The sequence below is a fragment of the Vigna unguiculata genome, chromosome 1, assembly GCF_037176805.1.
Source record: "Vigna unguiculata cultivar grain cowpea cultivar isolate G323 ecotype 2 chromosome 1, ASM3717680v1, whole genome shotgun sequence".
Lineage (NCBI taxonomy): Eukaryota > Viridiplantae > Streptophyta > Magnoliopsida > Fabales > Fabaceae > Vigna > Vigna unguiculata.
In genome coordinates this window covers 47,035,448-47,087,197 of record NC_140792.1, presented here as the reverse complement: position 1 = coordinate 47,087,197, position 51,750 = coordinate 47,035,448, and the positions used below count along the sequence as shown (strand labels likewise).

General features: G+C 30.9%; 6 protein-coding genes across 10 annotated transcripts; 3 read left to right on the top strand and 3 right to left on the bottom strand.

Annotated features, from left to right (window-relative positions):
• The first annotated feature begins 674 nt into the window (after positions 1–674).
• Positions 675–6,089, top strand: LOC114187204 (flocculation FLO11-like protein). 3 transcript variants are annotated; one of them, XM_028075399.2, is made up of 6 exons: positions 675–966; positions 1,107–1,397; positions 1,593–1,710; positions 3,574–3,688; positions 4,262–5,359; positions 5,548–6,089. In XM_028075399.2, exons 2-6 carry the CDS (start codon positions 1,199–1,201, stop codon positions 5,803–5,805), a joined length of 1,788 nt encoding a protein of 595 aa, XP_027931200.1. In that variant the 5' UTR covers positions 675–966; positions 1,107–1,198; the 3' UTR covers positions 5,806–6,089. The 3 variants fall into 3 exon arrangements, with proteins under 3 accessions (XP_027931200.1, XP_027931195.1, XP_027931188.1); XM_028075394.2 differs by having other exon boundaries at positions 1,093–1,397; XM_028075387.2 differs by having other exon boundaries at positions 675–1,397.
• A 1,293-nt stretch (positions 6,090–7,382) lies between these two features.
• LOC114191174 (anthranilate synthase alpha subunit 1, chloroplastic-like) lies at positions 7,383–11,945 on the bottom strand. Its single transcript, XM_028080358.2, has 11 exons — positions 11,750–11,945; positions 11,314–11,489; positions 11,050–11,239; positions 9,249–9,400; positions 8,960–9,075; positions 8,626–8,872; positions 8,484–8,540; positions 8,216–8,368; positions 8,059–8,139; positions 7,905–7,991; positions 7,383–7,828 (listed from the first exon to the last, which is right to left on the bottom strand). Exons 1-11 carry the CDS (start codon positions 11,928–11,930, stop codon positions 7,505–7,507), a joined length of 1,764 nt encoding a protein of 587 aa, XP_027936159.1. The 5' UTR covers positions 11,931–11,945; the 3' UTR covers positions 7,383–7,504.
• Positions 11,946–12,187: 242 nt separating this feature from the next.
• On the bottom strand, positions 12,188–16,886 carry LOC114179967 (anthranilate synthase alpha subunit 1, chloroplastic-like). 3 transcript variants are annotated; one of them, XM_028066494.2, is made up of 11 exons: positions 16,650–16,884; positions 15,553–15,737; positions 15,274–15,463; positions 14,232–14,383; positions 13,934–14,049; positions 13,603–13,849; positions 13,462–13,518; positions 13,167–13,319; positions 12,989–13,069; positions 12,830–12,916; positions 12,189–12,753 (listed from the first exon to the last, which is right to left on the bottom strand). In XM_028066494.2, the coding sequence occupies exons 1-11, from the start codon at positions 16,828–16,830 to the stop codon at positions 12,430–12,432; spliced, it is 1,773 nt and encodes a 590-aa protein (XP_027922295.2). In that variant the 5' UTR covers positions 16,831–16,884; the 3' UTR covers positions 12,189–12,429. The 3 variants fall into 3 exon arrangements, with proteins under 3 accessions (XP_027922289.2, XP_027922297.2, XP_027922295.2); XM_028066488.2 differs by having other exon boundaries at positions 12,188–12,753; positions 13,462–13,849; positions 16,650–16,886; XM_028066496.2 differs by lacking the exon at positions 16,650–16,884 and adding an exon at positions 16,011–16,260 and having other exon boundaries at positions 12,188–12,753; positions 13,462–13,849.
• Positions 16,887–22,662: 5,776 nt separating this feature from the next.
• Positions 22,663–26,182, bottom strand: LOC114174875 (auxin transporter-like protein 1). The gene is made up of 9 exons (XM_028059608.2): positions 25,554–26,182; positions 25,278–25,459; positions 24,792–24,977; positions 24,569–24,681; positions 24,236–24,419; positions 24,048–24,145; positions 23,465–23,672; positions 23,109–23,366; positions 22,663–23,025 (listed from the first exon to the last, which is right to left on the bottom strand). The coding sequence occupies exons 2-9, from the start codon at positions 25,446–25,448 to the stop codon at positions 22,810–22,812; spliced, it is 1,434 nt and encodes a 477-aa protein (XP_027915409.1). The 5' UTR covers positions 25,449–25,459; positions 25,554–26,182; the 3' UTR covers positions 22,663–22,809.
• A 10,376-nt stretch (positions 26,183–36,558) lies between these two features.
• LOC114163178 (large ribosomal subunit protein uL10) lies at positions 36,559–38,308 on the top strand. Its single transcript, XM_028047727.2, has 5 exons — positions 36,559–36,956; positions 37,068–37,136; positions 37,245–37,343; positions 37,447–37,839; positions 37,930–38,308. Exons 1-5 carry the CDS (start codon positions 36,699–36,701, stop codon positions 38,065–38,067), a joined length of 957 nt encoding a protein of 318 aa, XP_027903528.1. The 5' UTR covers positions 36,559–36,698; the 3' UTR covers positions 38,068–38,308.
• Positions 38,309–48,625: 10,317 nt separating this feature from the next.
• HSPRO2 (Hs1pro-1_N and Hs1pro-1_C domain-containing protein) lies at positions 48,626–50,488 on the top strand. The gene has a single exon (XM_028072013.2). The coding sequence runs from the start codon at positions 48,927–48,929 to the stop codon at positions 50,289–50,291; it is 1,365 nt and encodes a 454-aa protein (XP_027927814.1). The 5' UTR covers positions 48,626–48,926; the 3' UTR covers positions 50,292–50,488.
• Positions 50,489–51,750: the final 1,262 nt, after the last annotated feature.

Below are 51,750 nucleotides of genomic sequence, written 5' to 3'. Positions count from 1 at the left end.
TTTGTAACCGAAGCCCAAAGCTAATATTGAACTCTTCTTATGTATATCACTATGCTAAACAGCTAAACAACGTGACATTTTTTGTTAGAGTAAATAATATTTTTATAATATAATTTATTAGTTCAGGAAATAATTATCAAACTATTAAGATATTAAAGTTGAAGACATATGCCTGTACAGAAATGCCGGTAGTTTTGTACTAATGGTCTGTAGAACGGAAATATTAAATGCTTTTGCTAGTTTCACTCCAAACCTACTGAAAAATTATTACACAATTTTTATACATGAAACATCATATTATTTTTAAGTTAAATAGATTATCTAATTGACTATTTTGATGGGATATTGTTTTCTGTCTTCCGGATATTAAATTCAAACTACAACTTGTACTCTATGTTACAGAAAAAATGATTGAAGCAAGAAAATCTGAAAAATGTATTGATGCTCGAAAAATTAGGAAAATTTAATATTTTAATTATAATGTTTGGAATATGTTTGGAGTATACCAAAAAGAGACTACATTCTTGAAAAACATGAAACACGCAACCACTATTTCTCGTGACCTTTTCTATTTAAAAAAAATGTATATTTTGTTGTGATATGATCGATTTAAGCAATGAATACGAACTCATTAAAATATTCAAATTGGGAACAGTGCATGGCTTCTGAACAAAGTCACCGTTGCTAAAATTCAAAAATAGAAGTCCTAAGAGGAGGGGTATTTTGGTGATTATCCACTGAACCATGAAAAGTGGCATCAAACCAATAGGAACCAACGTCTGTCCTGTGTCCTATCCACAATATATTCCCAATTTTGCATCTTAACAGTTACTCATATTACTACTCACTGCCACTGTCTCTCTCTCCACCACCGTCAAACTCAACCATCCCGTTTTCCGATCTCTCTCCCCCACGCGCTTCTTGTTCCTACCTTCTCCACGCGACCTTGGCGTTTCCTAGAACGCGGTTCGTTTTTTTTTTATTCCTTTATGACAATGTCGTTTTGTTGGAGCAGTGAGCGTTTTGTTTTCATTCGCTGAGATTTGAACTTTGCAAGAGATTCAGCGCTTTATTTCTTGATGGCTTTTGTAGAGTTATCTGTGTAGGAAACAGTGGTTCTCTGTGTTTGTGTGTGGGGTTGAGTGAGGAGCTCGGTTAGGTTTTTCGGTTGGAAATCTAGGGTTCGTGGATTGTGGAGATGAATCGGAGTTTCAGGGCTCAGGAGTCGCAAATGCACTCTGCGTTGAGGCGGAGGGAGCAGCAATTTGGGGGTTTTAGGACTTCGGTGATGAAGGATAAGGAGGAGGAGCTAGCATTGTTTTTGGAGATGAAGAGGCGCGAGAAGGAACGGAGTGATCTTCTGCTTAATGGCTCTGAGGACTTCGATGCGCCTCTCGGTATGATTTGTGTTCATAAGTTTCTTGATGTGTTTTTGGTTTTAAGGTTTTAGAGGATTTGCTTATTTGCAGTGTTTTAGTGAACTGAGACGAGCATGTGAACTTGTGTCTGTTCGTCTAACTGGATGAAGAACTAGAAAATGATTATGTTGTGTTGGATTTCTGCCTGTTATGTTGCATGTTTCATGGTTGCAGGGTCGAATGCCAGCTCGAATCCCATATTTAACATTTCTTCATCTACACCGGCTCCTGTGAGGAAGACTGGTGTTGATGATTTTCTCAATTCGGAGAATGATAAGAATGACTATGACTGGTAAGTTGTATCCTTCTAGTAGCATTTTGATTCCATGTGTGTATTTGTGCAATAATGAGTTTTTGTTGTGTAAATGATTATGACATCCCAATGCGGTGGCCTTCTAGAGGGCAGCATTAATAGGCACGACCCTCTAATCACACTAGCTCATGCATAGGAGAGGCTTGAGGTTTCACGAGTTCATAACATGCTTTAGAACTCCTCACTCATTGTATTTTTAAAGCATTTCCTTATGGAGAAGTCTTTCCTTTTTTCTTTTTCTTTTCCTTTTATCAAGCAGCTTGTGGTTGGTTGACAGGACCCATTTTTTTCGTACCATATTTATGCCCCTTTTCTTCTTATGGTCCTTGACTCTCTGTGGTTTTCCTTTTCAATTTAAACAACACCCTTGCTGGTATTTGATGAAAACTTTGGGAGAACCACACCATGAGAGCTAGCTTTTGTGGTTAGAGAGGTCAAGACCTTCCCCACACTAGAATTCTACGCAATTTGTGAAATACCGGTTTCATGATCACCCTAGCTGCTCGATTGCATCTGTGAGAGATATGGCTAGCTATTGATAATAACCTTAGTCTAGGTGAAACGTACTTCCAGTGTGGTACTCAATTCCCACACCTTGCAGTTTGATCCTAACATCTGATGATAGAAACTTCTCTGAACAAATTTGGTACCATGGGGCTGAGCTTGTTCACCTATGCTTTCAGTAAAAGCCAAAAAGAAAATGTAAGAAACGTAGTATGGTTTGCTTCAATGCCTAAACAAAATCCTCAAGACCTGGATGTGTGAACTAATGAGGTAGTATTTTTTTACCCCTGATATTATCAAATAAAAGAGAAGATCATGGTGCTAAATATATTTTGGATAAGTTCAATTTTCAGTTGAATGTAATTATTTATTGCTTATAACAACCTTTCTTTTAGTTATACTTCTAGTACGTTTACCTTAACAGATAAGGGTTGTTTGAAGAAGTTCCACAAAAACAATTTGTAAAATGTAATCAATGACACTTGCTACTAATGCATTGCATTAGGATGTAGAACTCCTAATATAGATCTGACCTAATGAGACACCGATATGCAGAAGCTGCAAGAATCCCTTACAATATTCTGAAATTAAAATATATATATATATATATATAATATTTTAGATTCTATTGCTTGTGTCTACTGTTGCAGATAATTTATTTATCTTTTTTTTTCAATTGCTATTTAAATAACCAAATAAGCATGTTAGTTTTTTAAGAGTCAATTTGGATGAACTACTCGTTAACTACTTATAGAAGAGGAAGATATAATGAATTAATGAGGTAAAAGAATAAAATGTCTCTCCAAACTTGAAATTTACTTGTACACCTGTTAATTTTTTGTAAGCTCCCTCATCTAATATTTCCACAAGTTGTGACCGAAAAGTTGATTTTATTTATGGAAGAAGTTTGATTCATATACCTCTTTAATTTCCCCCCATCTATTAAGTACGCATATTGAGGACTTTGTTCTAACTGTGACTCAAAATGCAAAGTAAAGCCAAATAAATTATTACTACCTCTGTTCTCATTGATAAGAAGAAAAAGCAAAATTTTCTTGTTCTCTAATACAAGTAAATTGTAATTAGTATTTCATTTATTGATATTTTCCTAAAGTATCTTAACTATAATTAATGTTTGACTTTTGGTTATGCTATCATAATAATATGTATTTTTTGTTTAACGATACCACCATTTTAGAAAGAAAAGTATTAAGAGATTAGTGAAATTTTATGCATCAACTGATTTCCTCAATTTGTGGGAAGATAACTTCTTTTGCTTATATATGAGAACATGTAGTGTTATTAAAATTGATGCTTAGTATGTTTAATTTGTTTCAGGCTTCTCACTCCTCCTGGTACTCCTCTTTTCCCTTCTTTGGAAATGGAAAGTCGAAAGACTGTTATGAGTCAACTTGGTACTCCAACCACACGTCCTGTAGCATTAAAATCTAGGGTAAGCATCTCAGTGAAGCTTTCAGATTATGTGAGTTATTTTATTCATAGTGGATGTTCGTCCTTTTGTGTCTGGTTTGAAATAACTAATGGAGTGGTACTTTTCCTTGTAATTTTGGTCTTAGAAATTTTATCATTATTATTATGCTGTATACAGGATGAATGTGGTCTGGACTTTCAGCAAAAGTAGTTGATATGCATAACATGTGATCAATATTTTGGGTTACTAATGACTTACTAGATAGGATTTGTTATCATTTACTGCCCCTCGTAACAATGACGTCCTTGGCCTATGACGAAAATAGCTTCTCGTCATATTGCATTGTTTACATATTTTCCACAACATGCTTTGGTTGGGGGTCTAACTTCTAAGTATCACATTGCGTTGAATATGTATCAAGAGTTTTAGATTCGGGTAAATTGTCCATTATTTCTATTAAACTTTATATGGTGCTAAAAATGATGACTTTCTTTGATTGTTGTTGTCACTGATCTCTCTCTCAGTGAGAACTGGCTTGGCTGTTGTTAGTGTCAGGATTTCAATATTTTCTTATTGCTTCCTTGTGGTTTATAGTTAGCAAATCATCAGTCAGAGCCTGCTGGGAGGACTAATTTTGTATCTAAACAACCTGCTTCTTCTCCTGGGTTGAGCTCTTCGAGTGGGGGAACCAGGAGGCCTTCATCATCAGGGGGTCCGGGATCACGACCTGCAACTCCTACTGGGCGCCCTACACTAACTGCATCTTCAAAATCATCAAGACCTTCCACACCTACACGGTCCACCATACCTTCAAATAGGTCCATGGCAGCTGCATCCAAGAACACAGTTTCCACAACCAAGCCTTCAGTTTCTACCACAAAGCCTTTGAGTTCTGCCGCTAAGACTCCAGTCCCTGCGGCCAAATCCTCAATTCCTTCAAGATCCTCTACACCCATGTCAAGATCTGCTGCAAGATCTTCTACGCCTACTAGCAGACCTACTTTACCTCCTTCCAGGTCCACATCAAGAGCATCTACCCCAACCCGGCGACCCTCATTACCATCAAATGAACCCATCATATCTGCTTCTTCAGTTAAAGCTTCTTTGAGTCCCAAGCCAACTACTGTGACGTCAAGGCAGCCAACTCCTGTGACAACAAGAAAGCCAGCTCCTGTGAACTCAAGGCAGCCAGCAGTACCATCACGTGGCAGTTCACCAACAGTGAGATCAAGACCATGGAAGCCGTCTGACATGCCAGGCTTTTCACTTGATGCCCCACCTAATTTGAGAACAACATTACCTGATAGGCCTCTTTCAGCAACTAGGGGCAGACCTGGAGCACCAACTTCTCGGTCTTCATCTGTTGAGCCTTCTTCTAGTGGAAGACCCAGGCGACAGTCATGCTCTCCTTCAAGAGGACGGGCTTCCAATGGTGTTGTTCATATCAGTGGAAACTCTATGCCTGCTGTTAGTCGTGGGCGCTCCAAAGTAAATGACAATGTTAGTCCCGTTGTAATGGGCAACAAAATGGTTGAGAGGGTAATAAATATGCGAAAACTAGCACCACCGATGATTGATGACAAAAACTCTCCGCGTAGTAATCTGTCCGGCAAGTCAACCTCATCTCCAGATAGCTCAGGGTTTGGAAGAACACTTTCAAAGAAGTCGTTGGATATGGCGATTAGGCATATGGTGAACATCTTCTCTGCATCCTATTTATTGTCTTTCCTGATGAAAATAAACTTGCCATGCCTAACCTGCATATAAATAATTTTTTTATAAGTGCTAATTATCTGTTCTTGATGCGTGCTGTAATTCAATTTTCTTATGTATTACCTTCACCGGACATGATGATTATAATTGTTTTATCTTTTGAATAGGATATAAGGAGAACCATTCCAGGCAATTTACGGCCATTGATGACAAATATTCCGGCATCTTCTTTGTATAGCGTGAGGTCTGGATCTCATCATGGCCGAACAATCAGTGTTTCAGGCTCTCCACATGCCACAAGCAGTAATGCTAGTTCTGAACTGAGCGTAAACCAGAATGGAATTTGTTTAGATAGCAGTGAGGTAGATGATGATATTGGCAGTGAGAGATGTGGTCAATCCCCTGCCAGTGTTCGGGGAAGGTAAATCTTTCGCACTTAGGGGAATTCTGCGTATTTAAATAGCACCAATGTTCTTATCCTAGTTTCAGCCATAGCGGATTTGCATTGTAGCTCACCTAACCACGCTTGTACTAATGTAAAGCTTCTTGGAAGCGATGTAACCTCGTTTAATGTGAGGTACTCTGATTTTAAGTTAGATGATGGGTTATCTGTTGTAGCGTTAATGCTCATTTTTTGAAACAAACCGAGGTTTATCCTCCATTTATGAAAATTGAGCTTAGTATCTGGAAACCGTTAGCCAGATATTCATATCCTATGTCATTTCAATGTAAATGCTTCACAACTTCGCATTAGGCTTCACTTTCTTTCTTTCCATTTGATTATATTTTTTTAATTGACAGCTTTATAAGTACTAGAATGGAATGGATGAAAATAAGAGAATTTGCGAAATAAGTGTTTATAAGTTAACTAGTGAGGCTTGTTCATATGTGTTGACTATCACTAAACGATTTATAGTCATTAAAATAAATTAAAGTGGATATTTTGATAGGGAAAGGTCAAACCAGTCGAGTGATTCTACAAAATTATGATGGTACTTTATTGTAATTACTTTTTAAAATTTTATCAAACTAAACCGAATATTCAGAACTAAATAAAAAAAGAGATAGATCAAACAACTTAAAACATAATATAGGGACAAAAGAAAAACTGAGAGTCAAGCCAAGTGAAAAATTATTTGACACAAAATAAATTAAACAAAAGTTTTTTAAGTGATAAAATCAAATATGATTAAATTTTAAGAACTAAGAACATTTAGGATAAAATGTTCGAAAAAGTAAAAGTTAAAGTTGTATATACAAAATACGCCTCTGGTTTTAAAACAAAAAAAATATAAAGAACATGCAACTTTAATGAAAAACGTATATATTGTTACCAAATTATTTTTGTATTAAATATATAAATGATTTAATATTTAATAGGAAATATTTATTGTCATGTGGATGAGTTGTAGAACTCAGGAATCACTATTTTTGCTTTAAAAAAATATATATAAACATACACCTCCATTTGGACATATCTTCTCTACATTTTCACATCTTAAAAATTAGTATAATTATTCGTTAATTTCATACATGAATGAACCAATTGTTACACATCCGAACATTACATAATTACGAAAAGATCTTCTAAAACCCTTATAATCATCACCAACCTTGTGATACATGAAAAATCATTATCATATTATGATGAGACACGACGTCTAACTTTTTTTTCAAGACCACGACATTTTAGTTAAATCTGTGTAATGTGTTTTATTAAATCAATATAATTGTAAATTAAAATCTAAATAAGTAGTATCAAATCGGTGTATACAATCTTAGTGAGATACATCTATCACAATTCTATTATCTTTTTCATGAATCGTTATCCAGATAATTTAGTAGAAAAATGATTCATGGATACAAGAAAAGTATTTCAACACTTACTATATATGCCTAACGAGAGAATAAAAAGGATAGGTTTAATGATTTTATGACGTGATACGAAGAGAGATAAAAAAATGTAGATAAAATGAAAATGCATGCTCAAGTATTCTACAACTTTAAGGAAAACACATAGGTATGTGATTGAAGTTTAAATTTGGAGGTTTATGAGGTTTGTAACGAGGAAGTTGAGTATAAGAATTTGCTTATGAGAGTATATTATTGAGGAAATATTTGAATTCAGTGATGAACAAAAGCTGACTCAGCCAAGTCAATAGCACGAGCAAGAGCTGCAGCTTTGTTCTGACACTCTTGGTGCTCATCAGCAGGAACACTATCAGCAACAATACCAGCGCCAGATTGAAGATAAGCAACCCACTCCTGACGTTGGTCGAGGTTTTTGTATGAGTACATTGTGTCGTACCTTGTTCCTGTCGGAAAAACCATTGTCCTCAGAGCAAGGGCAATGTCCATCTCCCCAAAGAAAGATATGTATCCAAATCCTCCACTGTAGGGCCCTCTCCTTGTCACCTCCAACTTATCGATCAACTCCATCGCCTTCACCTGCACCCACCATTCATCACATTACATAATCTTCCTATCACAACCAAAACCACCTTAAACTTAAACTTCCACAAACCTTTGGTGCTCCACTCACGGTTCCAACCGGTAATGCAGAACGCAGCACATCCCAGCTACTCAAATGCTCTTGCATCTCTCCCGTTACCTGCAATAAATAATCAACTTTTATGTTCAATACTTACTCAGTTCAATACCAACAAACGCTTACTTACCGTTGAGCTTATGTGCATGACATGGGAATATCGTTCGATATTCATGAGTTCCTCCACTTTCACAGAACCACTTTTTGCAACCTACAAAAAAATCATCTTTTTTTTCAGAACCATCAAGAAATAATATTATCCAGTAAAATGAACATGTATAACAAACCTTTCCAACATCATTGCGTCCCAAATCAACCAACATTACATGCTCTGCAATTTGCTTTTCGTCTTTCAGCAGCATTTCTTCTAACCTTGCGTCTTCTTCAGGTGTGTTCCCTCTTCTGGTTGTCCCAGCCAAAGGACGATTCACAATCTTATTCTGTTCATGATAAAAATTCTTAATACCCCAGTTGTTTTAAAATAAATCAGATTAATCTAGCAAAGCTAATATACTTTTTTTCTTTTATGGATCAAATAGATATACATAATTCTACCTTCTTTATACGAGTAAGAATCTCTGGACTTGAAGCAACCAGAATACACCCCCTAGCCTGTTTAGGAAATACATAATCATCAAAAGAGGAAAAAGCAAAACAAGAAAAAACTTTGTTGAATGAAGGATGCACAGAAATAAACCTGCAAATAGGCCATGTATGGACTTGGGTTAACAATTCTGAGTGCTCTGTAAATTTCAAAAGGATCAGCAAATGTTCTTCGTTCAAATCTCTGACTTAACACAATCTGGAAAATATCCCCTGCTTTAATGTGTTCTTTGGCCCGAAGAACTGCTTCCTTGTATGCTTCAGTTGTCATGCTCGACTTCTTCAACGGTGGACCAAAATGGTGAGTGTGTAAATCCACAAAACCTGGAGCCAGCCTTTGACTGGGGAATACCCATTTTAAATCAATCTCGATTCAATCATAACATGAACATCATCAAAGAGAGAAACGACCCACACAAATGACTTACGCTTTAACATCTTGTAATTTGGCAGCTAGTTTTTCTAATCGTTCTATTCCATCATTGTAAGCACTCTCAACAGTGGAGTACCGATCAATCCTCACCCATTGAATCAGATATGCTTTCTGTTATCAGTTATGGATCAGTCCAAAATACAACCCATATCAATGCAATCCTAACATTTTGTAGAAGCGTGTGAATGGAGTTTTTGTTGAAATGATAGGAGGATTTACTGCAAATTTCGACATTGTCATGGAAGAATTACCGAGTTATATTGAGACAGCATTTGTAAAGGTACCTTTTCGACATGGTCAAACACAATGAGACTCTCGTAGAGGCCCAGATGCATGTCACAGAGGTTCCTATCATCCACTGGAGCATTTGAAAATGGTAGCTTTTTCTTTTCCGCATAACGAACTGTGTCGTATGAGAAATAACCTGCCCAACCACCTAGAAGAGTATCTTCAATAGTTAATGTACAATGGATAACACAATTACAAAACCAAAATCTTAATCGTCCCAAATCACAAAAAATCAAAAACAGAAAATACAAATCTTAAGGATTTTTTTATTTTCTCTAAATTGTTTGTGTAGGATAATTTGATACACTTCAAAAGATTAAATATTTAATATATTAAGTAAATTATTTTAAGTGGTCGTTAAAAATTAATAATATTTTATGTTAACGGATAGAAAAAAATAAATATTTTACGTATTAGTTTTTATGTTATTTCTATGTAGATGGTGTTGTAATGTAATGTTAATTTATTTTATTTTATCGGTTAGTGAAACTTTGATATGCAAACGGGTAATTTAGTTATTTAAGTTTGATCAATGTAGGGTATGTAAATAACTATTTTAGCTCCTTTTTGAAAGATATTTCATTGATTTTAAAGTGATTAAAATAATTTAAATTTTGAAAATATGGATTTGATGATAGAACTTGTTTCTATTGGATTTTATAAAAGAAAAAGGGTTAATTTGGTTATGTTGTATGCATAGTGTGAATTAAAAGGTGTTTTAATTCATCTATGATATGGATAATTTTGTTGTTAAAGTTTGGCTAAAACATTGATGACTTTGATTCTTGGATAAAAGACATATTTGAAAAATGAGAAAAAAAAGACTAAGTATACAATATCGATAGAAATTTTTATAATTTTGAACTTTTTGTTGGTTCTTTGAGTTTGAGAGGAGAATCCTTATTCTTCTTCATAGTAGCGTAAACACATATTTTAAATATATGATATTAATATCTCTAAGTTAATAAATAAATTTATATTTAAATAGAGAAAATAAGAAAAATATAATTATTAATAAATGAAAAAAAAAATAACTGTTACAATAATTTTAAAAAAATATGTAAAAAAATAATTGTTATTCTTTAAAAAATAAATAAATAATTATATTTTAACGAATAACTTAGAAATAAATAATTATGGACAAATTATATATATATATATATATATATATTTATAGAAAAAAAAATGCTTGTATGGACTCTTTGATATGTGAGTTTCTCAAAGTAATTTTTAGAAATAATTTTCTTTTTATGACATGATTGTTTTATTATTAATATTTTTGAGTAATTTTATTTGAATTAAAAATTTAAGATTATTTACATAACAAAGTATATTTTTAATTAAATGTATATATATATATATATATATATATATATATATATATATATATATATATATATATATATATATATATATATATATAATGATATATTGACACAATAATAGATTTAGACAAAGGATTAACTTTATTTGGTTCTCCATCTTTTTTTATAATTACAAAATTTTACTTTACTTTTTAATAATTACGTTACCGTTAAATCCGGTGGTAAAATTGTTCTATTGGAGTTTCCATATCAGTCTCTTGTATTTATAAGGAAAAATAGTGTTTTGATAATCAAAACAAGTAGTTGTAATAATATTATAATATAACATGGGTAAATGGAGTTATGAATATATCTTTCTTCATTAGGAAGTGTGTTTCTTAAACAAAAGTGAAAGACACTATATATGTTATGGTTACTTACGTGAACATTAATGCATGATCATAAGGAAGATGAAGAGTGAGAGAATCCTTACCACAAAATGCATCAGGAAGTTCATCAATGAGATAGGGTTTCCAACCCTCTGAGATTTCTCTCGGAATCATGACAGGGTCATCAACAGTTCTCTCAGTTAAAGTCTCAGCTACATGATCAATAATCGCCACCTTATTTTCTTTTGCCACAACCTCCATTGAAGGGTGAGCTCCAACAACACTATAGCGCCCCTGCAATCAACAAATCCAAGTAAAGCATCTCACAGATTAATTCAAAATCATGAAACTGCTAAAACCGTACTCACCACACTCGAAGCATGATAACTTGGTTCTGCAGACTCAAAGAGAAAGCTTGGAGCCTCCCGATCATCCTCTTTAAGCAAAATCCGGTAAGCAACCACCGGACTGAGTTGGTCGGAGAATATGCACTGATATAGAGGAATCAAGTTCCCCTTCTTTGCAGCCTCTGCAAACTTTGTTCCTTCCTCAAATGCAAAAAAAAATAAAAATTAAATATTCATCATACATGTTTAGTCCAAGATTATAACTTTACTGACCCATTTGTCATGTTTTGCTTGAAAGTTAAAGCACCACAAAATACCCATTCAGACATCGTAGAATGTATTCAAACATGGAACAATAGTGAATCTTTATGAACAAGATAGTCACCCTTTTGTCATTCTTCCTATAATTTAACGTGGGAAACTGGGATCAAGATTACGAAAAAAGAAAAACACTTACGATAGGAAGAACTTTTGAGTGAAGAGCACCTCAACGTGAGAGGAGCGCGTGAGAAGGATATGCCGGTGAGTGTAACCGGAGAGAGACGGCTGCCAGAGGGAACCACCCGGCGGGAGAAGGATAGTGAGGCATTTGCAGAAGTGACGGAGGTAAGAGACATTGGAATGGTCGCAGAAAACATCTTTGTAAATTCTGTTACTTTAACTACTACTACTTCTAATTCTAGCGTGGAAAAATTCCTAATTTTTAGGACAATCATGTTGAACTTTTCTTTTTGTGTAAGGTTCGAAATATTTGTCCATATGTTTTGTTAAAGCAATTAAGTAACACTATTATATTTATCTTTCATGTTTATTATTAGAAACATTGTTTTTATTTTAATTCTTATGTGAGAAAATACTATTTTTTCCATGTTTATTATGTTTGGGCTGATCATTATGAAAGAGAGGTAGAAACATGATGCTCATTTATTTACCTATCTAAATGAAGTTTATAGTTGAATTGAAACTCCATCAAGTTTATATGCAATCAAGTATTTCATTCCTTTGATGGAGTTTGCTTTTTGTAGAAACATACACCTCCCTCCACATTCACATGATTGTTGAAAGACAGTGATGCTCATTTATTAACCTATCTAAATGAAACTCCATCAAGTTTGTATGCAACGAAGCATTGATTCGTCATTTATCAACAAATGAGGACTCAGCCAAGTCAATGGCACGAGCAAGAGCAGCAGCTTTGTTTTGACACTCTTGGTGTTCATCTTCAGGGACACTGTCAGCAACTATACCAGCACCGGCTTGAAGGTATGCAATCCACTCACGGCGTTGGTTGAGATCTTTGTATGAGTACATTGTGTCGTACCTTGTTCCAGTCGGAAACACCATTGTCCTCAGAGCAAGAGCCACATCCATCTCGCCGGAGAAAGAGATGTATCCAAATCCTCCGCTGTAAGGCCCTCGCCTTGTCACCTCTAACTCATCAATCAACTCCATCGCCTTCACCTGCATCCACCATCCACCCCATTAGACAATGTTTATCACTCCTCACACCAACCAAATCTATGTTCTTATCACGTACCTTTGGTGCTCCACTCACAGTTCCCACAGGTAGTGCAGAACGCAGGGCATCCCAGCTACTCAAATGCTCTTGCAACTCTCCAGCAACCTACGACCAACATTTTTATTCAAACACAAAAATGCAATTAAATACTATGTGCATGGCATGGATAACACTTACCGTTGAGCTAATGTGCATGACATGGGAGTATCGTTCAATATTCATGAGTTGTTCCACTTTCACAGAACCACTTTTCGCAACCTGCACAAGTCAATTGAATTTCTAGACTGGGACAAGGGAAGGAATATAATTTGCAAAGAGATAAGAGTATCCATTAAAATGAATATGTAACACAAACCTTTCCAACGTCGTTGCGTCCCAAATCCACCAACATCACATGCTCTGCGCATTGCTTTTCATCTTTCAGAAGTAACGATTCTAACCTTGCATCTTCTTCAGGTGTTTTCCCCCTTCTAGCTGTCCCAGCCAATGGACGGTTCACAATCTTATTCTGTTTGAGAAAAAAACAAAAACAAAATAACTATCTGTTAGTAATTTAACAAAACCCCTTCTATGTTGTTCTTTCAAGATTTTATGACTAACATATATCAGTATAATTTAATTGAAAAGTCTATAATATGTAAGGAACACACCTTCTTTATACGCGTAAGAATCTCTGGACTTGAAGCAACTAAAATACATCCCCTGGCCTGTTTAGCAAATAGATTGTCATCAGAAGATGAAATGAGTTGAACAGTGAAGGAAGCATTTTCAGATGTCAGAGAAAAATAAACCTGCAAATAGCCCATATATGGACTTGGATTCACAACTCTCAATGCTCTATAAATTTCAAATGGATCAGCAAATGTTCTTCGCTCAAATCTCTGACTCAACACAATCTGGAAAATATCTCCTGCTTTAATATGCTCTTTTGCCTGAAGGACTGCCTCCTTGTATGCTTCTTTAGTCATGCTTGATCTCTTCAATTGTGGACCAAAATGGTGAGTGTGTAAATCCACAGAGCCTGGAGCCAACCTTGGACTAGGAAAACCACACTTTAAATTAATTTTGCCTCCTCAATCATAACATGTACATCATCAGAGGGAAAAGTAACAGATTACTTACGGTTGGCCATATTGTAATTTGGCCACCAATTTTTCTAATCGTTCCATTCCATCCTTGTAAGCACTCTCAACTGAGGGGTACCGATCAGTCCTTACCCAAAGAATCACATATGCTTTCTGTTACATACCAGTATCAAATACAATTTGCTGTCATGAATCAGTCCTAAATGTAATCCATATCAATGCAGAGATAGTATCATTCTGTTACATATTTTGTTTATGATTAAGAAACTGTCTTGTGAGAAATACCAAACTGGATGGGAATATTGATACATTATTTGTGAAGAGAAAAAAGGTACCTTTTCCACATGGTCAAACACAATCACATTCTCATATAAACCAAGATGTATGTCAGCAAGGTTTCTATCATCCTTTGGAGCCTTTGAGAATGGTAGCTTTTTCTTTTCCACATAACGAACTGTGTCGTAGGAGAAATAACCAGCCCAGCCACCTAGACAAGCAGTTGTAACAAGTTAATGTACTATGGACAATATATTTAGATAAATAAAAAATGCTTCATAGTTAGAATTCTCTGCCTCTAACACACGTCCATGTGTGTGCATGCACATACACCGTGCAAACAAACGTGTAAATAAGTCACCTAACTACAGATAAGTCAAGAATTTCAATAACAGAATCTTCATCATCTAAAGCCTATAGATTTCAGAAACAGAAACTATATAAAAGCATAAACTACAAGGCAATTTAATGTGCATGCACACCCACATGTGCGTACAAACAGACACATGTATACGCCTAACCACGGATAAGTCAAGATTCTAATAACAGAATCTTAGTCATGTAAAACCTCTAGATTTCAGAAGCAGAAACTATAAAAGCATAAACAACAAGGTGATTTAATGTGCATGCACATGCACATGTGCGTGCAAACACACATGTATACGCCTAACCACGAACAAGTCAAGATTCTAATAACAGAATCTTAATCATGTAAAACCTCTAGATTTCAGAAGCAGATACTATATAAAAGCATAAACAACAAGGCAATTTAACGTGCAAACAAACACATCTAAATCGATCAGTCACCTAAATACAGAGAAGTCAGGATTCCAATAACAGCATCTTAATCATCTAAAACCTCTAGATTTCAGAAGCAGACACTATAGCATAATGTTTTCTTCTATCTTAGGATCTTTTGTCATTGTAAACACCCCCACATAAATGCCAATGACAATGTATTCATACATAAATGATAACACAAAATAAAAAAACCGTTCAACCTTATCATTTCATATCAACACTATGTCTATATGAACAATGAATCATAATTTGACACTATTCTATCTTGATATACATGAGTTATGATCATAGAACTCTTACCACAGAATGCATCCGGAAGTTTATCAATGAAACAGGGTTTCCAGCCCTCTGAGATTGTTTTGGGAACCATTATAGGATCATCAACAGTTTTCTCAATTAAATTTCCAGATTCATGGTCAATTATTGTAACCTTATTTTCTTTGGCCACAACTTCCATGGTTGGGTTAGCCCCCACAACACTATAGCGTCCCTGCAATCAATCAATCCAGTCTAGAATATAAATAAAGACACATTCAACTCAACAATTTTATATCATTAAACTACCAAAAACACACTCACAACACTTGAAGCATGATAGCTAGGCTCTGCAGACTCAAAAAGAAAGCTTGGAGCTTCTCGATCGTCTTCCTTGACTAAAATTCGGTAAGCAAGGACAGGAGTAAGTTGGTCAGAGAATATGCACTGAAAGAGAGGAATCAAGTTCCCATTCTTTGAAGCCTCTATAAATTTTGCTCCTTCCTCAACTGAAAAAAGTAGTATCCTTGCACACGTTTAGTCCGACATTAACAAAAAAAGCTACAATCAATAATAACAGGAACAGTTAACCAAATGTTCATGAATGGAAGCCCCAAAGTTATCCGAAAATAACTAAAAATAGTTAATTCAATAATAACAAGAACAGTTAACCAAATGCTCATGAATTGAAGCCCCAAAGTTATCCGAAGATTCTTTCATTCATATAAAATCAATTAAACATAAATATATTTCATTGGATACCCTACTCATCTATGATTTACCACAGGACATCAAAAGTTTATTCAAACATGGAGAAAAGATTTAAGCCTCCATTGACAAAATAAAAAGCTTGCTAGCGCCTTGCAGCGAATGGAAATAAAGAGAATCAGAGAGGAGTATGATAGTGGTTTGTTTGAACTGATTTGTAGGAACTGGTGAAGAAAGTTTTGTGGACTCCATTGACTATTGTTTCAGCTCAAAGGTGGTGAGAAAGGTGAGGTTAGTGGCAGTCTGTCTGTGTTGACGTGAGAGAAAAACCATTACTGATATTTCTTTTTCACCTTCTTTAATTGTATATAACAAATAATTAAAAATAATAAATAAAACTATTAATATCAACATTTCTTCATCAATCCTTTTCTTACCTTTTTCTTCCTCCTTCTTTGTCTCTTTCTTCTTCAACAAACAGACCATAAAACTTTTCATCCAAGATACTAGTCCAATTATCATTTTTGCCATCAGAGATCCAAGTAAAGATAAAATAAAAAATATTTTCAAATCACCATTTTTTTTATTGAGAATGAAAGATTGAATCTTTATGAACAAGACAGTAACCCTTTTGTCATTCTGCCTATAATTTCATGTGGGGAACTCAAAACAAGACTACCCAAAGAAAAAAGAAAAAAAAAAAGAACACTCACCATGATAAGAGCTTGGGAGTGAAGAACACCTCCACTTGAGAGGAGCGCGTGAGGATGAAGCGCCCGTGAATGTTACCGGACAAAGAGCCTTACCAGAAGGAACAATGTGGTGGGAGAAGGCTAGGGAAGCCTTTGCAGGCATGAGTGCAGTAGGAGACATTGAAAATGTAGCAGAGAGCATGTTTCGAATTCAGGTACTGCCACCACTTCTGGTTCTAATTCTAATACTCAAAAAGTTTTATGCATTCTCTGAATAAATAAAAAATACATATATATTTTTTCTATGATTCAAGTTCCAATGCAATTTAAATTTAAGACTTGCTTCAGTTACATAGCATTTAATTTTATTTAATATGCAATTGAACCTTTCCATTTGTTTTCCTTTATAGTGATAGTCTAAGTACATGTAGTGCAATGGTAGTGCAGGTGATTCAATTATCCTATATTATATCTATTATTTATTATTATATTTATATATATCATAAATGTAAAGCACAAATAATATATTGATGAATGCATTAAGTTTATTAGAATTGAGTTTAATGTTATATATGAAAATATTATATCTATAAATTTTGGCATTTTTTTAATCTATTAAAAGCTTTTGTTTTATTGAGCATTTAAATATTTTCACTGCCATCATTAATGGCAAAAATAAAATAATAAATACTTAGATTATTCTAAAAGGAAAGAAATTGAAAAGAAACTCTAAATAATCTCATATAATTAATGATTATTCTAAAAGAAAAGAAAAGGGATGAATACAACTTTTTCTTCTGGCACTTTCCTTTTCTTTTTCACATGTGCCATTTAATTCCTTTGAAAATACTTTTATAAAGAAAACTTTCTCCACTTTTCTATATATGTGGTTTTGTAACGCCACGTATTTCTTTTTATCTCCATTTCCCATAATTGTTATCCAAGTATGGGTTTATCTATGTCATATAAATGTTCTCATTGGTAAGTTATAGGAACCTATGTCATGCAAATTTTATCACGTATTACACATCCATCATACATGCGTGCATGCATGCTGTTCTCTAGTGAGGAACACTATGAATTTTTTTTTCTCATCTTCCATCTTTTCTTTTCCGTGCATACATCTGTCTCTTGGAGAAAAAAATATAAAGCTTTTAAAAGATGGTGATTATTCTCTACACCTTCGTATGTTTTTTCTCCTACACACTCAATACTTTCTATATACTTATTTTTATCCGTTGTAATTTATACTATTATCTTTACGTACTTTTTTTTAATTGCAGTGTTAGTTATTAATATTATGAACACACCTATATGTTCGTATTTTTTAATTTTTTAAAAATTTAAGTTAAAATTAATAATAAATATATAATTAATTTTTAAAATAATTATTAAATACAAAATTAGAAAATATAAGTTATGTAAAAAAAAATTAAAATAATAATTTAAATTAGAAAAGATTTTTATAATTATAACTAAAAGTAAATTATTTATAAAATAATTAAAAGTAAAACTATATTATAAAATATAGACACAAATAAAGAAATCTCTTTTATATATTATTATAGAATTTTGTTAATGAAAATACTTAAACCTATAATGGTCATTTTTTTTCAACTTTGTTACTGTGTCAAACTTATAATCCCTTTCATGTTTTTATAATTGGTAATCTTTTTAAAGTATCGACAAATGCAACAAATGCTTCGGTCTTTAGAATTAATCAAATATTGAACATAAAAAACTTTAAGAACTCAAAATAATATACCTATACATTTATTAATTATCGTAAATATAACAAAATAAACATATTATAACTATAATTATAATTATAAAAAAACACACGTATCTATAATATTATGTTTGATTATTTAAAATATAAATATTCATATAGTGTATATTTCAGTGTATTTTTTTTTATTTTGATAATTTTCATTTGTACAAAATAACATCTCTGTTTTAGTTTGATATGTTTTCATTTGATATAGTTGTATAAATAAATAAAAAGTTTAAAAAAAACAAATTGAGTAACGAATCTGAATAAGATACAAGTGACAATATAAATAATAAGTGAATTTATCTTCAACTTCCATTATATATATATATATATATATATATATAATATGTGAGGTTTTTTTTATTGTTTATTATATCTGATTTGGTGTTTACTTTTTATTACCAATAAATTAAATGATGTGTTCTATACATATATAAAAAATCTACCTAATTTAATTTCTAAAATTTTCATTCTATGTACACATCATTCTAAAGAATCTGGAGATGACGACATCTCTAACCCTTTCAAAATCCGTCGATGAACATATATAGTTGTGTATTGAATTAATTTGACTTTTAATTCAAATTAATAAAAAATTAATAAACTTTCAAAATTCAACAATGAAATGAAAATGTTAATTTTAGATTAACTAATTTAGAGAAAAAAAATAGATTCCTCATTTCAAAAGTGAAAATTCTAAATTGTACATTTCAAGATATATTTCTAAATTGTACAATTTGAGAGTGAAATTGTACATTTCAAGATATATTTCTAAATTGTACAATTTGAGAGTGAAAGAAATAATTCTACAATATAGTTTTGAATTACACAATTTAAAAAAAAAAGGTTTTGGGTCGTTAATCTATAATGTATTTTCAAATTCCGCAACATATGTTGTTATATTATGTAATAAAAAATATAATACCTATTTTTTTTAACTTCCAAAATATACAATTCTATTCTTTTTAATTACTCAATTAACGATCTTTTCTGTGAAATTACATGAAGGAATATTTTTAACATGTACGAGGTGTAGGAAAAAACATGGAGGTAAAAAAGTCACAATGCATTTTCTCCCCGTACTATCAATTTTTTCTCTGCACCCTATCATTTCAGATTTTATTTTTTCAGAACGCACTAAATAAATTCTAAAATATTTTTTTTGGAAGACACTTACCACTTTTATTCGGAAAAATATTTCCGAAATTAATTTAACTGTTTTGAAAAATAAAATCCAGAATAATGAAGTGCATAAAGAAATTTGACAAGTGCTAGAAGAAACTACTGAAAACAACTGTCTTAAAAAGATTAAACTGAGTGGCCTTTTAATTTAGGCCCACAAGTAGATTGAACAATTTTTCAATCTAATTTACACAAAAAGAAGCGTTGACATTTATAATCAATTTTCATAGGGTCTTTCTTCCTATACCTCCAAGCATTTCTTCTTCATCTCCAATTTTTTTTTTTAAATTCTCAAAAAATCTTTTGATCATTTAAAAAAACTCACGGACATCACACTCCCAAAATTACTTTCGAATGTCGACTTCCCAAAGTCAAAATATATGACTTCCGGAAGTCAAAATATATCCCCGAAAGTCAATTTTCGGAAATCAAAAATCATTACCGGAAGTCGACTTCCGGAAATAAAAAAACATTACCAGAAGTCGACTTCCAGAAATAACAAATTAATTTTATTTTAAATATTTTTCAATTTTTTTTAAATTTATATTTTCTACCTTTTATTTTATTTTATTTTTTAAAACACGTATCAAAAATATTAAAAATTATAAAATATATAAATTTAAAAAAATTTATTATAGAAAATAAGAAATAAGTAAAAAAAAATGCTAAATAAAAAAATGAAAATAAAAATGAAAAATAATTTAAATTAAAATAATAAAACTTTAAATTTAAATATATATATATATATATATATATATATATATATATATATTCTGTGTTAATTAAAATTATTCTTTTTTTTATTTTTATTTTTATTTTTATTTATTTTATTAGTATTATTATAATTATTTTATTTATATATTTCGTGTATAATATTTTATATTTTATTTGAATTTTTATTTTTATTTAAAATTTAAATATTTAATTTTAATAAACATTTTTAATTATATATATTTTTATATTTTTAAATTTAAATTTATTTTTATATAATTTATTAAAACTTTAATAAAAACAAAAAAGAATTTAAAAAATTATATTTAAAATTATATATATATATATATATATATATATATTAATTTAAAGTTTTATTATTTAAAATTAATTTAAATATTAAATAAAATTAAATGAAGCAGAATAAATTTTCTATTTTTTTGTTCTTTTTATTTAAAGTTTAATATTATTTTAATTTTACTTATATTTATATTTATTTTTCAGTATATTAAATAAAAATAAAATTATATATATATATATATATTAATATTTTTAAAAAATATATATTAAGAAATATGAAAACATAAAAAAGAAATAAAATAATAAATAATAAACTAAAAAAACAATTAAAAGTTAGAAAACATAAATTTTAAAAAGAATTAAAAATATTTAAAATAAAATTAATTTATTGACTTATGGAAGTCAACTTCCGTAATTTTTTTGACTTCTGGTGATAATTTTTTACTTCCGGAAGTCGACTTCCGATGATACATTTTGACTTCCGAAAGTCGACTTTCCGTGATACATTTTGACTTTCGGAAGTCAACTTTTTGTGATATATTTTGACTTCCAAAAGTCGACATAATTTTGGAGATGTGGTGTCTGTGGATTTCTTTAAATGATCAAAGAATTTTTTGGAAATTTAAAGAAACTTTGAAGGTGTAAAAGAAATTTTGGAGGTGCAGGAAGAAATACCCTTTTCATAAGCATCACAATCGATTAACTCTCTTGAAGTGGTCTCAATGTGACCCCACACACTCATAACACATCTCTACTCTTCCTAATGGAAACACAAACAACTCTCTTTAGATGTTTCCAAATAGATCTTAACAAAACTTACATTATTATATTTTACTCTAAATTTATTTATTATTTTATAATAATTTTATTTATAAATGATTAAATTTTAAAAAATAATCATGTTATTTTATCATTATTTAAAATATTTATTGGTGTAATAAAAAACACAATTAAATTTGTGTTTTATTTAAGACAAGGAAACCTCAAATAATATGACACAAAAACATTAAATAAAATATGTATTAGAAGAAGCTTTTGAAGTTTGTGATGGACTACCGGATCATGTATTTCATGTTTGTTTCTTCGGTGAAATAAGGTTTTTGAATGTGATGATACACCCCACATTCTTTTTTGGATAATAGTATTTTAATTTATCTTTTTTAACCCATTTTCAATTCACTATTTTAATAATTATTAAAATTAAAATAGATTATGTAATGATGATAGAAGTGGTAGAATAAAAATGAGTCAAAAAAGTGAGTTAAAATTTTTTTTTTCGACATTTGTTGATGTTGAATAGATCATTTTCTTTTATTTCCTTGTGATATTAAATCATGCATATTTTATGATATATGCAAATATAAAATTTTACATAATTCAGTCAGTTATGTATACATAATCATAAAGTAGTACCATGGATAAAATGTGTAAACACTATTAATTTTATGAGAATGGTTGAGTTGATAAAGTTCAGATTTATTTAAAAATTTATTGGAGCTGTCATTTTCGATAAATGGTTGTATAAAGCAGTACAGGAGTGAATAGGTCTATCTTAGTTAAACATAGTCATTAAACTTTTAGTTCATGATATTCCATGTTCAGCAAAACTTGTAGTGCTTAATAATTTCTCTATGAGACATATTAAAACTTGTAAGAGAAGATCTCTGTTTCAAACATATATAAATACAAAAACAATCTTCTCCTGCAGCAAAATGCAAAACTTGGTCGTAACATACCATTGTGGGAATTAATATAACACTTCTAAAATATTTCATTGACTTTTGACTATAATAGTGTATTTTAATGCTATTAAATATTTAGCAAAGTAATCAGAATCCAGCTGGTTCCACTCTCATCAATTGAAGAAGAACAGTGTAGGCTAGTGTTAGCCATAATGATTGAAGGTTTTTCCAGGAACATGGTTTTATTAAAAATGGAAGCTATAATAGGGACTTCTGCAGCCTTTACATGCTATCCCTAAGCTAGCTATGTTGGTGTTTATGATGAGTCCAAACGATTAAGAAAACAAATATTAAAAAAAAAAGTAAAGTTAATATGTAAGAAGTATTCTAAGAAATTGTAGTATAATATATCATATATCCAAAAGCAATATGGCTTGCTACATAAGGATCATTAACAGTATTATGATGGTAGATTAAACAGGGATAATACAGAAGCATGAAAAGGGTAAAAAAAAAAATAAAAGATAGTTTTTTATGAGTGATGCAGGGTGTGGTTGGTGAATTTGGGCGGGCACTGGTAGCACTTAGCAAATAGTCCAAATGTGTCGACCTGTCTGATGAAATTAACCATGCTGGCCCATCCTCCAAACCCAAAGCCCACCACCAGAACCCACACCACCACCAATGCATTCACCACGTACATCATCGTCCAGTTTCGAATGAAGAACGGCAATTTCTCTGCAGCATTCTGTTTAAAATGCCAAAATAAATAACCCATCATAATCATATTCTCAAACATTATCAGCAATTGACGATAGAAACAAAGGTTACCTGTCTTGCGGTGGCAGATCTGAAAGTGAGCATATGGGCCGAAGCGGGAATGATGTAAACGGTGAAGCTGACCAAAAGGGCCCCCACAGCTGAATTAATGGGCCCAAAGAAAGGGAAAATAATAGCCAAAAACCATATTGGTATCACCACAGGTAACCTGGCTACAGCCCTCAAGCATATGCTCTTTGTGTCATGCATTCCTATCACTTTCTCCCACACAAAATACAATGGCGTACAAGCGAACCCAAATGTGATAATCTGCAACTCACACCAACTATTAGTCACTAATTAACAATCAATTATTAGTGGCTAACTAACAATTATACACTAATTTAGGAAAATTATATATGGAGGACCTGGTGAATGAGCATTAGGATGACACCGGCGTCACGCCAGCCACTACGAGGGAGAAGTGAGAAAGCATTGGAATGATCCAAAAGTTGGTCACCGAAGGCCCAGTAAACGGAAACAGCAGAGGGGATAGTGAGAGTGAACACATAAAATGTTGCATACAGATATATATACTTGAACTTCTGAGGCTTCCACATTGCATGCATGATTTCCCTGAAATACATAGTAGTTTCTATCACACTCATTGCTCATTCTAACCAAATATATGAGAATTTCCAATATATGTTTCGTATTAGTAGAAAAAAAGTTGAAGTGGGGTCTGAACATTTTTTACTGCTAATGACAGAGTATAACCGTGAGGCAAGACACCATCGTAATGGCTATTAAAAAGTGTTGCATAAAATGTTTGTCCTATTTCCGAGGGTTATTAGAAATGAATGCAGGATGATAATGGTGCAGTTGAAGAAAGGGGACCGTGCAGTGAAATTCTCCAATTATCTTCTATGGTGTCTGCCCCAGACAATAAAGAAAACACATATCATGATTGTTTTGTCCAACTCAATAAGCAAAATATTAAAAGGTGCATACACTGTGACGGCGTGCCCGCCGAAAGTGTAGAGTATGTTGGTGGCGCCTGTGAAATACAAAACCAACTTTTTTGGGCCCGAATGTGTCACATTTTCAACCTATCAAATAAAAGACAGTTTTTAAACAAGGTTTAGTTGAGACAATTTCAAAGAGTAGAAACGTTTAAGGTTGTTGTTGGTTTTGCTTACCCGGCCATGAACAAGTGATGCAATGGTCAAATACCAAGCAGTGTAGGTGGTCATGCCAAGACCAAGGAAGGACCATATCCTGTAGTTGTGAAATGATGGAATGAACACTGTGGTGGCACAACAAGCCCCAAATATGTAGGTCCAAGTCCTCTTGTCCAAGTGATCATTGATGTAGTATATATTACTGCATATAAAGACAAGAGTTTATATATCTATTTCGATCAATTCACACTCTTCTATTAGGCCAGTGTTGCACATTCTAACCCGGTATAATAATAGTTCAGTGATATAATATACTAATGCAGATACATTAAGTAATGAGGAAATGAAAACCTGGCACAAGCAATGAGCTGGATAACAGATCCAAAGAGGAGAAAAGTGCAATTGAAAGCCAATCCGATGGCTTTCCAGTATGGACCCAGTAAGCCTTCCAACACTTCAAACCACTGCAAAGAAATTGAAGGGAAACTTGTTTGGTGTCAAGAGTAAAAACAAAAATGGCACTGTATAAGGTGGAAAAAGGGGGTAAAAAGTCTAGGTTCCTTGGATATCTAACCTGGATGACATGGTTTTTGAAGCTGACATTCTCTTTCTCTTTCCGGCTTCTGTACTCAATGTACAGAATACTGATTAAATAAGCAGTATAACTCCCCAGCAACCCATAGAACACCTGGAATATAACGCCTGAAACCACACCCAGCTGTGCGAAAGAGTAAGGCAGAGTCAACAGAACCTGGGCAACCTGCACATCACAAAACCAGAAAATAAAAAACTTTTTTTTTTTTTTTACATTTTCCTGCTTCAGAAGAAACCAAAACCGTGTTCAAACTCAGAATCTCATCTCGTATCATGAGTATCATAAGACAATAAATCCTTGACTCCTTTCTTTAGGAGAACAAGCCAAGAACCAGAACTAATATGCAAATACTGAGATTCTTTTAAAAAAAATTACCTTTCAAAGCAAATGATATTATTATATATACACATAAACCTGAGTATGGTTATTTGCAGATCATAACACACTCTCCTCACTGATATTTACCTGATTTGAGGCACAGCTGAACCAAGCATCATAGGCAGAACCACCATGCCAGAGAGCATTTCTTAAGGTAAAATGTGGCGTCTCCCCTTTGACCTCCTCTCCCTCTTCACGCTCAACCGCTTGGGTGAGACTCGACATCATGGCTTCTTCACCTTGCTTCTGACGCGACATCTTTTTCCAATCTGTTAAAACACATACACACAAGGACTTAGGAACTAAACTAAAACATGCTAAAACCTGACAAGAGAAGAGACTCTGGTGTGTGAAAGATAGTACCAAATTATTCAAGAACACAACCAGAGCAAGAAAGTTGGGCAATGTTGAAAGGGTTTGTTTCTCTCGGTGATTTATAACTGAGAACTTGGAAGGTAGCGATTTAAGGTGCAGCAAATCAGGGAAGGTTTCTTGTAACTCTTTCCAAACCAGCGTGCTTATCTCATTTTTTTAAGATGGGGCAGTTCTTGCGGCTTTACCACTCACTCGGGGTAAAGTTTCATAATTGCAAACTGAAGCTCCTATCTCCACTTTATTACTCCTACCCCTCAACCAGCTTTTGAGTTCAGGGTGTTAAATGCGGAGGAATTGGCAGAAGAAGCAGCTAGTGTAGTAGCAATTTCAATGCATGTAGATAGATTGCGGAAACCCAGTGAGCAAGAAACAGTTACTGTTTATTAAATAATGGGAAATGAAAAAGGTGAGGTTAGGAGAGTTTAGCTGAATTCTTGGATTTGGAGAATGGAGATCTGACAGAAACGTACACGAGAGAAACCATTGGCAATAGGCAAAACAAGAAAAAAAAAGTGTTTTAGTTTCAACTGTGGTTACATTTGTCACGGTCTTTGGTTCGGCTTGGCCTTCTCTTTATAGTGTGATCTTTTTTCTTTCTGCACTCTCTCTCTCTTGCTATTATTTGTCTCTGCTGTGCTGTGAGATCGTTTTGGTTTGGCTGTCACTCAAGACTTTTTTAAAATGGCTGGTGAGAAATGAGAATGTGACGGTAGAATAGTAATTTTCAGACATTTGTGTGACAGTGACACTACTCATTCCTCCATTTTTTATTAACATTAATCCACCAATGAAGATTTGGCTACAAGTAATTCATCAAAAGAGAACCAACATTAAAATATAAGTACTTTTTTTATCTTGAGTATAGATACAACAAAATTTCTTATTGTTTTATATTAATTCTAATATCATTTCCTTTTATATTAAACGTATGATTTGGTATTTATTAACACAATAAACAACATCAATCAAGATAAAAGTCAAACCTTCTACTTCACTAAAAAAAAAGTAACAGATAAGGATTCAATTAAAAAAATTTAAAATTTAAACAATTCATTAATGAAAAAAATTAATAAATATTCATTTAAATATTCAAATTTATTCCAAATTTAAGACTTAATTAACTCTCATAATAAATAAATGAACATACAAAATCAAAATGTATGACAGAATCATCTCATAAATGATTTAGAAACAGTCAAGCATCGAATGCATTAAATGAGTGTTTAATGTTGGAAGCGTTGGAACAAACCCCTTTAAATTTCTTTGTTGACTACTAAACTTTCCTTAATTTGGATTAAAGTTTTGAAATGATTAGAGAAATTTTACATTAGAAGATTTTTTTTTTCTCAACAATGCCTTATAATTGTATTAATATTGGTAATTAGTATTAATGTTTCAAATGGTGAGAAACTAAAATATAGATAGAAAATAAAAATTTGAACGAACAAAAATTGTAAAAATAAGTATAAGTTACTTAAAAGTGATATAAGATCATATATGAGTCATTTAAAACACAATAAAACTCTTACCAATTTTTATAAGACTTTTTTAGTTCAAAATCAAACACGCAAATATAATAATAATCAAAGTACACAGAAATATAATTCTAAAGAAAAACATTTATGAGTATTACTTTACGAAAATTATAAATACACAGCTGTATGCGGTTGTTTTCTTATTAAAACAGGAAATGACTAAGTTTAAACATCATTGATTAATTGTTTTTGTCATTTAACAAGTTTCAATCAAAGCAATACAAATATCTAATGATTTTACATTAATATGATCTTAGGTGAAAATAAATAAGTAAAATACATGACAAGATAATAAATTATCCATTGTCAAATAGATTTAATTGAAAAATATAAATATCTTAAATACTAGTATAACAAAAAAGTATTTAATAAAAAACTGAATAACGTAACTTAAAATATACACATTTATTATATATTTAAAACTTAATTAAATCTAATAAATAACATCAAACCATTTGAAAATATTTAATGAATTAATTTATAAATGATTTAAGAACATTTAATGTTACCATAAATTAGTATTAAATTTTGATCATGATTCATGTATGGCATTAAATATGTGTTTAATGCAAAACAAACTCCGTTACATTTCTTAATTGACAACTAAGTTCTTTTTAACAGTTGAAACCTTTTTTCGTAACGCGGATTCAATGAATTTAGTAGACTATCAAAATCCTTAATATATAGCCTTTGTTTAGATTAACGTTTCAAATTAGTTAGACAAATTTTACATAAGAAGATTCTTAGTATTTTCTCAACAACGTCTTATAATTATATTAACCTAAATGTTTAAATGATGAGACACTAAAATATAGATAAAAAAAAAAATATGAACGAGAAAAACTTATAAAAATATAATATGAGTTACTTAAAAAGCTATATAAGATCATATGACTCGTTTACAGTACAATAAAATCCTTTAATAAGAATATTTCAATTTTAAATCAAACACGCAAGTATAATAGTAGTGAAAAAATTAATATAACTTAAAATTGAACTTCTATAATCGTCATACTGTACAGATATTATAATAAAGAAAAACTTTATAATCAAAGTATGCAAAAAAATATAATACTAAAGAGAAGAGAAACTTTTATGTGTATTACTTTACGAAATTTATAAATATGCACATTCAATTATCGTGTACTAAAAATTATTTAATATTATCAGTTTTACTCCATGGTTGTAAAAGTGCACCACTTTTACATAATTGCTATAAATAAACTTTTATTTGTTTTCTTATTAGAACAGATAAATGACAAAGTTTCATATTTATTATAATCATTATCGTATTTGTTTTCTCATTTTCATTTGGTTTCATCGAATTAAAATAGTTATTTAATATCACAATATTATTACTAACCGGCATACAGATTAAAAAATTATTATAACTGAACAATTTCTGACTTGTCATAGATTGGATAAAATTAACTTTATTACTTATAATTTAATTTATTTTAAATTAAGTTCAATAAATTCATATGATTGAGTCACTTTAAAGCAAATGGTGTATTTGTTTTTATGGAATTGTGCATTTACTTCTATTAATTACTCACTAATTTATTAAAAGAGATACTTTTTTATAATAAAGAATAAATGAATGACAATTTTGAAGTCTAAAATACTGTTTAGTATGATACATCTATGATATCCTTATTACTAAAATTTGTTAATAAAATTTGGAAGAAATTTTTCTTTTTCTATTTTTTTTAAGATCTAAATTAATTGATTTTTTTTAATCATTAATTTTTACAAAATTTATTACGAAAAATGTTTTATATAAAATATTTTTAAAAAATTGATAGTAATTTTTTATAATTTTTTTCATAATAAAATTTATAATTTTTTTTTTTGTAAAAAAGTTTAGAACAACACAAAAAATAAAATTTTTTTAATAATGACTGATAGGATGTATTTGATATATTTAAATATTTATTTTAAAAATAATAAAATATAATATGTGATATATTTATGTTAAAAAATATAATAACTTTTATAAATATATTAAATATACAATTATTATCGTATAAATCTAAATGAAAATAATTTTTAAAATTGTTAAAACTATAAAATATTATCATCATCAAAATATTATTATTTTATGAATTAATATTTAATCTATAATTATCAATAAAATATTAAGAAATATATATAAAATTTTATCGATATATCATAAATAATTTAAAAATATAAAAGCGATTTTATTAATAACATTGGTATATTTACTATTTAATAGTCTTTATGAGTTTGTTGAAAAATTACAATTTAAAAATTTATTATTTGACAAGTCAACCTAGATAATTCACAAGCTAATTAATTGTGATGGTTGTCTTTTAACTTGTCATAGACAGGAGAGAATTAAATTTATTATTATCTTTTAATATATATATTGAGTTAATTTCAAAATATTTAGTTGACCACAACTTTAACGTCCTGTGAAATAATGTATTTACTTTATAGAAATAGTGCATTTACTTTTACTGACTTATTAAAAATCATTCTTCTGTAATAAAATAAAAGATAAAGGGTAAGTGTGAAGTGTTAGAAAATCTATTTAAGAATAGAAAACAAAATATAAATGATACTGGTATATTTTTTTATTTAAAAGTCAAAGTTACGAGTTGGAGTTTATGAGTTTTCATTTATAAAATATTAATTTATCTAGAAATTTATTATTTAAAAATTATTTTATTCTTTCTTTAAAATTTTAAAATTCTTCTTTTATTTATTTAAATGTTTGACTATTGGTGAATAGGGTTCCAAAATTGTTCGATTAAAATTTTTAATAGAGGAAACATTTATTTCTCTTCCTTTTTTATTCAACTCATGTTCTTTTCTGTATGTATCCTATAAATGAGTTGGATGTGTTCTTAAACTAGGTGATTTTATGTTATTTTCGTGTTCATGAGAGTATAATAGGATCATATTTTTTATTTGCTCAATAATTCTATTACATCTTTTTAAATTAAACTGTAAGATACCATATTAAATATTTATAAGTGTATTTTATTATTATAGTAGCACAAATAATAAATAAAAATGTATTATTTGATTTTATAATTTATTTTAATATATATATATATATATATATATATATTGTGAAATGTAATTTTTTTATTTATTAAAATTTGATAATAATCTTATATTTTAATTTAAAATGTGATTTTAACTTTATTTTAAAATTTTGTAAATTTACCTTTTACATTAAATTCTTTTAAAAAATATTTTATAAATTATTTTTAAAATATATTAATATATAGCTAAACTTATTCTATTATATTCATTAAATTTGTTATTATAAATGTTATTTTGACCTTTGATTTTCTTTTTCTAAATCTAAACAAGTTTATTTTTTACTTTTATCTCTTCATTCCCTCTTTTTTCTACTTATTTAAATCTATTATTTAGTCCACGTGGGTTAGAATTAATTTATCATTTGGTGATTAAATTAAAAGTGTTAACATTACTTCAAATAATCGTTGTTATTATATTTTCTTATTAAAATAAACAATTAAAGAAATACATACAAAAAATAAATAAAATATTGAATAATAGCAAAATAAATTCAAAAAATATCTCCAACATTGTGGATGAAAAAAACATATTTAAATAAAAAAATGACTAAAGAAAATTATTTAACTATGAAGAAAGTGAATAAATATTTTATATGAATAGTATGTCATAAGAAAAAAACTTGATGACTGGGTGAGGTTTTTTGTGTTTTAAATGGTATTAGAAATGAGAGAGAAAAGCATTGGTTGGAAAAGGATTTGGTGAGCTACTACTTCTTTGAGAGTCAAAAAGAAAGTTGCATTGGAACTTTTGGGGTTGATCTCTATCAACAAAATCTCCATAAGATTTTCTTATTTATCAACAAACTAAATTAGCATGGTTAGTGGTTGGGGGACCTCTCTTTCTCATTCCATAATTTGCTCTTATCTCTTTTTTCCTCTCTTCTACTATCTCTGCCAAATTCAACAATTTCTGAAACCTCTTATCACAACTACTATACAAAGAAAGAAGTGTGTGGTGGAAATGGATACATGCAGTAGTTTAGGTGGTAATAATGAAGAGTGGGTTAGGTACAGTGCATTTGGGAGGTAAAAAAACTTGAACCTTATTGTCTACAGTGATTCCGTAAAGTTCGCAACTACACTCCACACTGCTACCCGTGTTAGGTAGCATGGCGTCTATTCAAACCAATCATCAATTTTTTTTTTTTTCCTTCCGGTTAGGTCCATTTGATTTTGATGTGATCCCTTTTTGCATTTCAGGTTTTTAAATATAAGTAACTGGTTCCTAGGTAAAATCATTCCATTTCTGTAAATTATTTTTGTCAATAATGATTACGTAATTTCTTTTCTTATAGTACCGTAGAAAACTATGGTAAAATCCGATACAGAATTCTCTTACAAATATTGCCAATCGCAACCTAAAAAAATATATAGATCCAGTAGCGAATGTTTGATACTGTTAATCTTTTTTCTTAACAAATGACAAATAATATCAGTAAGTCCATAATATCAGTAAGTATGTATCTATATCGATTAAAAATAAGATAATTTTATAATATATAAGTGATATGTAAATTTTATTTTACAAATTGATTTTATGAAATTGAAATAGATTTTAAACTCTACTTCTAAATGGTATCAGAATCTTTATTAAAAAAAACAATCATAACAAAATTTCTTTTAACATTCTATTTCACTCGCTGCTCCTTTAATTTTTAATTACCAACTCTAACAAAATATTAAATACATACATCTCTGTATTTTATTATCATTGAAAAAACTTATTTATTCTTGACTAATCTTTGAACCCTGCTATTAAATTTATTTAAATGGTGAATCATACGTATGATTGAAAAGAAAATCTATAGTGTTTCGCTCACATTGCACCATGGCTAAACTTGAAACTTAAAATGTGATATAATGATGTGGTGTAGGACCAAGAATGATGAATGTTGGGCAGAATAGATTGTAGTGTGGATGACCATCCTGAATTCCTAAGTCCCTTAGGCTTCTATAAAAGTACTCCATTCCCATTTGTGAGTTATGATTAGAGCAAAGATGAGTGGAACTGTATGAATGGTTTTGAGCACAAACTTCAAAATCATAAAATGACTTGCTACGGTGGAAGTCTCACATCGACTAGAGATAAGGTCAATTCATGATATATAAGTGGGTGCAATCCTCATCTTACAAGTCGGTTTTGTGGGAGTTAAGTTAGGCTTTAAATTCATTTCTAACATGGTATCAAAGTTAAGTTATAGTCTATCTTAGCGAACTTTATTGGACATTTTATTCCACCTGTTATCGGACCGTTAACGGATCATCCACTAATTTCACCCACTTCTAACATGATCTTTACAATTTTACGATGGACAATAATATTTTGACAATTAAATTTTGATAATTTTTTCCTATAATCTAAAGTGATAGTTTTTAAATAAATTTTAAATAAAAAATAAAATATAAGAAATCACTCCAAAAAAAATCATTATGTATCAAAATTTAAGTTATTAAAAACTCATTTTTCTTTTATAACTGATTTATGTGTAGGCCATTGCACTAGAGGCTCTGAACTTTATCTCTTTCATCATGTTTGGCAATGGCTATGATTTTTGTTGCAGTAGCATGACTGCCATGTAATCACTGCTTTACTCATTTCGATTCCTTCCTTCTTTTCAAGCTACTTATTTCAACTCCATTCACAACATTTTTCAGATTTGGATCTATTTATCATTTCCATAATTGGATTAATTATAATATATCAAACAACTACATTGTATACTACTTCTCATACCTTTTTCAAAGTAGTCAAAGAACTATATACACCAAAACTTTACTATCAATTATATGGTTGCTCAACATCAGTATTTGAACTTATTCTTGCAACTTAAAATTAGTACGTATTTTTATTTTAACAGGTTAAAGTTTAATATTTATATTAATTTTAATTTATATATATATATATATATATATATATTTCGCAACAAATTTTGTAAAAAATACTTGCGAATTTTAAGAAATAATTATCACGAAAGAATTACATACCTATTAAAATTCTTATAGAAAATAGAAGGAGAAAATCTTTGCTTACAAATGTTTTTAACAAATTTGTAAAAAAATTTTCATATAATACGTAAATTTTTAGTAGTGTATATATGTTAAGATTTAATTAAGTTTTAATTATCTTTTAAAATTGTGTATTTTCCTTTTAATTTTCTTATTGTATTTAAGGTTTTATCATTACCGTAAAAATACGATTAATTTTATTATTTTAATAAAAAAATAATAAAATCGTCAAATTTTCTAATAATATTTATATTACCATTTATAATCATCAAGGGACTATAGTTATTACTACCATTAATTTAATACGAGTGACCATGACAATATATTGTTATCATACAGATTTTTAATAAAGATATTAAAGTAAGGTGAGGAGATAAAAAAAAAAAAGTTCTTTTAATTTTTTTTTATCACGTGCTTTAGGGCACTTGTTATAATTTTTCTATAACAAATAAATGAATGTGAAGTTTTTGCTGAAGAAAAAGTGCGTGACTTTAGAAGATTTACAAGTTATTACAGAATACGAATATGTGATAATCATAACGAGACACTTAGACTTTGTAGTGGGAAAAAATGATTACTATTTTCTCTTCATAACTCAGATACTTCTCTGTAGAGGAATATATTCATTTGTGACCACCTAAAAACAAAGTTTTTTTTTTAGGTGTCAGGAAATTAAATTGAAGAATAAAAATTAATGAAAGGTTACATCAAATTTGATGAGTATTATTAGGGTGGGGGTACAAATAAAATTAAAATAATATTGTATCAAGCAATGTTTGATTTTTGTGTGTTTTATATTCAATAAAAAATTTCAACCACCTAAGACTAAAATTTAGAGTTTATAAAAATAAAAAAAAATACGAGTGCTATCAAGTATTAGAACTATATTAGAAATAAAATACTGGCAGTAGTACATGTGATGGTATAAATTTGAATTTCAGTGAAACACTGTAAAAAACTGTTAGGAAAACTTCAATTACAATTATTGAACTACACAAAAATTCCTTTTCATTTATTAAATTTAAGCATACTTACATACAATAATTTATCTTCCTCTCCATTTTTTAAAGAAAAAGGACATGTTTCATTGGTTTAACAATTTTTTTTCAAAATTTGTGGACTTAAATTATCTTTTCATTCATATATTTTACTATTGTATAATTTTGTTCCACACAAAATTTTAATTGAATATTTCATCTTTTATTTATTTTTTTAAAAATCAAGCAAATTTAATAATCATGACTGTATGATCTAATTATTAATAAAAAATTTAATGTATTGAATAAGTATTTGACATTTTTATCATTTATAAATATGCAATTTTTTTCGGTAAAAAAATTTAATTATATTTAATTTGAATAAGTAATTGACATTTTTTTTTCTAGATTTTAAACTTTACTCGTATATTTGATTTGAAAATAATATATAGATGTTAACAGGTAGTGGATACTGAAAAAAGAATTAAAAGAATTTTTCTATCGAAATAAAAAAATGTGTTTTCAGTAATTAAAATCTTTAATTTTGGGACAATATCTTTTCTATAATGTGAAAAATGTTATCTAAAGCACTCTATGATACCCCTAAAATGCTTTAGGCTTGTAGGTTGTAGCTCTCATTGCATGTGGGGTGACCCTACCCAATCCCAATTATCGCATTTTATTTCCATTGGAAATTGAGTCATAACCTATGCCTAAATAAATACAATGGATTGATTTAAATTTAATATTACCTAAATATAAAATGACTTTATTAACTTCTTCAGCTTAATTATTCTTTCTTCATGATTGTATGTTAATGAATGAACTAATTAATTTCAGTAAATTATTTTGTTTATATTTTCTTTATTACTTTTATCCAATGGACTATTAAAGCCATCTCTTTCTTAATAAAAAGACAAAATTAAAAAAAAATATTAATTACTTGTTAAGAACATTATTTAAAGAAATTAATTATTCATTGATGTAAAAAAAGACAAATGAAAGAAATTGATTGTATATCATTGAGTCATAAAAGAGTAATCATCGATCACGATATTGCGACACGTTATTATATTATGAATTAGTAGAGTAAAAAAATTATTTTAAGTCATTAGCGGTGCATAACATTCGAATCCAAACACAATAACCCCAACATGATTTAGTTACTATAAAAAGGGCATAAAATTCATGTTCTTCTTTATGCATATATTTATCTTACACAACGTGGCTACCTCAGACAGCACAAACAACAAAGAAAATTGTTCCATTTTCATTTCCAGTTAATACTATCTATCACCATGATATACTTTGAAAAGTTTTACCAAGCATTTTTGGAACTGAAGGGAATGGTTACGTGGACAGAAAAATGGAAATGCTTTTTTGTTTTTTTATGGTGAAAGGATCATGTTTTTAGAGTTGAAAGAAATTGTGAAAACAATTATTCCTTGAACCTGTACAATTGGTTTTAAAGTGAAGATTCTCGGTCCAGTCCTGCTGCAACAATTTAGTGATGCAACATGTATCAATGCAAAACGAAGAATTGAAGATCGACATTTCCTTTTCTTCTTTCCAACCACTTCTGTACTTTATTTATCCTTTGATTCCTCTGTTTGGTACCACTCTTCCCATAGATCCTATCTACTATTACTCAAAACCCTACATGCTCCTCCCTCACTCTCAAAACCTCATATCACAACACACACCATTTTTTTATTGGTCACACTATAATATAAAATTATAAACTCTTTAAGAAAAAACATTTCACTCAAATCAATTATTGGTTACTAAATATATGATGGATTAAGTGACTAATTGGTTTTAGAATTTATCTTTACTTTTATTTAATTATAAAGATAATACGCTGTTTATGTTCATTTTGTTTTTCAAAGTTTGTATAAAAATAAGCCATTGAAATAATATAAAAAGATGCATTTGTTTTATTGTTTCGATGAAATAAGAAATGTTTCTTCCCCTCCCGTTCTTTTTCTTACTCCACTCTGAATAATCCACGCTGAAAAGAAAAGAATAAAGCCCATTTAACTAGAAAAAGTCAAGTGAGGTGCATTTGTTTGACTTTCTATTTGGGCCGAAGTCATATTGGCAATGTAAATTGGACTAGGCCCATTATCAATATTCTAAGTCATGCTTAACAATGTGTAGATATCTTTTAGATTTGGTGTTTTATTTAATTGAATGTCATACATTTTATAGACGTAATTAATAATTAACAAAAAGAAGAATGTAGTTATGGATTAATTTGTTTTTCTGTTTGTGATTTAGTCAAACATAATTGTAGGTGCGGTATAACCGTGGGATATTTTAGTAATGCTATTTTAGTAACCTAAAGGGGTGCGGTTACAGTGTGTATTCACAGATAGTTGCACTTCATTTCTAACAATTTTCTTGTTCGTCTTAGATAGATCTCCACCGTAGAGGAGGTTAAAGAGACGGCGGCGTTTAGCTGTCCACCTTGACTGAGCCATAGCAAGCTAACTTTGTCTTGGTCCTCGCCGGAAGTAGAAGAATTAAGCTGCGTTATCAATGGCGGTGAAACTGACAAAAGCGCAGAAGAAGATAGCCTACGATGCCAAACTGTGTCGGCTTCTGGATAACTACAACCAAATCCTGGTGGTGGCTGCGGACAACGTGGGATCCAACCAGCTTCAGAACATCCGACAGGGTCTACGTGGCGACTCCATCGTGCTCATGGGAAAGAACACCATGATGAAACGCTCTATCAAACTCCACGCTGAGAGCACCGGCAACAAGGCCTTCCTCAACCTTGTTCCTCTTCTTGTGGTCAGTGCAAGTGTTAATATTCTCACAGTATACGTACACTGATTAATGCTTAACACAATTAATTCTAACCATTCAAGACAAAGTTAATAACTATATTGTTGGCTGAATTAGGGTAATGTTGGGTTGATTTTCACCAAAGGTGACGTGAAGGAGGTTAGCGAAGTGGTTGCCAAGTACAAGGTACATTCATCCTTCGAATGCATGCATGGTTTGATTGATTTTACTGTTCGAAAAAGTTTAACTTTAATTGGCGTTTGAAATTTGTGGTATGGAAACGTGTTTTTACAGGTGGGAGCTCCTGCTCGTGTTGGGTTGATTGCACCTATTGATGTTGTAGTTCCTCCAGGCAACACAGGGTTGGATCCCTCTCAAACATCTTTCTTCCAGGTTTCTGCGATGTTCTTCTCCGAAGAATCTGAATGACCCTGTTGGTAATATACATGGTATGGTGTTGTTTTACATGAATTTGATACAAATGTAAAAATTTCAGGTGCTGAACATTCCTACGAAAATTAACAAGGGTACTGTGGAAATTATCACTCCTGTGGAACTGATTAGGAAGGGTGAGAAGGTTGGGTCTTCTGAAGCTGCATTGCTTTCGAAGCTTGCGATAAGGCCCTTCTCTTATGGGCTTGTGGTGGTTTCTGTTTATGACAACGGTTCGGTGTTTAGCCCTGCGGTTCTTGATCTCACTGATGATGACCTCCTTAATATGTTTGCTGATGGAATCTCCATGCTCTCTTCACTGTCGTTGGCTATCTCCTACCCAACAATTGCAGCTGCACCACACATGTTCGTCAATTCCTATAAGAACGTCCTCGCTGTTGCAGTGGCCACAGAATATTCGTTCCCTCAGGCTGATGAGGTTAAGGAGTACCTGAAGGTATATATATATTGCTCTTTATTTCTGTGTTCTTGAGACATTGCTTTCATTCTTAAACTTTGTCGGTAATCATTGACATGATGATTGCAGGATCCTAGTAAATTTGCAGTAGCTGCTGTTGCCGCACCTGCTACTGATTCTGCTCCTGCTGCTGCGTCCAAGGAGGAGGAAAAGAAGGAAGAACCAGAAGAATCTGATGACGACATGGGCTTCAGTTTGTTTGATTAAGTTGCCAGTGGTTATATTGAGTCTAGTTTAAGTATTGCTGTCTGGTTTGGTAAAATAGATTTTTTCTTATTTAGGCGTTATTTTCTGTTTTCATCATTACTCTGGTGTCTTATTATTCCTATTTTAGTTACTCTATAATAAATTATAGTGCTAGCACACACACTAATACCTTTTGACACTTAAAATTATCAGAACTCATTAATTCAGGCTCACCTAACTTACTAGTGTGTTGAAACTTGGATTATCTTCCATTGGGCTGTTACTATTCATGGTTAAAGGGTAATTCATTGGAGTTGCAAACCTTCGTTTCCGCTACATGATAAAGGCTCATGGCCATGTTTGAACGAAGAAATGGTAACTCACCTACATTGAGACCCAAAAAATATGTCCATTTTCATATTGTGCTATTTTGCATTTAACTCAGGTATTAATATTTTTGGATAGTACTATTTTGATACCCAATAATTTTTATACACACAAATTTACATCTATTATTTTATCATTAATCTCTTTCTTTCTTCATAAATATAAAAGTTACCTTTTTTTTTTAATGACAAAAATAATTCTCTCAAAATTAATTTTCAAGTGGTGCATCTAGTGTAAGAAAACATTTTCTTCTTAGGCTTTTTACTACTACTTATCACCTTGTTTGTCCACCACCTCAATTTTCTGTATAATGTTAAAAAGTTAAAAGTCCAACAAAAACAATTATTTATAGAAAGTAATGTTCTATGAAATGGTGAGGATAATGGTCATTTTGCGAAGGTTTGGCAGGAAACAAAATGTACCTATCAGACCTAAAAAATTAGGTAATTAGATGATCGTATAGCGTGACATGGCTCAAACTATATCCGTACGTAAGTTTAGTTGTTTTCTACGTATTACTTGTCAAGTTAAATCTAAATTATCGTAAACAACATAAATTACCACTGAATATCGTCGAAATAAAAACTACGTTTTTATAGTTTTATTTGTCATTATATCACGATTATAAAGACACATGAAAGTATTTGAATTTGATATCACGATTATAAAGACATATAACTACTCGAGTTTCGAACTAGTTAAAAGGAAGCGTAATTAGACAAACTCACTTTATATGAATATTGTTTGTGTGAATTACATGAAAAATTTAACAACTTATGAACATTTTTAAGAGACTTGATTGTTGACACGTTCTTGAATATTACAGTTCAAAAGTAAGTTCTAAATTTTTACCACCTTCACTATCGAGAATGATAGTTTAATTTTTCAATTATTACCATATGGTCATGTTACTTTTTACCTTTTGATATTGCTAATTTTAAAGACAATATTCAATATTTGACTTAGAAAAGTACCACTGATCTCTCGTGAAAAATACTGTTTTTTTTTTTCATGTTATAAGATCAGCTTAGATCAATTTTTACATGAATACTGATAAAAAAGATATGAAAAATAAAAATGAACATAACTTTTTTATAGATTAGAATTAATTCGTACATAAATTAAAAAACATAGAGAAGTTATATAAAATAACTCTTACAAGTCATTATAATTTTATTTTATTAAGAAAATATTTTCTATTTATTTTTGATTAAAAATATTATAAGGAAATGTCGCAACTATTGTAATTTATTTTTCAAAAAGACAATATCCTTCACACGTATAATCTTCCTTGAATAGAGTAAATTCCCATAAATTATGCAACTGGTATTAGAATATTTAATTTAAAAAATAAATTTGATAGTACTAATTGAATTCAAAACAAATCTATATTATTGATGTTAGCCTAGGAGTGTCATATTTTCTTCCTTCCGGCCGACATGTTTTCCTAAAGGGGGGTTCTCCCTGCACCCCAAAAGATTCTCCTGTACCCCCAAAAATGACCATTTTCTCCTCACACTCAGAGTAGTGAGACCCACACTCCATCCTCTTACCTCACTTCACTCACCATTTTCACTCCGTATTCATTCACCTTCCTAAATCACTCATCACTCACTTCACTCACCTAATTCAAGCACAAAACACTCACGATTTTACATATTTCTCACTCACTCACGTTCATGGTGCACACAACATTTCACTCACCAACTTTTTTGCACCTCCAACTTCGTATTCCGTTTCAGAAAATATAAAAAGCTTCCACAATTCGTTTCAAACATTTACGAAACGGATTACGTAAGCTGTTTCGCGAAAAAAATTAAAATTTATGGAAAACGGAATATGAATTCCGTTTCGTAAAAAAAGTGAAACGGATTCTGTAATCCGTTTCAAAAAAATTTTAATGTTTTTTGAAATGGATTACGTAATCCGTTTCACTTTTTTACGAAACGGATTTCGTATTCCGTTTCCCAAAAATGACTAATTTTTCACCGAACCGATTACACAAGGAATGAGTCTTGTTAATTAATCAAATGTGGTTTGATTTGATGTGATAATGTGTTATGTGTAGTAATGTTATGCAAAAGTGAAGTGAGGTGAGTGAAAGAGAAGAAATGGATGTGGGAAGTGAAATGGGAAGAAATGTTGCGTTTGAGGATTGAAATGAAATGAAATGGTTCCCACGTGACCACAGAAGTGACATGTCAAAGAGTGAAAAAGAGGTGAGAGAGAATGGAATTATGGAATGGAATAAAGAGTAAATAATAAGAATGTGAGTAATAAAACAGTGTTGCTTTGAAATGGAAGGAAACATAAATGAGAGCACAAGGAACGTGGCAAAATCATTTTGCAATCCATTGGTTTATGATTGACGCCTCTCTCTCTCCTTTCTCTCACCACATGCCAATCCACCACCCTCTCACACGGATTTCAGAATCCGTTTAAGTGAAAATCAAAAAAAAAAGGAAACAGCTTTTGTATTCCGTTTTAGAAAAAAAAAAAACGAAATAGCTTCTGTATTCCGTTTCAGTCAAAAAGAAAAATAAAAATTAACCAAACGGCTTGTGTATTTCGTTTCAGCTTACCGTGAAACGGATTTCACAATCCGTTTTAGTAAAGAACAAAAAAAAAATCAAAACGGAATGTATGTTCCATTTCAAGCATGTTTCAAAGTGTTTTGGAAAGCCATTTCGGTGCAACTACAACCCACCACAACTCACATCAAATCAAACCACATTTGATTAATTAACAAGACTCATTCCTTATGTAATCGGTTCGGTGAAAAATTAGTCATTTTTGGGAAACGGAATACGAAATCCGTTTCGTAAAAAAGTGAAACGGATTACGTAATCCGTTTCAAAAAAAATTTAAAATTTTTTTGAAACGGATTACAGAATCCGTTTCACTTTTTTTACGAAACGGAATTCGTATTCCGTTTTCCATAAATTTTAACTTTTTTCGCGAAACAACTTACGTAATCCGTTTCGTAAATGTTTGAAACGAATTGTGGAAGCTTTTTATATTTTCTGAAACGGAATACGAAGTTGGAGGTGCAGAAAAGTTGGTGAGTGAAATGTTGTGTGCACCATGAGCGTGAATGAGTAAGAAATATGAAAAATCGTGAGTGTTTTGTGCTTGAATTAGGTGAGTGAAGTGAGTGATGAGTGATTTAGGAAGATGAATGAATACGGAGTGAAAATAGTGAGTGAAGTGAGATAAGAGGATGGAGTGTGGGTCCCACTACTCTGAGTGTGAGGAGAAAATGGTCATTTTTGGGGGTACAGGAGAATCTTTTGGGGTGCAGGGAGAACCCCCCTTTCCTAAAACAGGTAAGGCAGTGATGAGTAAATGGGCCTAAATGGTTGGGTACAAATGCATCAGCAGCAGACATATGAAGAAAAAAAAGGTCAAAAAATTCATTATACTTTCTTGTAGATTTTAAATTTAATTTAAATGCATTTAATGTAAATAATTACTTTAATACACTTTCTGTGAAAGATTACCGTTTAATGATTTTTTTAATAAACACTTAAAAATTCTGAATTTTGTGTTTATATTTTTAAATTTATTTAAATTAAATTAAATAAGCTATCATTTATGCTTTTTTTATTATATTTATTTTGAAATAATTTCTGAATTATTATTATTGGATGATGCGTGGAACTATGGATTCTAATTTCATGCTTATCTGTACCTACTACTCGTCCTAGGTGTAGAAAACTTAGTCCACAATTATTCGTGGATTCATATAAAAACAAGTGTATATCACTATAAAAAGAAAGAACAGGTGAAGTACACATAACACAAATTTATAAAATTTGAATTCTGTTCTAAAAAAAGACTTTTTTTTTATATTTTTTGCAAAAACATTTATAAAGAAAGTCGTGGATGTATATCTGTTAGTAAAAGTAAAGGATAAGTCGTAATATGAGACGTGAAATGCAAAAGACACGTGGAGTTAGAATGAGAACATATGTGGTTGTCACCCAACAGCCAACTGGGAAAGAAAGGGACTGAAAATGAGATGGCAATGGTTCTAAAAGTCATTGAATCAAATGATTCTCGTGCTTCCCTTCATTTGAATTTTTAAGCCAAATCACATGAACAACTTACACATGGATAATTTAACACCAATCACACAAAATCAACTTCATAGGATAAATTCTATCATCCACTTCATCCCTTCAATCACGCCATTTCTTAGATCCTATGTTTGCTTTTAGATTCTCTCACTAATGTTTCATCTATCTTCTGAGGTTCATGTTCTTGTTCTGTTCTTACGTTAAAGTGAGGTTTTTTCGAAAAGAAATAATAGGATATTAATATTTGTTAATAAACACGGTTAAAATGATAAAAGATGACATTTTTTGACGCAGTACATGGCGGCTACCCTATATAGTATTGATTCATTGATTGATTCTAATTCTCCCATGTAGTCTGCCACAAAACATGCTTGTTTGTCACCAAGTTGCCAAATTCCTACCATCATTTACACGCCTTCAATGTCAACCAACTCAAACTACCATACATCTCCTTTGCTTTATCCTTATCAAAATCAAAATAATTAAAATAATAATATTTAAATTATTATATTATACACACATGTTTTTTTAACAGAAAAACCCTTGAAACCACTCATTACTTTTAACGAAAATAGATTTTATATGGTCTTCCATATCATCACGATGGAATCAAATTCTTTTTGTATGAACTAGTTGGTAGCAATTTTTTGAAACTGTTGGTGTTTATCACTTTTGCTTTAACAGTGGCAAAATATATCTGCTATATTTTAGTGACGGCCAAATAATAATCCGTGACACGTGGAAGCATCATGTAGCGCAGTTCTCAATCGCCCGAGCAACCTGATGTGTCCTACTTTGGCCGACAGCGTGAGTGCAATGCTACGTCTCACAATTGTTGAAACGTTGTTCTTAAACGGTCAAACCCGTGGATGCACAATAAGGTACTTCAAAATTAGGGATAGGTCAGATTCCATTAATTTTGTGACTAGATTCTAACTTTTTATTTCTCATAAACTTTATTTTGGGTCTATCGATAATTTCAATTTACTTAAAAATATTAAAAATAAAATATATTTTTTAAATTTATGTCAGATAAATTAAATTTGTTTTATTTTTAACTGTAAAATTTGATATATACATAACTAAAATGTATAATCATATTTATGTTTTCAATTTTATTAGTTTAAATATATTTATTGTGATCAAAGTTCATTTAAATTGTGAGTTGAATGAATTAAACTGAAAATAGTTTAGGTCATAATTTTCTTCTGTCTAATCTAATTCGTTCAGCAAGACAATTTAAGTTATCTTGCCTTGCAACCTGGTTACATTAGTTTGTGTGACCAATATAATTTCATTTCTATGTTAGTTTTAAATTTTGTTAATTGTATATAATTCTTTTTTGTTTTAATTCAAATAGATAGAAGAGCAGAAATATGTTTAGATCTGATAACATAACCTCATAATCCATAGAAAATAATGGAACTAATTTTCTTAACTGAATTTATTTATCTACAATTAATTTCTTTTAACTTTGTATGATCTAAATTTACAGAAACTAAAAAGATTAATTAATATGTATAAAAATTCAAAAATAATTTTTTAAATATAAAAGTTAAAATTAGATTCTGTCAATTATAACAATTAAATGAATAATTTAACTTGTTACATTAGTATAATAATTGAGTGTGCTCTATTTCATTTATATTCTGTGATAATTGACCTAAAATTCCAAAGAATGTATATATCACATTGTGACAAGAATATTAGTATATACACTGGCAGTGTATTTATAGTGTTTTAGTTAATTTTCATTTTGGGTAAAATATGATTTCACTCTTTCTCAACTAGATAAAATTTACCTTTTTTTTTTCTTTTACAAATTTGATGGTTTTGAGTTTCATTAACTTTAAAATGTATTTTTAGTACTTAAAATAATTTAAACCACTTATTAAAAAAGTGGAAGTTCAAACAATAATAGCAATAATATGTTTATGATAAGATTTTATTGAGTTAGATCCAGCATTTTCTATCCAATTTCACTCTTCGGGAAATAAAGAGGGCTGATGTAAATCTTAATGGCTACAAAATGAGAGTCGAAAGTGAAGTTAAGTTACAAACAATTTTTTTAACAATTAAATTTTGGTACGTAAAATTAATATAATATTGAGTCAATTTGAAAAAAATAATATAATACGGTATTTATCATATAATAAAAAAGAATATTTAGTTTGTATTTATTTTCTTATTTTGTTAAGTCATTTTACATCTATTTTTAGTTTATTTTAATTTTGTATGGTCTAAATTTTCAAAGACCGAAAAAATTAAAAGGAATGTGTATAAAAATTTAAAAGTATTTATTTAAAATATAAAAATTAAAATTCAATTTAATTATAACAATTAAATGAATTATTTAATTGGTATAAGAATTGATTGTTATCTATTTCGTATTTATATTTTGCAGCAATCTAAAATTTTAAAGAATGTATATATCACAAAAGTTTGTGACATGAAAATAGTATATATACTCAGTCACGTATTTATAGATTTTGGGTAAAATATAATTTCACTTTTTCCCATATATGTAAATTTTACTTTTCTTTCTCTTTTACAAACTTTGATGGTTTTGGGTTTGATTAACTTTAAAATGTATTTTGAGTACTTTAAATAGTTTAAATCACTTATTATAAAAAGAAAATAATAATTTATAACAAGTCTGGAACATCAACAATAATGTATTTATGATCAATCATGATTTTGTTTGGTTAGGTTCAACATTTCCTACCTAATATCATTCCTCCTCAGGAAAGAAAGAAGACCAAAAGTCAAATTAGATCCAAAAAGACTTAAGAGAAAGATGTAAAACTTTAGGACTAAACAGATAAAAACGATCATAACCAAGAAAATAAAATGGAAGAAGCCTATAAAACAGAGATAAAAGAATAAAGAAGTATAAAAATAAAAAGAGGTCGAATCAAAGAAACCAAGAAAAAAAAAGTAAAATTTATATTTTTTTCAAGTCAGTTATCAACATCAAGAGCAACTTCAAAATTAAAAAAAAAAAAACAAAACAGAATCGTCATTTTTTAAATTTAAACCAAATTTTTTAGAACTAAAACACTTTAAAACATTTTTTAGAAAGTATACATAATGTATGTAAGACATGAGGTGACTGTGGACTCCAATGTTGTTTGAGAAAAGGAAAATATTTTGTTCACAATAGTTGAGTAGTTTCTGATAAGATGCACAAATATTCTGTTTCAATATTACTTGGAGATTATTTATTTAGGAATTACCCATCAACATTACATTATATGTCATCATCAGTTGTCCATTATAATTTCTATTTTTCCTTTTCATGTTACATGAATAGTGTAATTGATCACTCTTTACTTGATTGAATGATTTAGAAAAAATAACTCAAACATCTTCGTGATTATATAAAAAGTAATATCTAAAATTTTTATTTTTTTATGAAATATATCAAATATAACATTATAGTTTAATAAATCTATAACAGAGTTATTATATTATTGTTCATATTTCACATGCACTTTTATATTTTATATTACTTTTATTTTGTTATTTCACTTAATTTTAGAATAGAAAATGTTTTGAAACTAATTGAATATTTTAGAACAAGTGAACTAAATATTTGGTAACAGCTAAAATGAAAAAAAAAATTAGACAAAACTTGAACTAGTAGAATGAACTTATTTGTAGAAGTAGTTTAAATTATATGAAATATAAACATTTTATTAAAATAAGAATTATGTAAATAGAAAAGATAATTATTCAAAAATTATTTAATAAAATTTATTATTTTTATAAAACATTTTTTCTTCAATTATTACTAAATTTCTAAAATAGTTGTTTGTTTTATAGATTGGAATTAGATAATTTGGTGTATTTTATGAAAATTGAGTGAAGTGTTCAGAAAACAATATTATTAATTTATAAGATGAGAAGTCAATAAATTGAGAATAAACACATTATTCTAATATATATTTAATGAATAAATTATTTATATATGTATATATAGATATTTTTTAATAATAGAACATTAAAAAATAAATATATTTAGGGTATACAAGTATTTAATGTTTTATTAACACTATTATTGTTAAAAAGTTGTTGAGTTTAGAATAGAGTGATTGTAAAACTAATTACCTGTTTTTGAGATTAATTTTGAACTAATCTTTAGTTGTAAAATGACTACTAACCCTTTTGGTCATGATACATATATACTTAATTGCCAGTTCTGCATGCATGCTCAGTTTAAACGGTGTAATGTAATTCGAATTTCTGTTGTTTTTATCGTAAATGATTTGTTCTGCACAATAAAAGATTGAAAAGCTGTTTCTGCTGAAATATCATCTTCTGACGCATCACAAAGTTGGCAAATTCCACCGATAGTTTTTTGCCGAAGAAATTAAGTACGTACACTATGATGAAATCTTTCGGTATTACAATTCATAAATTTTTTTTTCCACAATATATTGAAATAAAAATATTATTTATGAGACCAATTTAATAGCATTGAAGTTAAAATTTATTGGCAATTAAAAGGGTGTGTAAGTGTAAGAGGAAATAAGCAACGAAGCTGAAATTTATTGGTAGTTAAAACGGTGTTGGAGAAAATAAGCAGAGCAGTAGAGTTTATTGGTAGTTAAAACGGCGTAAGAGATAAGCGGTGTGAAGTGTGGGGCACTATCGTTTTCCCAGTAAAGTTTCATTAGTAGTTAAAACGGTGTAGGAGACAATCTGCGGTGAAGTGTGGGCGCAGTCGTTTTCCCATAAAGTACGGGCAAATTGGGCAGTTTATCAAAATTTGTCGACTAACGATTTCAATGTTCCAAATTACGGCTTTATTAACGTACCATGCCACTGTAAGACTGTGGAAGGGAAAAGAAAATCTACGCATCTCTACTAAATAAACCACTCCCATTCTACGTATCTAGTCTACTCATACTTTTCCCTACTCTTTAAGGAAAGCACATTATCCATATCTATGTTCTATCTTCTTTTTAGATATATGTATCAGTATGAAAGTCTTCATGCATATTGCTTCAAAATTAGTTAAAGTAAGTTCATGAATTAGGCCACTCTGTAGACTACAGTGAAATTGCATATTGTTTAACAATAAGGTCATTTATGTCAGTCTGTAGTCACGTAAAATACAGTTCATTTGTTAAATTATTTCAAGTTTTATAAACAGAAGATAGGTTGAAAATGTTAAAAGTGATTAATAAAAATTGATGACAAAGATAATTATTAATAGTTAATAAACATTTCATAGTTACTGGAAAAACAAAAAGATAAACGTGATTATCTCTTTAGGTTTTCGAGAAGTCTTATTTTGACTGTTCGTCATTAATAAAACAATTTACTTAACATAGTAGAATAATGCATTTCAACCTCCAACCAAACATGTAACATGACAAAAAAAAACAGTAGACTAGCATGATCTTGGGAAATGTGCGTGCTGTGTAGCATGTAAATACAAGAATTTAGATGATTGGTGCGCATATAGTGACATGATACAAGCTGGAAAACCCCTTGGCCTCAAGCGACAATCTCTGAAGAGGCAAGAAACCATGTCCTATATTAACAAATCATTCCATACACGAAAAGAGTATAAATCATGACATTTACTATTAACATTAAGAGATCAACAACCTCTCTTAGTTTTAAATATTTAAGTATAAAAAATAAGGATAATACAAGTTTATACCGATATTATTCTTTAAATGAGTTTCTGAGTAAATCACCAAGTTAATCTTTGATTATATAAGTTAAGCAACTTCTAAAATTATAAATAGGTTTCATTTGAGTTTGAAAAACTAATAAATGTTGATTCCTTATACTATAAAGTAAAAAAGGATTTTCTTATTATAATTTTAAAATAATTCAGTATTATATTGATGGATTACTTATATGAAATGGGCCATGAGATGGATATTAGACCCGTCTGGATTGCGAAAAAGCGGTGGACACTGGCCGAACCAAACACTGTCTTCAAACGCGTGCCTTAAGTTGGAGTATCCGAATAAGAGCACCAGTTTGGCATTTAATTATTTAAAAAGAATTAATAAATATGGTCCTTGAGAGTTGAAAGTAAACGGACACCTTGTTCCTGCTCCTTCACATTTTTGGATAAGCTTGAATTTTGCATTGCCGCTCCACCCTTCCTCCCTCTTTCCCACAAGATAAATATTGCTCCCTTTCCTTAATTCATCTACAAATTAGTATTCTTTATCCTAAGCCACTTTCCGTAATTTTAAATCATTTTCAAACCACCACGACTTTCAACTTTCAAATACCTCCTTCTTCTTCTTCTTCTTCATGCCCCCAACATTCTCAGTCCACACGTCTTTCGAATTTCACACCACCATCATCACTCTTCCCCTTCCATCCATATAAATACCCTATTCACTTTCACATCACAACACCACTCCCCTTCCCTCTCTCAAAATGGTTGATTTACATTGGAAATCAAAGATGCCTGCTTCCGACATGTCTTCCAAATCTCCAAAACTCTCCATCCCCGCCAAGTCCTTACCCTCTCTGCAACTACCCTTCCGCACCACAGACATCTCTCACGCTGCACCCGCACTCTGTGCTGCATACGATTACTATCTCTCTCTCCCACAACTCAGAACCCTTTGGAATTCAAGAGACTTTCCCGATTGGAACAACGAACCAATTTTAAAACCGGCCTTGCAAGCTTTAGAAGTCACCTTCCGTTTTCTTTCCATTGTTTTCTCCGATCCCAGGCCTCATTCCAACCGCAGAGAATGGTACCGTAGCATAGAATCCCTCGCCATTCATCAGATTGAGATCATAGCCATGCTGTGTGAGGACGAGGAGCTCAATCCTCAGACACGTGGCGGCGTCCCAACCGCTGATCTCACTGTAGATACCACCAACAACGAGAGCCGGAGCTACAGCGAGGCCAGCCTTCTTCCGCGGCTTGCCACGTGGTACAAATCCAAGGACGTGGCGCAGAGGATTCTTCTCACCGTGGAGTGCCAAATGAGGAGGTGTAGCTATACGCTAGGTTTGGGAGAGCCGAACCTGGCGGGGAAACCGAGCCTGCTTTACGACCGCGTCTGCAGACCGAGTGAAATCCACGCGCTCAAGACTACGCCTTACGACGAACGTGTGGAGAACTACGAGAACCACGCTGTGCACGCCACGCACCAGATCGCGGAGTCGTGGATCCACACATCGCGGATGCTTCTGGAGAGGATCACCGACGCTATCCTCTCCAAGAGGTTGGAGCAGGCGGCGGAGGACTGCCACGCGGTGGAGCGCATCTGGAAGCTTCTCGCGGAGGTGGAAGATCTCCACCTCATGATGGATCCGGACGAATTCCTGCGTTTGAAGAACCAGCTCTCGGTGCGCTCGTCGAGCGGCGAAACGGCGTCTTTCTGCTTCAGATCAAAGGAATTGGTGGAACTGACGAAAATGTGCAGAGATCTGAGGCACAGGGTGCCGGAGATATTGGAGGTGGAGGTGGATCCGAAGGGAGGACCGAGGATTCAAGAAGCGGCGATGAAACTGTACGTCTCGAAGAGCTCGTTCGAGAAGGTTCACCTGTTGCAGGCGATGCAGGCGATTGAGGCGGCGATGAAGAGGTTCTTCTACGCGTATAAACAAGTTCTGACGGTGGTGATGGGAAGCTCGGAGGCTAACGGCAACCGAGTTGGGCTGAGTTGCGACTCGTGTGACTCGTTGACTCAGATATTCCTTGAACCGACGTATTTTCCAAGCTTGGATGCCGCCAAAACTTTCCTTGGGTACCTCTGGGATAATAACGATCACAAGTGGCCATGAACACGAGCTTAGATCTTATCGACAACGTCAAATTTCATTTCATCTTAATGTAATTCACTTTAGTTTGCTAGATTTACACGTCCAGCCAAGAAAAAACTAAATATGTGATCTACCAATTCTTTTTTTCTTTCTAAAGATAATTAAATTTTGTAATGGCTTCGTGGCTGTAAAATATATAGTAAATTATTTTTCCACAACTGCTTCTGCACTCCGTATTTTTAAGTTCCAGTCGATTAAATTTTTTGGAATGAAACAAATTACATTGGCCACTTTCAAAACGTAAATTGGAATCATTTCGCCAAACAGATCCTCAAACTTCTCGGAATGTAATTTTATTTATTTTAAGAAATATTGGAATTATCGACATATAGTCTGAAAATTCAAAGTTATTAATTCTTAGTTTAAATTTTTATTTAAAAGTGGATAAATGTCCCTTAATTAATGATAACTCTGTCAAGCCTATTAAAATTGGATGGTTAGTAGCAAACTAAACATTTTTTTAATGATGCACTGTTTACAGAACATGTCTGGGTGTTAAATCAGAACGTGTGTTCTAGTACGTCATTATATATTGTTGTTCCATTCTTACTATGATAACATTTTTATATCCTTTTATTATAATGGATTGAGTAGACGTTGATTATAAGATTAGCAAAGCCAACTAGACTTCTTCCCTCTCCCACCAACCGTGGAAAATTAAGAAAATAAAAATAAAAAATATCAGCCACCTAGAGAAGAAAAAAGAAAAAAACGAAACCAAGTCATGGTTTCCGTTGAAGGTTCGAAGAATGTTTCCAAGTTCGAATTAATCAGATATGGCTACATGGGACCATGACTATCTTAATCTTTTAAGTGCCAAAATCAGATTCTTAAACTCCACACATTTTACGTCTTCTATCAAAGCTCTTCATTCATATTATCTATTGGAAAAGTAGCTCACAACACAAGTAAAATACATTGTATTATAAGGAGAGCAACATATAATAGTCAAACTTATACTCTTCTTACAATATATTTATTTTAAAAACAAAAAACTGAAATTACACTAAATCAATATTTATAATGCCTAAAAAATTAATAAGGTTGCATGTGATACCATCTTTACTCCCTGGATATGTATGATTTGATTCGATCTTGGCTCAACCATCTTGGTTTGGCTTGAAGATATCTTTATTTTTAAATTTTAAAATTCAAAAAATATCCAAATCCAAATTTTCATATACATGGAATTGGATTATGGACTAAACAGAAGAGGGAATTGACGAAAAAAAGAAGAAGAAAAAGTCTTATTACCCATATTCAGGGGATGAAGCAATTGGGTAACAATGGCCCGATTACGAAGATACATAAAAACCGAAAACAAAGGTGATTTTTGAGAACATTTAAAATAAAATAATCACAAATATCATATTTTTTAGAAAGCTCTCGAAAACAAGGAAGTATGATATTAAACGATCTG

Bases quoted from the DNA above. Each gene is read 5' to 3' on its own strand.
- LOC114187204 (XM_028075399.2), top strand. From the start codon at position 1,199: ATGAATCGGAGTTTCAGGGCTCAGGAGTCGCAAATGCACTCTGCGTTG. The intron at 1,711-3,573 runs GTAAGTTGTATC...AATTTGTTTCAG, and splicing joins GATAAGAATGACTATGACTG to GCTTCTCACTCCTCCTGGTA. The intron at 3,689-4,261 runs GTAAGCATCTCA...TGTGGTTTATAG, and splicing joins CTGTAGCATTAAAATCTAGG to TTAGCAAATCATCAGTCAGA.
- LOC114191174 (XM_028080358.2), bottom strand. From the start codon at position 11,930: ATGTTTTCTGCGACCATTCCAATGTCTCTTACCTCCGTCACTTCTGCA. The intron at 11,240-11,313 runs GTGAGTACGGTT...TGTTGATTGCAG, and splicing joins GTTATCATGCTTCGAGTGTG to GGGCGCTATAGTGTTGTTGG. The intron at 8,873-8,959 runs GTAAGTCATTTG...GGTATTCCCCAG, and splicing joins AAATTACAAGATGTTAAAGC to TCAAAGGCTGGCTCCAGGTT.
- LOC114179967 (XM_028066488.2), bottom strand. From the start codon at position 16,830: ATGCTCTCTGCTACATTTTCAATGTCTCCTACTGCACTCATGCCTGCA. The intron at 13,320-13,461 runs GTGTGTTCCTTA...TTTCTCAAACAG, and splicing joins TTCTTACGCGTATAAAGAAG to AATAAGATTGTGAACCGTCC. The intron at 13,070-13,166 runs GTTTGTGTTACA...TGACTTGTGCAG, and splicing joins GACGCAACGACGTTGGAAAG to GTTGCGAAAAGTGGTTCTGT.
- LOC114174875 (XM_028059608.2), bottom strand. From the start codon at position 25,448: ATGTCGCGTCAGAAGCAAGGTGAAGAAGCCATGATGTCGAGTCTCACC. The intron at 24,682-24,791 runs GTTAGATATCCA...ATTTCTTTGCAG, and splicing joins TCAAAAACCATGTCATCCAG to TGGTTTGAAGTGTTGGAAGG. The intron at 24,420-24,568 runs GTTTTCATTTCC...CTTTATATGCAG, and splicing joins CAGCTCATTGCTTGTGCCAG to TAATATATACTACATCAATG.
- LOC114163178 (XM_028047727.2), top strand. From the start codon at position 36,699: ATGGCGGTGAAACTGACAAAAGCGCAGAAGAAGATAGCCTACGATGCC. The intron at 36,957-37,067 runs GTCAGTGCAAGT...TGGCTGAATTAG, and splicing joins ACCTTGTTCCTCTTCTTGTG to GGTAATGTTGGGTTGATTTT. The intron at 37,840-37,929 runs GTATATATATAT...TGATGATTGCAG, and splicing joins AGGTTAAGGAGTACCTGAAG to GATCCTAGTAAATTTGCAGT.
- HSPRO2 (XM_028072013.2), top strand. From the start codon at position 48,927: ATGGTTGATTTACATTGGAAATCAAAGATGCCTGCTTCCGACATGTCT.